Below are 72,089 nucleotides of genomic sequence, written 5' to 3' on the forward strand. Positions count from 1 at the left end.
AGTGTCTCATTTCGGGCTCTCTGCCAGTTCCCTTATTGCTGCAAAAACATGCTAAATACGGAAGACAAGCTCTTAACGCCCTCTCGACTTTATTTTTCTCTGTTTAACTCTTCTAAATACACATTGTAACCTTTAACCTTCAGTACAGGACACATTATACATGAGGATCTGTTTTTCTTAAATGCCATGGCCACGCTCTTTGACGTTTCTTGAAGAAATGCAGTAATTCTTTTAAATGGATGAAAAGTCTTAAGAATCACACACCTACACACAAACCAATGCCAAGTATGGATCAAACATTAGTCTTTCATGAATATTTGTAGAACATTTAAACCATCTTTTCACAGATTACTTGATAGAAATATGAGTTTTCAAGCTACAAGCATGTACACTGGAAACTACAGCACCTGTATTTATTGTTCTATTTCACACCAGAAAAAGACCATTATAACTGATCCAAACCAGCAAGAAGAGTTTGACAGGAATGGATGATCTCTTCATCAAAAAAAACAAAAACCCCCCCCCATTCTATTAAACAAAGGTTGATGTGTCAGTCACTAGGCTGCTATGATGTTACGTTCTGCAGTTACAGTTAGAATAGATGATGCTTTGGTACAAAAAAAACCTGAATTGTCGTCGAAGAATTTAATAGTTCTCGCGACCGTATTAACTAGCTAGACATTTTTGTGAATGCGCTCCACCTTGCAAACTGGCCCAAGCCCCACTGCCAGTATCATGGCCCACAGTTTGAATGATCAACTCAGCAGACGGTGTACATTACAGAACTAACCACATAGCTGTATTAGCGCACGAGTTCCATGATACAGACGAATCAGTATTCGCTTGCTCGTGTTCTTAGTTATGCCCCGTAATACCGAATTAGAGACCCATTCCGCTTGAATGTCATAGTGTCTCGCCCCGGAGCGTCTTCCTTATCTGTAAAAGAATGTGCTCATCAGATGTAGCGAGTCAGCAAATGAAATATGGATGTCTACACGGATAAATGAGAAAGTACATACAGAGCGTTAGATGTGACTGATCGACTCTCCTTTACCTTGTGGTGAAATGCTGATAGTTCCAGTTGTCATATCTTCTACACATTTATAATCGAGACCTGAAATTGAGCAAAGCCTGTCGACACATTGTGAAGATCTAAATTTGTGCTGCATCGATAACTGGCGAGCATTATTTCAGTGCAAGCAATGCTAACACTGATATCCAACCGACATCTTAACCAGCAACCTCCTTCCCAGACCCATGTTGGTCCTGCCGACTCCACCCTCACCTGTGCCCACCATACTGCACCATCCTCACTCACACTAAACAGAGTTTCAATTCTCTTCTTACTTACCTCCATGTTCAGCTGCTTTTGCACCTCAGAACATGTCCTGCAAATTCGACTTAGTTGGGTGTAGTTTTTTTTCTTTTTTTCCAAAAGTTCAACAAAACCAGCACACGCACACAAACCCACGCAAATGCAAGGAATATCTTGAACAAACATTCCAGAGTAAAGCGATAAATATTCCAACATTTTTAAGTATTTCTACACCTGAATACTCATCCTCTTCTCCTCCGAGGCTGTTCTGTCGTTCTCCCTATTCAGTCTGTCCTCGGGCCCAGATAAAGAGGCGTGTGCTCCTTAACGCATATCACCAGACACACCTGTTGTTCACTGCTCTCCCGATCAACACAAGAATTAGAATGGCCTGCAATAAGGACCATTTCAGAAAGTAATTGTTAGTGGGACACGCATAAAATAAGTCTTGGTACTTGATTACCCGTTTAAGGCGGTAACATGATATCCCGTTACACCCTTGTCAGATGTGCTGTCTTCAATCAATTCCTCGCAGGTGATTGTACGTTGCCGTGCAGGTATCCATCAATACGTCTGACAATCTCTGCGGTTGTCGTCTTAGGCCAGCTCAGTGTAGAGCCGATGCCGTCGTGCGCCTCTCCCAATGGTCAATTTCTGGATGTTATACCCTACTTGTTTGTTCGAACCATGTCCTTTAGACAATACTTACGCTTTGCCTTGCGGCGGCACAGCCCGAGGATCACCTGCTTATTGGCCTCCGAGACCATCTTTGCGGTGATTTGATGGACGTCTCCTGTGCGGGCGTGCGCCGGGGTGAGCCGGTGTTGAGCATCACAGGGATGCAGTTCGGGAATTGCTGTCTCGGTGGTGGACTTGAGCATCCGAACTCGCAGTGCTTGTGGCCAGGGCAATGTGCGTCGACGAGGATCATCACTGAGTAGCCACGCCATGGGCTGCCATCCCCCATCACGCCGACGATATCACGGGAGCAGCAAAAACATTGCTGCGGACGTGTTAGCTCGTCAGCTTAACTGTACCACCATTTGTGTCTATTTAATGCTAATTATACTGTGGGTCATTTTACAATATCATAGGTCAATACCCTCTGCAGCGCGCAATACAGATCATTTTGCTCAGATTGTTAGTCACGATGACTGATTGACTCGTGGTACTCAATAGCCCGACGTCAGGTATCTTCATGTCGACTATGATTTTTCGAGTACTCCCTCTCTGTCTGACTTCACCTGGGATCTTAGCAGCTGATATCCAGCTGCTCCCACGTGGTACTTCATCACAATCTGATCAAGTACTGGATCTAGCGTCACTGATGCCATGTTACCTCAGGACTCGATCATATCTGATGTCATTTTATGCTAGTTTCTGGTTCTGTTCAGACTGCATGGCAACACCAGCGTCCTGTTTTGGCGGCCTTTATGTTTTGAATGATATGTGGTTCCAGAATTCAGTATACAGCATGTGCTCAGCAATTTCTTCGCCTGATCGTTGTCCATATACTGTATCAGTGACATGTGAGCCGTTATGTTTTTATATTGTCACGTCCCCTGTCACAAGTCGTGCTGGGGCATTGTCATATCCTCATTATTGTCCCTTGTTTGTCGAGTCATAAAAATGCCAGGAGCGCTTCCACGTGAACCATGTCCATTTAGCGTCCGCAAAACCCACACACCACAATACACCGTCTACACGTACAGATTTCGAAGCTGGTCCCTCCTTCTTCCCCCCTCATTTTTTCCCCCCTTTTCCTCCGGCTTTTCCATTTCAGACATTAGCCCAATCTAGTAAGCCTATACGAACATTGGATGATTATTTTCCAGTCTGTGATTTGCTCTTTCCTCTGACCCGTTATCACTCCTCATCCCAATATCTGACATTTTCCTACTCAGCATATAATATTGTTACATACCGCTTGCCGCGCTTGCACTCTACCCTGTGGCCGCATGTCACCTTCGTATGACCGCTGTGCTCGAGGAATTTTACTTTCCGTTATGTACTTTTCAGTGGCAATGTCGCGGTCTAGTTAGCTAGTGATCGTTATCAGCTTCTACTGGAATATGAATTATCTAGCACCATGATTTTTTAATAATCGACTGAACTAGCCCAAACATAAACCAGCAATTAGTAGCGTTTAGTGTTTTGAAGTGTAACAATTCTCTATCTCGGACGAAACCATGTTTTAATATTATGTCTGCCTGTATATTTGATGTATGTTCAGTTCTGACTGATGACATAAATTTACATGCAAGTCACGATTTAACGGCATTCACGCATGTTGAAGCACAACTATGAGTTTTTGCGACCAATCGAAAACGTTGGGGTGTGACAATTGGAGTGAGGCCCCCACAGTAACGAAACTTTATGTTGATCAAGAATACTGATCTTGTCTATGAATTACTGTTAGAAATGGAAAGTAAAGCATGTAAGAGAAGAAGACCACGCATCCGCCCAAGCGGCTGGTTTTACCTCCCATTTCGTGGGTCTTGTGCAACTCCTACGAATCTTTCCTCGTGGCCTCCAAAGTCACCAACAGTGCCACCTAGAGAGACATCACATGTCTACCTCATAAGCCTACGCTCAAGTTACTCCTTTCTAGTACCATATTATCCACTTACTAATCGTAGTCGAGTTACGTCTGTGCCAGTTAGTTTAGCTGTCGACCATGTACCGCCACCACTGTGTGTTCTGTGGACTATAGTATTCCGAACGCCTGGACCAGTTTGGGGCACGTCTGAGGTATCTGCATTTACAGCCAATCATATGTCTATCTGAGGATACTAACCGTCACTAGCTGTTTCGCAGATCTTTAAGGCCATCGAATCTCCAACATAAACATGTATGGCATGAGATGCGATTAAGTGTTCCATGGGACTTGTGGGGCAGTCAAAAAGTGAAGGAGGAGGGTGAAACAGTGCCTGTCCCCCCGACGGGGAAGTATCACGCCCTTGTGTTCTCCTGTGTGTACTGTATACACCCAGAGAACACACGTCTATAATTAGTCACCATTAAACATCCATCTCAATCGCTTATTGTGTCTGGTGGCCCCTCCGCGCTTTCCTTTTTTTTGTTGCAGTCCGTTTAAGATTGTTTTCTTAAAGATCCTGGTGATGGGCGGGTATTTGCTTTCATTGGATCGAGAGGATATACCCACGGGGATTTTTACACGCTCTGTGTTGATCCAGCGACAGGTAGCCTGCGACTAGCTAGTAGCTCGTACACGCATCTGGACCCGTAGAAGAAACTCTGGCGCCTTTGCACAAATGCCTCACATGGTCATGATCGACGATGAACGAAGACTGTATACATAGATTTTTGTTACATTCCCCCGTGTTGATTCTTTCGATCGCAGGCACATTGCACAGGCGATTAAATTTTTTGTGTAGTGGTCAAGACAGACATGTATGTGTCCTTCACCTGATACGTTTGTGCAAATCTGTGTCCTTCACTCTAATTTTTGTTCAGCCCCCGCACTCCTAGTGTCTTTATTCGATCTGTGTTCCATCGTCTACCCGCTTCACTCATTCCAGCGGGCCATTTCCTGGGATCTATTTTCATTCTCTCGATCCACATATCACGTGACGTATCTACATATGGCGCCCGCCCTTTCGATGTGCTACAGCCGTCCTCGTTTGCGTGTTGGAACTCGACTGTTACGTTTATACCGTTTGAGCCCCTGCTTGTCGTTTGCACATCCGACATTTTCCTCACCGGGAGATTTTTCCCGTCCTCCCATCACCATAAGTGCCTAGTTTCGGTTTCCATGTTGCACTTATTCTGTTTTTGAACACAATCGTGCATTTCTTATATGCCTTGTTGCACGCCTCAGATCGCTTTGCTCACCTGCACCTATTTTGCAGCCCATCCCCCCCCTACTTTTAACCTGTTTTGTCCTTTTTTCCCCCGCCCTTTTCCCCCCCCCGGTGTGTTTGAGCCAATGGCGGAGGCGAGTACTGACGTCATACAGCGGTACGGGGACAAACAGAAAGTCCAGAACAAAAAAGTAAATTTGCTTTAGACTTGTTATCGTTTACTTTGATCATTAAAAATGATTGGTGGAGGGGAGGAAATTACATCGTAGTTCCATTCCACTCTTTTTTTTTATAACCTAACCTACTCATGACCTTGTATCAGGTTTTTAGAATATTTAATCTGACCATTACTTTGGGTATTGTGTACCTTATCTGTCCCACCCAGATATATGTATCTACAGACTTTACAGGGATGGCATTATTTATAACAGGTTATAACAAGACCGTTAATTTTAATAATCTTTGCAAAGCTCAAGGGACCGAAATGTCAGTCGATCTGTCAATTTGGTGAAGACTGAAATATCTCAACAACTTCCGAATGTACTGCTGTGGTTGCCAGAGGATAAATCCTAATGTCTTTTGGTGATTGCCTGACTATTCATCTATCGCCACCGTAAGGTTGACATATGTAGTTTTGAGTGAAATGTCTCAAAAACTATAGACATTTGAAAAAGACATTCCTGTCCCCCTCAGGATGAACTGTAAAAATTGTGCTGATCCCTTAGTTTTTCTCTAGCGCCACACAATACTTTGGTTTGGGACCAAACACATCCATAGAAATGGTTTATCTCCCAAATATCCAGAGTTTGGTGCCAGACAGGAGAATTATCACAATCCTTAGTAAGTTAAGGTCCTGTCACATATATCCGTATGACAGAAACGTATGCCGGCGCATACGAAATATCGGCAATAGGTTGATATAAATTAAGGGTAAGTTGTGATCGTTTGAAGGACGCAGACGCTACGCCGAACACGGAAAAAACTGGTTTAATGTTAATTTAAGTAACTTTTTAAACTTCTGTGAGCTGAGAAAATTATTTAAGGTTATTTGAATAGAAAATGATATAGTAACAGGGTTGAAATTAGAGTAACAGGGTTGCGTAAAGTAACAGGGTTGAATGGCTACATTACTTTTGGTTGTAGATCATGACATAAATGTGACAAATAAATACTCAGGACCACAGAAATGTTGTTTGATAATATTTTATATATATATTTTCCAATGAGGGATTAACAGGAAGAGTATCAATGATACATAAAAAACATGTCAACACAACAACAAACTGGATATAATCAAATATACACTGGACAAATATAAAACATGGAGGTCACTGAGGTAGTCAAACAACTCCACAGTGGAAAGGCCCCAGGGGTTGATGAGATGCGTCCAGAATGCTGAAGGCTTTGGGTGTGGAGGGGCTGTCTTGGTGGACACGCCTCGTCAACATTGCGTGGAAGTCTGGGACAGTGCCTTCAAGAGTTAGAAGATTGGAAATATATTACAAATAAAAGAGAGGACTTACCTTTGGTCTACCCATGGTAGTAGCACATGACTTGCTGATGTCATTTCCTCTGTGTCATGTGACTAACCGTTTTTTCACTTCCTCTGCCAAGTTAAAAGGTTTCGTTAAAAAGGTTTCGTTAACAGGGTTGCGCGCATGTTGTGGGACACACTTTCAGTGTAAAATTACTGTTATTTAAAATATGTTTATGATTTAACAAATTGATTTTACCATTACAAGAGACATATATCAATTGAATAATACCAAAAAAGTAAATAAAAACCCTATTTTCAATGTTACATTTGACATGCAATTCGTCACCTAGAAGTTGGGACAAAGAAAAATGCTAATTTAGGGGTGTTTGAGAGGTATTTGATATTTTAAACAATATTTTGAAACAACTTTTTCTGCAACTTCAGAATCAACAGTGCGTGCGCCTGTCGCTTAAAGTGAACGGAGACAAAACTGTGGCGTTAACCAATCAGATTTCGAGTTGGGGACACCGGGGCCAGCTAGCAGGCGTACGATAACGTCAGCACGTCCACGTCTTTTGATTGGATACGCACTATTGAGAGGCAGAGCTATGCAGAGCTAGCAAATTGAACTTGAACGAGCTAATTTAGATTTCTACAAGCTGTTTGTTTTCAACCCACAATGGCTGAAGGAGGACAAGAGATCGATTTGGTCGCAGATATAATTACAACGGCATTTTCAAGACAAACTTTTCAAGAAAAGCTAGACATTGTGAGAAGAGAACAGCCAACCCTGATGCTAGCGAGACTATCACAGGGTTTGTCCGCCACTTTCAGATCACGAACCACGAGCGGTACTCCCGGCTCACTGCACATTGTACTGCTGGGAATGCCTGCTATTTACAACTGATCAATTTGGTGTTTGGAGCCACACTGGGTTTGGAAACTTGAGTTGTCTAACCAAGGCAGCAACGAGACACCAAAGCACAGCTGGGCACTTACAAGCAACGGTGCTTTTGAAAACCTTTGGGACATCTACAGCTCAACGAACAAGTGAGCAGGGAAACGGAGCTCCACATCGAAAATGTGAACAAAAATAGGGAAATGCGCATTTATTGATTATAAATGCTTCGGAAATATTAATATAACTCTGTTGTACTTGACTATGTTAATAAGGTGATGCAACGCCCGGTTATACTGCATTTCTGTCTAAATGTCTAAATAGTTTCTAGAGCCATGGCGTCATAATGATGGTATTAATGAGGTGGAATAATTCAGGTAGGACTGTGTAGGACATCACTGAAGGCCTAGGTGGGAAATGCACGGCCCGCCACTGACAACCACACAGTGCCGCTTGCAGCTATGTCTTGTCAAATTATATTTTGAGGGGTTGGCTACTTATTTACAGTATGACCATTTCCTCAGTTAACATTACACCACTGAAAAGAAGTCCTTATGGTTTCTCTGGAAACTATGTTTTTGCCTTATTCATTCTTTGTCTTTGTTCGAGAGCAGGTCATACCTAAAAAGGGAATTTATTTCCATAAGGTTTTATGAAAAAGGTTGTTCAATGAATAAGAAATAGAGCAGTGGCAGTGGGTAAGCCTCAGTGACAACAGAAGAATGTGTGGGAAAATATCTCTCAAGTAAAATGTTCATATTTTAACAATTCAGCTCAGCTAACCTTGTTCAGGTTTCTTCTACTTAAGTTTATCCGATTCAGCTGAAAGGCTCAGAAGTGCACTCCACACTAAAACTGTATAAAATCAGTTTCTTTGGCAATAATGAAAATGCTTTCATTAACCATCTGCACAGGGATACTTGTGATGAGGATAAAAAAGATGCAAATCACACTGAAGAAAACTGCTAAAGTTATTGTTGTGAGGGTGTTTGCCTTAAAGGATTGTGCCCAGACTTGCTGACAGTCCTCTCTCGCCAAATAAGGATTTGTCACTGCTTGTTCTTTCTCACCAGACAACTACTGTAGGTGCACAACATCCCCCCTAACACTCCCACCATCCTCTCTGTAGTGTAAACACAACCAGAGCTGAGTTTCCATCTCAGCTCAGCAAGTTGCAATGTCAAAACACATTCGGGTCATCAGGATGTAACGCAGCAACAACGCTGTTTAAACCCCCCCCCCCCCCAGCTGGACGGGAGTCAAATGTTTCAGAACATGTATTCTGGGAAAACAGAAGATGGTATTTTAATGGAATTAATAAAATTGCATGAATCTTTTGGCAAGCTTATGCTCCCATAATAATATTAAATCCTTGCAGTAAGAAATATACTTCATTAATGCCGTAGATAATGAGGTTGGCAGGATTTTGTTTGATTAACTTTTTCAGCCTCAAATATAGTTTTACCCTGAAGTGTTTTCGGTATGCATCATGTCATGAGGCTCTGGTGTTTTAGACACACTGCCATCAATTTTACATGTGAATCTACGAGCACCTAATGACCGCTGTTGCTTTGTTTTGCAATTATTTCTCACTCCCACCTCTGCTTACAAGATATTGTCTTATAAAGCAGAAATTACACGTTAACAGACATTAACAGCTATATGACTTTCATATGATTATCTGGCTGGCTTTAGGCTGTTTATGTTTCGTTCTTTTATTGGAATGATGTCAGTATTTCAGGAGCTGATGGAGCTTCATTCTACATGAACTGTAAGTCACTGTGTGGAGACACAACAGCGCCATGTGCTGGACACTGAGGTGAATCACAACTGACTGTGACACATAAAAAGTTTGGTGTAATTGTAAAAAGTGTGAACATGCAAAAAGTATCATAGTTGAGGGTGACTCAGAGAAGAAAAGAGGGGAAGGACGTGTGTGTCTACATTTCCATCTACATGCACTCACTCAAAAACATTTGCTTTCCTGTGCATACTGGCAGGATTCATTTGCCTGGATGTTGACATGCGCATGTACATTTTGTAAATATTTTGTGCATGTGTTCTCATTTTCCAGGCTCTCTGCCAGTTCCCTTATTGCTGGCCAAAACATTGCTAAATAAGGAAGACAAGCTCTTAATCGCCCTCTCCTACTTTATTTTCTCTGTTTTACCTCTTCTAAATACACATTGTAACCTCTTAACCTTCAGTACAGGACACATATACACTGAGATCTGTTTTTCTTCAAATGCATGGCCACGCTCTTTGACGTTTCTTTGAAGAAATGCAGTCCTTTTAAATGGATTGAAAAGTATTAAGATCACACACATACACACAAAACCACATGACAAGTATGGATCAAACATTTAGTCTTTCATGGAATATCTTTGTAGAACATTTAAACCATCTTTTCACAGATTCTTGATATGAAATATGAAGTTTTCAAGCTAAAAGCATTACACTGGAAACTACAGGCACCTTGTATTTTATTTGTTCTATTTTCACACCAGAGACCATTATAACTGTATCCAAACAGCAGAAGAGTTTTACATGATGGGATGATCTTCTTCATCAACATTCATGATTAAACACAGGTTGATGTGCTCAGTCACACTGAGCTGCTATGATGTTATCGTTCTGCAGTTACAGTAGAATAGAGATGCTTTGGTACAAAAAAAACTGAATTGTGTCTGACAGAATTTAAATTCTGGACCATAATGCTAACATTTTTGTTAGTATTCAACTGGAATTCATGAGCTCATATGGACAGTTTGAAGACAATCATCAGACGGGACATAAAATATAAAACATAGCTTTAACCCGAGGTTCATTATCACAAATAGATCCTGGATGTTATGTTATGGTGAAAGAGACAGTTTGAATTCATATTCTGCCCCGAGAGTTTTTACCTAAAAAAGCTACAAACAGCAACTGAAATATGGATGTCTACACGGATAAAGAAAATGTACATACATGAGTTAAAAGTGATCCTTTCCTTGTGTGCAAATGCTGATAGTTCCAGTTTGTCATATTTTCTACACATTTATAAATCAACCTGAACTTGATCGCCTGGCAACATTGTGAAATCAATTTGTGCTCATCATAACGGCGACATTTATTTAGTAAGCAATGTAACTGATATCCAGACAATTTAAATCAAACTTTCCAGACATGTTGGTCCTGGCTAATACTGTGCCCCATACTGACCATATACTACATAAAGAGTTCAATTCTCTTCCTTAATACAATCAATGGTTCATGTTTTCACCCAGAACATTTCCTGCAAATTCGACAGTTGGTGTGATTTTCCAAAAGTTCAACAAAACACAGCAACGCAAAACACAAGCAAATGCAAGAATCATCTTGAAAACATCAGAGAAGAGATAAAATTCCAACCTTTTTACATTCATTTCACACCTGAACTACGATACCGAGGCTGTTTGTCGTTCTCCCTTTTCAGTCTGTCCTCGCGGGGCCATATAAAGAGTTTGGTCTTAAAGCACTCCAGACAACCTGTTGCTGCTCCCGCTCAAACAATGAAATAATGGCTGCTAATAAGTACCTTTCAGAAAGTCATTGTAGTGGGACGCAAAAAATAAGTTGGTACTTGATTACCAGTTAAAGGCGGGTAACATGATCTCCGCCCTGCAGATGTGCGTCTTCACAACCTCGCCGTTGATTTGCACTTTGCCGTGCAGGATCCATCACATCGTCTGACACTCTGGGTTGGTTTAGGCTTAGTGAGAGGGCGGTGTGCGGCCTTCCCAGTACTTTTGATATATTGTTTGGAACATGTCCTTACAACTCAGCTTTGCATTCAGCCGGGCACAGATAAGGAATGAGCCTCCCATCTTGCGGTGGAGTGAGTACGTCTCCTCGGGAGGCGGGGTGAGCCGGTGTTTGAGCATCACAGGGATGAGGTTGTGGATTCTCTCGGTGGTGGACTGAGAGCCGAACTCGAACGTGTCTGTGGAGGCAAAGGCTTCGCCGAGGATCATCACTGCGTCCACGTGGGCTTGCATCATTGCCTGGATACAGGGAGAGAAAAACACACTGCGACTTTAGTCTCAGCTAATGACCACCGTGCACAGTAAAATGGGTCATTTTTACAAAAAGGAATATTTGCCGCAGAAACACATTTTCTCAGATTGTTAGATCACGAGATATTTACCTTGGACTCATACCCGGTCAGGAACTTCATCTCGATAGATTTCTTCAGAACTCCCTCTCTGTTGCCCTCAGCAGCTGAACGGATTACCTACAATCACAAACAGGTCATGAATGTTACCACCATCACTTCAATGTCTTTGGTTCTGTTCAGACTGCAGGCAAAAGCGTCTGTTTTGGGCCATTTTCATATGTGGTCCAAAATCAGACACAGGTCAGATTTCTTCCTATTTTGTCATATCTGAATTCATGCGCCTTTATGTCACTCAACGTTTGTCACAAGTCTGTGCTGGCGGGAGTCACTCGGTGAATACAAAAATGCATAGTTTCAGTGAATCCATTTACGTCACAACCCCACCACACACACCTCCGTACAGAAGAAGCGGCCATTGCTCCACAAAAAGCCACAATTAGAAATGTGTTTCTCTTTCTCCTCGTTATCATCTGCTCACAAACTGACACCAACTAATAAATGTAACCGTGGGCGCTGACTTTTGTGGCCTCCATGTTTACTTTCGTACAACAGTGTGCTGCGTGTAATGTCTTTGTTATTGTTCTTTTGTGCAAGCGGGTCAGTTCCAGGATCGTAATCAGTTCATACTGGAATATGATTATTAGCAACATTGAATTTTTTTAAAATGTGAACAGCCAAACATAAACAGAATTAGAGCGTTTAGGTCTGAAGTGTTAACATCTCCATCTCTGAGACATGTTTTAATATCTCATGTCTGCCTGTATATTTGAGTATTTTCAGTTCTGACTTGACATAAATTTAATGCAAGTAAGATTTTAATGATTCACCGCAAGTTGAAGCACAAATATGAGTTTTCTGCGACAAATGAAAACAGTAGGGGTGTGACAAGTGGGTGAGGTACAGTAACTAAAGCTTTATGTTGATCAAGAATATGATCTTGTCTATGAATTACTGTTAGAAATGAAAGTAAAGAGAAGTAAGAATGAAGAATGAAGCTGGCTGGTTTTACCTCCACGTAGGCGTCTGTGAAACTCCTATCGAATCCTCTCGTGGCTCCAAAGTCCAACAGTGCCACCTAGAGAGACAATCACATGATCACTATTAGCATTACGCTCAAATCTTCCTTTCGATTCCATATTATTATTACTAATCGTAGTAGAAGTTAGTCTCGTGCCAGTAGTTTAGCCTGTAGACAGACTCACCCTGTGTGTCTGTGGATCATAGAAGAAGTTGGACCAGTTTGGGTCAGTCTGCATGTATCTGAACTCAAACAGCTCTCTGAGGCACAACTTCAAGATGTTCTCGCAGATCTAAGGCAGAAACAAACATGAGGATGAGAGGAAAGCAGGGACTTGTGGGAGAAAAATGAAAGGAGAGGGGAGAAACAGGTGGGGGAAGAAGTAGTTCCCTTTCCTGCCACCAGAGAAAACGCACATTAGTCAACTAAACATCCATCAATCGCTTTATGTGTCTGGTTTGGCAGCCGTTTACCTCGTTCTTCAGATCCTGCGTGAGGCTGTCAGCCTGGTCGAGAGGAAACCCGGGGACAAGCTCTGTGGTCAGGACATAGCTGCCGCTCAGCTCCTCGATCACCTCTGGTACGTAGAAGAACTCTTGGTCCTTCAAAAGCTCCCTGGGTCAGACGAAGATGAAGAGATACAAAGGCATACATCCCGGTGAAGTCGGCAGGCACTTGAATGTATTAAATTAAGTGGTCAAGACATACAGTATGTGTCTCACCTGAACTTCTTTGCACACTGGGCTTCTCTAATGTAATCGCACTCTAGTGTTAGCTCTCTTCTCATTACGTCTATCAGGTGCTCTGGAAACAGACCTAAAGAGACACACAGGGAAGTTGATGTGCAGTCGTTTGTGTATGACTGAGAAGGTGAGCATGCTTGTGTTTGAATGAATCACTGAGAGTTCACCATCAGGCAGGGCATTGCTTATATTCAACACCGTCATCAAGTTGTTGACGTCGCTGTTGATGCTCTGAGCCACACCGGGGTACTGGGGACAAACAGAAAAAAGAAAAGTGTTACTTTAATTTGATCATAAAATGAGGTGGAGGGGAGAAAACACCATCATTAACTCTTTTTAAAATACTATACTGTATCATGTTTAGAACCAATCTAATTACTTTTTATTTGTATTTATCTTCACAGTATAATGTATCTACAGCCTTTACAGGGATTTATTATTTATAACAGGATTATAACAATACCGTTACTTTTAATAATCCTTTGCAAATCCTCCATAAATTCTGAAATTAAGACATCAATTAGACTCAATCTGTCAAAACTGTAAAAGCATAAAATATCTTGTCAGATGTTTCTCGGTTATAAACACACTTTCAACTCTGATCTGTTAACAAAGTCTGCAAACAGAGCAGGGAGATCAGACTCTCCAGTTACAGTGTTTATCTTAATAACAGAATGTACAGTACACACACACACACACACGCACACACACACCTGTATTTTCATGGCCACCTCCCTGCCGTCCTTCATCTTCGCCAGGTGAACTTGGCCGATAGATGCCGCTGCAAACGGACGCTCCTCAAACGATTCCAGCTTGTCTCGCCAGTTAGCACCCAAGTCACTGTTCAACGCTTTCTACAGACAGACACCAATACATGTTATTCTTGCAGCTTATCATATTCAACTAAATATATTGTCGGTAAAAAAAATCAGTAAAAGTCATTAGTGGAGTTACAGTGGGCTTGATAATAATAATGTAATAGTATCAGAGGTAGAACTAATATTGTTATATTACAGTTATATATATTATTGTTATATTATATTACATTGTTATATGATCAGTCAAAGTGTGCAATAGCCTTTATTAAATTATAATGGCCATTTAAAAAGAAAGAAAAGACCCTTACTGTCATTTGCTTGATTGGCATGAAGTCAGCACTCTGTCTTACACGCTCAAAGATCTTGGCGAGTTGGGGGTTGATGAATGCATCATCTGAAATACAGAAACACACCTGAGTTTGTCTGAAATGTCCAATCCGGAGGCAAAGGCTGTCAAACTGCGGTTGAATACGGCTTTAAAAGAAAATGGTCTTATTTTTACTCCAGGTTTGGTCATTGCTTTTAAATGCCTATAAAACGTGCCATACGTGACATAATGCTCACTCGCACCAAAACTATCTCGATTGATATATAGCACTACAGGAACTGTCCCTAATAAACCAATACATTAACAACACTGACGGCCTGTGCATTCTCCCTCCTAAAACATCACTATTCAACTGAGCTGCGTTAAACCAGACTTGACAGTGTAAGCCGTGGGAAGAAGTGGAATCACTAAGATCCCAGGGTGAATTACTATCAATAGGACAAAAATACTGCTTCTCAACTACAACGACTACTTTGGCTGACATTGCTGATGATATGAGGAACCAGTCATTTAATAACAAAATAGTTTCAGACCCCTCAAGGTTGATGTTAGTTTTGATTGGTGCTAAAGGGTACAATGGTTGGACGCACAATCATCCGGACACAACTGCATGCCCGCCCAGACAGATTAATGTCAGCGGTGAGCAAAGACCTCCAGACTTACTAGTGATCTCTCAGTTCACTGTAATTATATATATATATATATATATATATATATATATATATATATATATATATATATATATATATATATATATATATATATATATATATATATATATATATATATATATATATATATATATATATATATATATATATATATATATATATATATATATATATATATATATATATATATATATATATATGTGTGTGTGTGTGTGTGTGTGTGTGTGTGTGTGTGTGTGTGTGTGTGTGTGTGTGTGTGTTCAGTTACAGAAGACTACTGTGACCTTCTTGTCCATTTAAGATTTAAGAATCAACTTGTCACCACCTTAGAGTCAGAGTAACGCTATGCCAGTTCTGCAAATAACCACACACATGCACACAACAAGGTCACTCCACTGTACTGGAAGCTGTTTAGCAAACACTGAGCAGCAAATGTCCTTTTTCTCTCCTACTACTGTGGCTTATTACATTTAGTACAGTGTCCTGTCTGTGTTTACGCGCACATACTCTGAACTATGAATGCTCAAGGACAAAGGTCACCAGCCAAGATCAGGGGGAAGGAACAACAGTGATAAACAACATTAATGATGTGTTTAGTGCTGTTACCTATTGCGGCTACTAGCTCTGTGCCAGGAGGTTTACTGACACTGGCTGTCCGCTCTTGAACTTTGTCTGGGTTATGTGTGCAAAGTACAAGCCAGTATCAAGTGACATTACAACTTAATCTCAAGCTGTTGCTACCTGTGTGTTTGTGTGCAGCAACAGGCGAATGTCCCAACTCTGGAAGAGCGTATCGAAAACCATCAACAGCTCACCAAAACTCCACAACATGTGTACGAAGTCCATTACACCAGTCGTAAATGACTGCACACTGTAAATGAATGCATGTGCGCGTGTGTTTGTTGTTGCACACCTTGAATGCTGAGCATCTGTCCCAGTTTTAATGCAGCTCCTCTGACTTTACACAAAGTTCTGACGATGCGTTCAGCGTTGGCCTCGGACAGGAAGGGGCTGGAGTCCAGAACGCCTTTCTTATCACCTGGAGAAGCAGCCAAACCGAGAGCATGTTGTTAAACACAAAGTCTTCTTTTACACCAGCATCTCAACACTTAAGTCAAACTTTAGAGCCAATTCAATTACTGTAACTATGTTTGGATTGATCAATATCAATAGTTAAGGGTTCAGGTTTATATACAAAATGTGCATGTCTGTGAGAATATGTGTCAGTAGGTCGTAAAGTAGTGTGTCTGAAGATTAACACGGACGCACACACACACACACGCACGTACACTCAAGTGCCAGATATTTACACCTGTACGCTGTTTCAGTTTAAATCTGTTTTGGGATTAGCAGGCTCACTGTGCAGAGCAGGAATATCGGTTTAGGTGGCAGGTTGGTGTGGGAGGCGGTCTAATTTGTTGGCATACATATCGTGTGTAGCACGCATCAACATGCATGAAGGATGGGTACTGAAAACAAATACTAGCTTTTACAGTGGTGCTATTCAACAGGAATGCAATAAACACAACCTGATATACCTGTCTTTACAGGCACAACACTCACAAGTTGCCTGGAACTACTACTTTATTAGAGCATTTAAATCCTTCATTTGTCTGTCTATGGCCATGTGCACTATTCACTATCCTAGACAGTAATGACCTGCTATCAGACTTGAATATTTCATAATTTCAGCACAAAAATGTAATATCTGAGTCTAAACTAAAGTAACTAAAATACTCAAAAAATAAAGCAAACATAGCTGTTTATATGTACGACGTGGGTGTTTGGTGAACAGGCTAACTGTAAATACTGTGTGAGCAAGTGTATGTGTGTTTCTGTGTCCGTCTGTGTTACCTGCTGTATTGTGTCTGATGCTCTTCTTGGCAACTTCTGCCAGTGCTCCGATCCCCAAACCTACAGCTAGACCTGGTGGAAACACACAGACAGACAGAAGAACGATGCAATGAATGTGGATCGGCCTAAAGTGCAAACAAACAAAATTAAAGTTGTTCATCATCGACACAACCTTACAAGGACATAAAATCATTCGTGTCATGCAATGACTGCGTGTACATGAATACATGAAAACATATGAGGAATGCTATTCCCATCAAAATAGCAAATGCAAGCAAAACAGGAGTCTAATAAAACACGGGCAGATAAACACTTGGTGTGCAATGACAGAACTGTAACAGCTGCACTGCCGAGCCAACAGAGCACATGGAAACGATAGCGCTCATCTACTTATAATAACAATTGTTGGATCATCGGAAAGTTTTCTTGCATCACATCAGCTCCATTTGCAACATCAACAAAGACAAAGAGCCTTTAACGTACATTTGATCTGGGGATTAGGCTCCGTATTTAATTTTAGGATTGACTGGTGCACAGTCTAATCAGTGCTTCAGTCTAATTTAAATCATGAGGGGGGGGGGGGATTTTCATTTGGTGAGCAGTTTTTACTTTAATGGAAGGTGGACAAACACTTGTACCATGTAGTATTACAATACTGTAAAACACTCACAGGAGTAAGACAAAAAAAATAAAGAGGAGTTTGTCTGCTCACCCCAAAAGCAAGCGTGTCATGGACTGTTTGTGAGCGAGTTCCTCTAAGCCTGGTCTCTACCTCACATAACACATTACATAATCCGTTAGTCAGCAGTCTTTGAAGCGACAAATCTGAGCTGGACAAATCAGGACACAGCCTGCTTCAGTGCCTTGTATACAAGTTGGCTGAGCGCTTCACGTCTATTGTTGGAGACAGGTCGGACCACAGGGAATGAGGATGTGAATCACATTTTTCTAAAAAGAAATGTGTTGAGCTTTTTGTGTTACCTCGTGAAACCTGATATCAAGCATTAACTCTTTGTGCGTATGTTTACAGACTGACTGCTGTACACTACTTACAAGCTTTAAAAGATGATTCCCTTAATTTGATATTCAGAACCAGAACAATTTAAATATATAGTCCAGTTTCCTCACAAACCTTAGCAAAACCTTCCAAAGTAGTGACATGCAGTGCAAGACGTCCTAACAAGGTAGCTATAATCTCTGTTGCCAGGAAGAACGGCAACTGATTTATGATTCTATAAATCCCTTTGCTGCTCGTTCTCTCCCTTAAACTGCCTAAAATGTATTTATCCATTTATTATCTCCACTCACGTCTGCGACTAAAACACGACCAGGTGAAACAAATATAATCACTTTGTCAACAAGTTGCAAGAGAGTGAAGGACAGACAGAGGCCACATTCCTACCCCTCCCCCTCCCCTTGCTTCCTCCGACACCTTCTAAATGTTACCACTGTCAACATGCTGAATCAACTCGGCTCTGCCTTTTGCGTCTCATTGTAACCCGTGTAAGTCCCATTTGCTTGGTATGAGCTGCGACTATATCCTGCTGTGTGTTATTTGTGTTGGCAGTCCTGTCCGACTCATCTGTGACTCTGTCCCATGTTCACTTTTGTTTACCCTCACTTTGTGCTTTTAGCTTTCCAACTTCATGCCACCTGTAAACGTATCCAAAATGAAATGAAGCTACAAACTGCTGATTCACAAGCACTAATCTGCCGTGTGAAACTGGCTAGTTGCAAGACTTTTTATGCGCTTGTGTGAATGTGTGTTTTAGCCTTTGAATTGAAGCTTATCTCTGAAATAACATCCCGTCTAGATATGACTTTGAGACTAGGAGACCCAAATCTCTGTACCTGCCTTTATGTGTGGAAATGTCAATATCACATTCAATAAGTAGTGGTTGCCAGATAAATAAGAGCAAAAATTATCACAACTTACATGCCATGCACAGTAAGTACAACCTTTCATCTTTTACCGGCACAGTTTTAAAAAAGAATTCCATTTGGAATTCTGTTTTATACCATTTCAATCGTCTGTAACTTTTAGATATACTTTCATATCCTACTGGCAGTCATTTTTGTGTTTAAATATGTCACAGCTAATAGGCTTACACAGGCAACATGGTCAAACAGAAGATTAACTAACACACAACAATCTGCAGTGCAAAGTCACACAGATGTTATTACAACTGCTGCTGTACTCTCTCAGTGTGTAGCTAATCATCAAGTGTTTTTATCCTAACTACATACGCTTAATGTTTTTTTTTGGTTAAGAGCAAGTCCAGGGTCTGACACCTGACAAAAACTCATGTTAGTTACATTCCTGTATGTTCTGTTTTTCCTTTCAACTCTGTGTAGTTTTGTGTTTGTTGGCATTTAAATATGTCTGTACAAGCTATTCTACACATTCAGTGGTGTTGTTGTGACGTTAGACTGTGAGAAAGACGTGTGCTGGCACAACAACACTGAACCCAGTGACCCCAGCATAGTGAGAGAGTGGTAGACAGATTACAAGGTTAAGTTTCCAGAACTTCACCAACAATTTCATGTCACATTACAACCACTAACTAACATAGGCTATTTTTTTTTTTACTTTGTGACTGTACAGCTAACCAACCAGAGAGATATACTACATCTATATACCACAATAATTATTTAACTGACTTTTTCTGAGAAACTGGACAGATTTAAATCTATGTATTCACAGAAAAAGACCTAAAGTTGTAATTGCAGACTTACATGCAGACAGTCAGATAAACATCAAATGAATAGCCAACATTTAAAGTAACACAGAGTTGTTATTGTTGTATTACTGTACTTCCAAAGTTGGCCAGTCTGCTGAGTCGAGTCACTGGAACTTTCCTCTCTCTGGCTCCCTCACTCAGCTGAAGAAGACAGACCAGTAAAGACACCTTTCTATTAAAATGTCAAAGTGTGTATGGAAAGGTACATGTTTACATCAATGTCTGTGTTTAAGAATAGGAAACGGAGGAACAAGCATTACCATCTGTTTGTGTGATTTGATCTCAACCTTCTTGCCCTGTCTTGCTTTTTCGATGTCTTCGGCCGTCAGCCCTCCAACGGTGGACGGGTCCTGATGGTAGCTCCTGAGCTGATGCTGACGGTATAGTTGTCCCCACAAATGCCTGTTTAGACTGTGGCTGTAAAAATGTCTGCCACACCCAAAGAAAAGTGATTACCTTCATCCTACAAACAGCAGCAAAAACATGTATACCGTAGATTGCAATAAAAGTAGAAGATTATTTATACCTGGCATCTTGGTGGTAAGATCTGGCGTGTCCACTAAACTGTTTGCTGGGATCTTTGTATCCCTCAAACAACGACTGTTTGCCACTGACATGGCTCGCTCCTGCTGCTGCGCTCTCATCACTACTTCCTTTGTGATCCACTGTAAAGTCCACACCTTCCTCCCTGAATTCTGAAGCTGCGAAAGCACTGTCATCCTGAGGAAAGTCAAATTCTGACTCTGATGAAGACGTCTGCTGCTGGCCAGTCAGTTCCTGGACAGAAACAGGCATGAAGACTCTTACAAAATGACAATTAAGCCATAGTATTCTCTTAAAAGTGAAATACAGCGGCACATTTACACAGCAGTGTTTACACATAAACCTACACACACCTGCATTTTCATCATAGCAGCAGAGAGGCCTTGCTCAGCAGCTGATTGGACACTTTGGACTGCAGCACCAACTCCGGGGACCCCTGGAGTACAATTAACAAAAATATATTATTATTAGCTTTATTAGCTCTTCAGTACACGACAAACTAATCATACAGCAAAAGTATCAGTGTTACTGCTCAAGATAAGTGCCTGGTTATAGAAAGGAAATTCAGAGCTAAATGTCATGTGAGGTTGTGTTACCATTTCTCTAAACGTTACTCTGGCTTACTAGCTGTGTTACCATTCCCTTTTACAGCTTGAAAAAAAGTGTATAATGTGACATTTAATTGTATAGCCTTTAATTTTTTATAAAATGATTCGCTTTTATGTTTGGTAGAAACTAATTCCTGAATTATCAAGTCTTTAAGCTTGCTAGCATTTTTGCTAACATCACCTTACAATGAATGCTAGCCACAAGTTTAAAGTGCATTGTATTGTTACCACTCATTTTTAAATACTAATAGTTTAATGTAACCAACCTTTTTTAATTAAAGCTATTTATTTGTATACACAGGCTACAATGTAGGAAAAATATACGATATTATCTATTCTTTCCGCTTGTTAGCACTCTTGTTAGCACTCTTGTTAGCATTACTTTTCAATGTGTAAAGATAATGAGAAGCTAGTAATCATCTGAGATGATGCAGACGTTAGTTAAGGTTTTAATGCAGCACACTAGGATTGCTATGTAAAGAGTGGCTCCAAGACAAATGCTGAAACTTTTTCTTTGGTAATGTATCAGAGTTAAATTTAGGAAATAAGCTGTTATGTTGAACTTACCAGTTCCATTGCGCAGGGTGCTGCTCTGAGTCTCTACAACAGCCTGGCTCAACTTAGCTAAGCCTCGCATCACTAATATCATATCGCCTGCCATGATGGACTAGAAACAGAGAGAAGGACAGACAAATAAGAAACAAATATCAACGTTAGTTATCTTATCTCTTTGCAAACATAGTAGGCCTGGTAGCATGAAGAGGTACATACTGTTCACCGACAATAAAATACAAAAATGAGGTCAGATAAATAAATGTTTAACAAGAGCTTGTCAGAAAAGATTAAAGGAGCACAGACAGATACAAGAAGGCAAATGAAAAGAGAAATAAACACACGTCAACACACATTCTGCTGCCAAACAGAGACATGCACTTACAACAACCCACAGCTGTCACATCTTGACGTGACATTGAAACTTTGTCTAAAAATACTCATGACCTCCAATCCCTGTGTGAGCACCACGCACACACACAAAAGAAAGGTAAGGGGTGTGTTGTGCAGATATGTGCGAGTTGTCCAGGACTGGATGTGTAAATGTCACTGGAAATTAGGAGGGAGGAGTTTGTGAGTTGGCTGTTGCCTGTTCCAGCTATTTCTGTGCATGAGTGAATGTGGGTGCACATGTCTGATTCAAGTACAAGGTTTGCCGTTACATTTTCCCACATTTTTTCTCTGCAACTGATATGACTGCGATTGTTTTCTATTAAAAAGGCCTATCTCAAAATACTCCACCATTTCTTTCCAAGAATCAATCTGGTGTAACTAACTGTAATGTGATAATGCTTGTGAACATATCTCAAGGTCCATTATGGACACAATCAATTCATGTCTACAACTCTTATCTGAACTCTCTCTATTCCAGAGTGTTTTTGTGAGGGTGTCTTAGATGTGCTTTTTTGTGGGTGTGACGGCATGCTTCAACAGCTCCAGCTCAGCTGGGATTCAGGCCAATGGAAAAAGCCGTTGCTGAAGCAGTATGCGAGTGTGTGCATGCTGCTACACTCATACACACACACTGCTCAGTAGTAAGTGGGTCATCCGTCCTGCTTTAGGTGTGATACAGAGAACCAACAACCTAAATTAAATTAACATGACAAGCACTGATTTGTATCTTATTTTAGTTATTTTCTAATTTATGTCCAAGTGTTTTGTTATTATCATTAATTTTCCCTTGGACAATAATTATCAGAAACACATCTCTTTCTCTGTGGTGACTTTAACATTCATGTTGACAACCCCGAGAAGGCAGCACTACACATAACACATAACACATAACACATAGCGGTGTTATATTCTGGATAACTCCGTCTGACTCAGCACGTGACGGAGCCAACACACAATAAGGGGCACACTCTGGACCACCTCCAAGGGTCTCATCATTGAAGGCTACATTCTCAGGCCTCCTCTGTTCTACATCAACATGCTCTCACCAGAGCTGACAACTAAATATCTTACCATCATTATATACAGATTTATATAACAATATCATTGGTTGACTATGTTCCCATACAAGTACTGAGTGAGAGCATCGAACAAATTATTAGTTGGATGTGCCTAATTCTTCTCCAGTTAAACAAAGAAAAAACAGAAGTGATCATCTATGGACCCAAAGAAGAACGATTAAAAGTCAGTCAAGCACACAGTGCATAGACTGCAGTTCTGCTGCAGGTATCTGCAGGTATCAAATATCAAAATGTAACATTGATCAAAGTACTAAGCGGAGTCAACTCTGCATTGCCGATAGATCCTGCATGATTTTCTAGTATGCTGGGAATTTAGGTAAGAAGTTTGTACTGAGGCAAAGAAACCTACCAACACAAAGCTGCACACTGAGCTGCAGTTGCAAATGTTCATGGAAAAGATGTAATCCTGTGCTGCAGGCATGGCTTACAACAACATACTTAAAATGTAAAATGTGCATTTCTGCAGGATTCAGAGCTGTGAACACTGTTGAACATATTCAATTTGCAAAATCTCATACTACTGGGAAGAAGTTCCTGTTTATTGCTGAATGTAATCGATTGAGCAACTTCCCATTTGTCAATGTGGGTGTGTTGCCTAAGTAAATGTTTACAAACTTCGTTCTTCCTCTGAGTCAGTGCATTGTGTCACGGTCAACTATCAGAAACAGAGGACAGGACACTTGTGACAAGGAGATGAGAAGAGAACTAAAAGGCCAATGTTGATGCCAAGTGGGCGAGAGGTCGCTACAGGGTATTTGTGAAAACCCAGAGTGTGATTACCAGGGCTGATACACACACACCTAAGCCTCAGTTGTTGTCTGGGCTCTACTGCTGTCCCTACACAAGCCGTTGACTCACTGCTATGAAAATAGCCAGGCAACGTGGCCTGAGTGTGTGTCTATATCTGAATGCTGAAAGCCTCTAGTCACTGCCCTTCACTACTGATCCTCTGCCAAAAATAGGAATATTTTCCCCATTACTGTGCTCTGGAGAACCACCACCACAAGAGAGACGTGAAGAAAGCCATGTTTCCTGCAAGACTACATTACAAAGGAGAGTCCGTGTTGTATTTGAATAAATCACCCAATTAAAAACAGTTCTTGTGATAAAAACCTGTACTAAAACCCAGACGAGTACTGAAACATGTAAGGGAAGGATGCAGGATACGTCGGTAGCATTCAGTGAATAAGTAAACTATTATTGTTATAGTTTAGTTTTTTTATGATAATTGAATTATGTCTGATAACATGAAGCTTTATAACTGCGATTCTTCAGTGACTATTAATAAACACGGAAAGTTTAATATTGTCAAAGGCAGATAGATTAATTTATGTGAATTATTTTTGCAAGATTCATTTCAATAGTTATCATATCGGTATTGGCCACAACAGAGTGGCAGTTATCAGGTAATTGCCAGATCAATACTGGATTTTTGAGACCAATATCAAAAAAGAGTAAAAAAAGAATCCAATGACAATCACATAATATAAACAAACAAACCACCCAAGGTGTATACTCAGCCTGACATTTTACAGATAACAAATAAACTTGCTGTTTAAAGGACTAACTATGTAAAGGAAATCACCTCAAACATATTGTGTATATGTGTATATACAACTCAGGCTAGATTTAGATGTCATATTACATCCCTCAATGTTCAAGTAATTCCTTCAGATACTCCATACGTGCATGCTGTGAAAATGAACACATGCATATGATTAATTACTCTATGTAAGAGATAGTTAGAATACATTTTAAATATTGTTTTTGTGAATGTGTCAGAGTTAGCCAAAAGCCTTCACTCCCTGTCAGTGGTCCCTGAGCAGATTGTCACTCTAAATGTTTGAGGAGATATACAGTACACACAACACACTATGTAAAGGTTAAGCACACATTGTATTAGTACTAGAAACTATTAACAGTTTTAAAGTGAAGATTAATTTAAATTTTATCAAAAATATTAAGATGAATTAAAATGCATGCTAGAAGGTAGTAGCATATGGAGTTACTTTACAAATGGTGTCAACAAGTTAGCAACTCAGCATATATTCCAGACGTAAACTTCAGTAATTAATACACCTTCAGTGCAGTTAGGTACTACAGTTTCACAATATGAAAGCCATGTTACATAAGTCCTTCAAACTAAGCAAGGGGTTTTGAAAATCAATGATTATAAACTTCCCCGTGGGCGTGGAGCCGCGAGACAGCAATAACAAACGAGTGCCACGCTGTGAACTGCCAATTATTTAAGATAGCATTACACCTGCTTAAAACAAATACAAATATTAACAAAAAGGGAGGAGTTTTAATAAATACTTTATTGTTACTTGAATAAATCACCGCTACATTGGTCGGTACAGTTTAGAGCGCCGTGAAGGGCAGACAAGTCAGCACGCTGCAGAGGATTTGTGGAACCAGGTGGAGGTCAAAGTTACGGGATTATAACAAAACATATTACTTTAATGAGCATGTTGAATAGCTAATGCATGATAATTCGTGTTAGCATGTTTGATACTCACCAGTAGCTGTCGTCTCCGCTTGTTCTCTGTCAGATAAACGCCAGTCAAACTAATTTATCTTTATCTAGTATAAATGCATATAACAGCACGTTCACGTGGGGCTTTCCTTTGCACAAGGTTGTTGTTGTTAGAGTTGCAGGTTGTGAGTCGGTCGCACTCCTCCCCCTGCTGCTGTCTCCGTAATCCTCTCTCTCTCTCTCTCTCTCTCTCTCTCTCTCTCTCTCTCTCTCTCTCTCTCTCTCTCTCTCTCTCTCTCTCTCTCTCTCTCTCTCTCTCTCTCTCCTCTCTCTCTCCTCTCTCTCTCTCTCTCTCTCTCTCTCTCTCCCACGAGGTCAAACCCTATTTACCAACTTCACAGAGTAGCCAGAGCCATGTATTGACGCAATCCACTCATAGAGCACACATAAACGTAAAGTATTACGTGCATTTTAGTTATTGTGCTTTTTAGTTTTTTTTAAATGTGCATGCTTTATTCCCTTTAATTTCTAATCTGACCTCATTTTACAGTATGCAGATATTCACCAAACTGCTTTATTTATGCCCGACTTTTGGTCTTTATCCTCCCTCCTGCTCATGCTCTGCTCCTATTGGTCCTTGCCGTCTGTTGACAGGAGGTGAGGTCTGAACCGCGGCTTCTCATTGGTTCATCACGAATGAATAACAAAGCAGGTTTGTGTTGCATTTCAAAGCCTGAAAACCAGTTTGACAAGGGACACAATAACTGACACACTAACACACGGGCCAACTATAAAAGTAATATACCTCGGCTCTGCTTTGAAATTGGCCTTTGCTGCCATCTGCTGTTAATAATACAATAAACAATGTAATGATTTGGCAAAGCAATAACTGTAATAAAATGTACAATTGAATAGCACAACTGGAAGTGGCTTTAAAGAGATTGGATAGGTGCTAAAAACGCTATGAGAAGAAAAAAAAGATTTTTGAACATTAAAGCATGTAAACATGTTATAGTAGAAAAACCCAAAATACATATATGAACCTGAAAATTAGCATTAAATGTCCCCTTTAAAAGTTTCTTTTAAAATCCTGTCATAATGCAAATTTGAATCCTGATTTTGAGTTTTTGAGATGATTCTCTCTCTGCAGTGTCATTAAAGTGACAGCAGAGTGCGCCACAGATCCACACAGCACATGGTATACTGCATTATGTAAAGGAGGTTATAGTTTCCCAGATTAAATGACCTCACTAGTCCTTTTAAGTGAATACATCTCCTGTCAAACTGTCTAGGGGAAATATAACGCTTAATGATACTAAAACTATTGTCATGTGGGGATATACCAAATCTATTGTTTGTGGGATATTTTAAATATAGCATGTATAAAAAACGATCGCTTAGACAACAAAAAAAGTGCACAAAAGAAAAAGTAGGAAAAAATTGAAACATCTCTTGAAATGTGTACAGTAGAAGCTGCATGTTCAAAAAGACCATAAAGAGTCCACCTTCCCCGCCACCCTCCATGGAAAAAAAGGAAATCTCTGCTGTGTGTCCGCCTTTCTCTCCGCTTCTGAATTGTGTCCTTCTCTTTCCCCACCAGCTCCGGATGCTGCTGCTGTTGTGGACAGGTGTGATTTGAATGGCAAATGACCCCCATGCAAACATAGCAATTAATGTGGCCAAGAAGCGCTGGTCGCTGTGGGCTTTCTCAGGTCAGGACTAGAGGTTATGTCCTTGCAGATAAAATACTCAGAGCCGTGTTGCTCGAAACCATTTTCCTACAAGTTTTAGTACCAATTGCTCAAATTCTTAACTGATAATTTGATATTTTCACAGATAGATGCTCAGACCTCTATGATAAGATCCCAGAAATCCACAGAAGTCACACATGTAAGCAGGATATTTTTGTTTACCAAATACACACTTTCTTTAAAAGGAACAATACAAATAAATACACAAGCCGGCAAAAACCAGAACAATATAATATCCGCTAACAAACAACCGCACATGGCGGAGCAGAAGCAATAGCTAAGATGGTTGGTCCGAAAGGAATATTTGATCATTTTGGGAAAGCTGGTGACATGCTCATATCTGTCCTTTCAAAATAAAGCTACAGCTAGCAGCTGCTTAGCTTAGCATAAAGACTAAAAAAAGTGGGAAACAGTTAACCTCAGTCCAAAGGTATAAAATCTGCCTTCAGGCCACCCTAAAGCTCACTAATTATCACGTTATATATTTAAAGTTTGATCAAGAAAATCTTTATGCTAAGCTAAGCTAACCAGCTGCTGTAGAAAGCTTCATTTTTAGCGTACAGGCATGAGAGCGGTATTAATCTTCTCATCTAACTCTTGGCAAAAAAATAAATAAGCGTACATATTTCCCAAAATGTCAAACTATCCCTTTAAGAAGGCACTGCATGGAGTTTTAATCAGTCTCTTTCTGCGTCTACTGTCACTGCAAACATAAAGTGAAAACAACGACATTTTAAATATATGGTAGAGTGCAACCTTCATACTATTTAGTTTTTATTGTTCATCAAGAACCTGTTACATTATGAGACATATTTTATGTCTTATCTGGCCAGCCAAGTCAATGTTTGCATTTCCCATTAAAATAAATGGGTATCATTATCTGAACATCATCAATCTTTTCTAAAGCCATATCCAATGTTTTGAATAATGTCCACAGCGACCTGCCCCATAGTTTGACTTTCACTCGTACTGTAACACATGCTTGAAGACAAAACAACATAACAGCCCACATTTCAAAATATCACAGTATCCCATTAACAAAAAAAAACTTCAAACATAATATAATGTTATAAATAAAAACAGAATGAAATACAAATTAAGCCCGAAGAGGATAATAAACATGCACTTAAGACTACGCACAGAAACTGACAGTTAAGACTAGGAGAAAAGTCATAACATTTCAAATAAGAACATATTTTCAGTTGTCTGACTTGGCTTTGTAATGTCAAGGCACTGTATAGCTTAAATACGTTTGCTCATGGCTGTAAGTGTTCCACAGGTTTGAGTACACTAAAACAATGTTACAAAAACTACATCAAACATAATAAATCTTTTTGTACATAGTGAACAATCCCAACAAAAAGTGTAACGAGGGTGAGAAGTGTTTGGCCAGAGAAGTACTATGGACGCCATGTTGGCTGCAAAGATGTTACATAAGAAACAATGCCCTCCATAACATACTGAAACTGCTGTGAGATGTATAATTTAGTGCCAGTTATTGCCAGATTGTTGTGGAGCTAACATGGCTGCCACTGAAAAACCTCACTGACCAACGTATGGTATGTAAATTCTAAGTGTGGCTGGTTAAACACAGCTAAATGACTAGTTATCCAATGTAAAACTAAACACTCAACTGTACAATCTCTAACAGTGGAAATGTAATCAAGTGCAGATTGTTTTTTAAAAGTTGTGGTCAAACAGACAAAAAATCCAATAAAATTAAGTTTAAAATACTAAAAAATACTAAGTCCGACTGAATGCAGATACATCTGTTACGCTGGAATCTGATAAAAATTAGTATAACTGTTTAAAAGTCATGATTTCTGGGGTGTACCCAAACCAAGACATTTAATGTCAGATATGGGAGTTTTTAACTTGCATTTTTAAAGCCACTACATGTACAATTTGTATGTGATTGCAGCATCTTTCAAATTAGGATAGCATAATGTAGAAAAATGAGACAATAACATAAATGCTACCACTTGGGAGCGCCAAAGTCAGAGATGTTAAAACTCCATACATAGTGGCTTTAAATGATAATTCTGGTGATATTTTGTTCTTTATTTAATTTTTATTATCAACAAATCCCACAAAAAGACCAAAACCAACAATGAATTGATCCTACAACTATTGTCTGTGTATCCAAATACTGATAAAAGCTTATTCCTCTGTCCCATAGTGCTCCATCTTTGTCCAAAAACACACATTAGAAACACCCATCAGTGGGCCGCTGTTGCACTGGGTGCACTTTATTACAAGGATCATGGGCACTGTTGGTTTAGCTGCCACCAGCAGCTCTTTAGCTCACTCTGTCAGTCGAGCAACAAAACTTGGCATGGAGGTCAAGTGTTTGTGAGCGTGTGCGTGTGTGTGTGTGTGTGTGTGTGTGTGTGTGTGTGTGTGTGTGAATGGATGAATGTGTCGCAAACGTGGTTGCAGCTACTAATTCAATCTTGTTTCAGTTAATCACAAACATTCACTAGAACACTATTACTCCTGTTTGAGTAACGTTTGCTAAAAACTACAGTGCCCAGCTGTTCTAAAATAATCATCTTGTGTTTTTCTTTTAATAAACAATATAGTCGTGATCCATTTTACATATTATATTAAAACAAATACTTAAGTCTTAAGTTAGTTTGAAGGACAAACTTACACATGATTGTTTTTGGTCTTTTATGTTTGTTTGTTTGTTTGTTTACAATAACAAAAATATAAAATATCACCAGCCTTAACCTTCAATTTGGATTAGGAAATCTACATATTTTTGGTTTTAAAGAGAATTTAGTTTAAAGGTTGTCTTGGAAGTATAATGTATGTTTCACAGCAGACATTTCTACGTCGTAGCAAAAAACAAACTGGTTTAATGTTTAAAGGTAAAATGTTTGTTGTTAAAAGAGCGTATTACGGCCTGCACTTGAGGGTATAAGGATCAAATCAGAAGAAATCAACTGGATATGAATAGAAAAGTTGCATCCATGAATGGATTTGGCCACACATTGTTTTGGGATGATGAGGTTTCCGACATAAGGACGAATGTCTGTGATGGAATCCTTGAGGAAGTCCGAAGTGTTCCCGAGAGAAAGGAAGAATGAATGGAAGTGGTTGCTGTGTCCAAATGTTCACTTGGATTTTCTTTCTTTTTTTAAACCCTCAGACTTCAGTCTCAGAGTTCCACATGGATGCAATGATGTTCACCAAACTATCAAGTCCAGAAAGGTATCCATCCTCTCTGTTGCCCTCGACCCATGATGCTCGGTGGGTTAGTTCGTCCCCCTCAGGAAGAGCCGTGGTTTTCCCAAAGTCGATCATCCAGACTTTGGCCCGCCCCTTACTGTCGTGAACAAATAACAACGAGCTGCCAATCACCTGCAGAGACACAGCAAGACAATGGGATGAATGAGAAAACAGGAAATAATCACTAAAACGGTTTCCTTTCTTTATTTTGACTCAACTTTGTGTGATCTCACTTCCTGTTTTGTTACACCAACTTCTTACATTTATGGTATGTTTGTTTGTTTGTGTGTGTGAGTGTGAAACTGAATGTGTGCATGTGTGGCCAGGGCTGTTGCTGCTGTCCAATTTCCATGACGACACCGGTTATGTTTGCTTGATTGAGTTAATGTCACTAAATTACACATCATTACAAAATCAATAAATTACAATTGGAATGCACAGTGACACAAAATACATGTTAACCAGCACTGGAACTGTTTCACCAATCTAAAGGATGCATTGGCCGTAATGCAAAAACATGTAAACCCTATCAGGTCCAACATACACTTAAGAACTTTTCTAAAAGATTGCGTAAATCCTTATTATTATTTATTATTATTGGTCATTTAAGCAACTCGGGGTTAGGTGCCTTGCTCACAACCGTCCGTGTTCTACTTGGAAGCCTAACCACTAGACCACCACTTTAAACACTGGTTTACATTCGGCAGTAATTGACACTGAAACATTTTGACTTTACACGTCACGTCATTATGATACATAAAAAAGTGTCTTAGCATTTTATCTCCCACACAACAAAGCTGAAAATAATACATTTATAAATTACAATTTTAAGTAAGTTATGAATGTCTTGGAGTCGTCTTGTCTTTACCTCGTGGGTTTTGAAGAATGGGGAGATCTCCAGAGTGTCTCTGATTTCCTCCAGCCTGCTTATATAACCAGTCTGGGGAAAAAAACAAAAACACAAGCTTTGTTCACTCAGGTCACTTCTGGTGTCTGTATCCATGTAAGGAGGGATGCTGATCAAGTCATGGAGCCATATGATCCGCTCTCAGCCCAGTCTGGAGCTTTTTCCAATTACAGTGAAACATTATAATGCCTGTCTTTATGTATAAAAACAAAAAAACAATAAACACACTCACAAGCATAGTGTGTGTGTGTGTGTGTGTGCGTGCGCGTGTGTGTGTGTGTGTTTGTGTAAAAATGACAAACACACTCACCAATACGTTCTTATTTCCTTTGATAAAGTCATGGAAGGCTGCAGTAACTTGGTCTCTCGTCTTTGTCTTCTTAAAATCTCTGTTCACTGTCCCGTCCTCCTTCTAAAGAGGAGAGGAGAGGAGAGGAGAGGAGAGGAGAGGAGAGGAGAGGAGAGGAGAGGAGAGGAGAGGAGAGGAGAGGAACACCATGAGAACTTCATGTTAGTGGTCAACATCAGGTTTATTTGTACTGGTAGTAAAATACAAAATATAAAGATTCTATTTAATATTTCTGCTCTCTGTCCTCATGAACTACAACTTCCAGGCTTCTTGTAGAAATAAGAGGGACATGAGTGTAACAGAGGATGTAAAGGGAGGAAGGAGAAGGAGCAGAGGAGAGGAACAAACAATGAGGGGAGGAAAGGAAATATATTTTTAGAGATTTATCCGAGAATTAAAGCAGGGAAGGTCTTTGACACTGTTTTACTGACCAGGGCCATAAACAGAAACACTTTGTTTAATCTCATCAATTTAACATCCTTGTAGTCATTTCACAAAGGTTGATATGGCAACTAACAATTAGCAATTGTTGTTCATTCATTTATCAATTGTTTAAAAATAACAAATTGTTTAAAAATGACTTTAGCAATTACAGTAATTAATAATCTAAATATGTGGACGTTAACTTTCTGCTGATTGGCTGATTTTGAAATAGTTTCAGCCTTTGCAGCTGTTTATTATAGGCCTGAGGACATAATTTGACATGCATTTTCAGAATGTTTGGCAAAACATCAGTGTCAAATCAATGCACAGTTTTGTCTCTTGGGTCCTGCTTACAAAGAATTTCCCTTTGAGAAGTTGTGAAGTAAAAGTATAGACTCACACAATGAAAATAATCAAGAAAACTAGCATTGCAAAGCATATTACATTTACTCTCCACCGCTGGTAATAGCAAAGTGCAAGTACTAGTACTATCAGTACTGGAGTTATAGTATTAATACCAGTAGTGCACGTATACTAGTAACAATATTACAGCAGATTAGCATCCGTTTATTTTGATCTATTTATCCTTTATTGAAGCAGAAAGGTCCAAATATCTCTCCTGCCAGGGAGTCCTGATCAAGATGGGCAGCAAAATGAAAAGTTTCAAGTACAAACAGGGACAGATAACAGCACGAAAAACACAACAAACACAAAACATAGAGAAGTCACAAAAATATGACACTTGTTAAACACAACAACATCGCTCTGTGAACTGATTTCAAAGTCAATGTCAAGAGAGGGTAAAGATTAAGTCTGTTGTTATTCCATGCTCGCGGGGCGCGAGCATGGAATAACAACAGAATGGAAAAGGCAGATTTAGCCAGCTCTGTTCGGGTGATTGGGACCATGAGGATCATTTTCTCTGATGATCTTGTGGCAGCGAACCGGTTGGTTCAGAGTAGAATAAATGAGTGTTTTCTTATTCTGCTGGCTGCCAGGCAACAAGATACTATTTGGAGACAAAACTATTTTTCCCTTTATGGTTCATGTCCGAGTACAGCTAGGACTCTCTCTCTCTCTCTCTCTCTCTCTCTCTCTCTCTCTCTCTCTCTCTCTCTCTCTCTCTCTCTCTCTCTCTCTTTCTCTCACTCTCCCTCTCTGTCTCCCCCTCTCTCTGTCTGTCTGTCTCTCTCTCTTTTACACATACACACACACTCATACCTAATTACCACACTATTTTCCCATACATAAGAGCTTATACAATTTATACACACAGAAGCACATTTACAAAATATAAGTTGAACTGCACACACACACTTTATATTTCTTTACACACACACACACACCCACACATTTTTGTTTCTGGGGATAACCCTCAGTGTCATGGCAACAGACCACCAGGAGGGCCGTGAATGTCCTTATATAGCCACAACCCTCAAATAAAGACAGCAGAGACAGAGAGATGTGTGTGTGTGTGTGTGTGTGTTTGTGTGTGTTTGTGTGCAATGTCAGTGCCAGATGCCAAGGCATATAGAGCTGCCACGGACAGGCCTCATGTGCGACAAAGGATCTCATGCACAAATATATACTTCAGAGGAAGTTTCTGTTCAAAACAGGAAGTGAGATCATGCCCCTTGAAGGACACTCACAGCCCCCGACACACACACAAACAGAATATTAGAAGAAAGGAGGGAAGGAAGCCCCAACACACAAACACACACACACAAACACACACACACGCACACACACACCTTTCTCTTTGTGAGTCTTACCTTGACTCCCTCTATCCTAAATCCCAGGGTGGCTGTTGAGCTAATGGTCTCTCTCCACTGCATGTATCTGGGTTTAGTCACCACTTTCTGGAGGTTCTCCTCCGGCGTAGGCGCCTCGGGCTCAACCTCGACCATTTTCTGATACATGTCGGGTCTCGGGGAGGGTTTCTTACGAGCCTTGGTCAGCTCTTCCTCGAGGTAGGTCCTGAAGCGTGAGGAGACATTGAAAGTACAATATTATCATTATCAATAGAAATGATGACAAATAATATGAAAATAAGACCAAAGTTTAAAATAAACATGTAATTGTCTATCTCCTTGTAGGTTAAAGAAACACATAAATGTTTGTAGTTTGTTGTGAAAGTGACATTAGAGATTGATGTCATGTGTCTTCTGACCTCACTCCCATCTTGCAGTCCATCACGCAAGGGAAGTCAAACTCAGCCAGCAGGTCCTCCATCTGATTGTATTTCTGACCGTCTTTCTCTACATCTCCGTGGTAACCGGGGACGTATGGGCACAGCACGTCCTTCATCAGGAGGGACAAACAGCGCTGCTCACATTCACAGTGTTTCTAAAGGATATCAACAACACATTATTATCATTAATGACCCGTGGCTACACTTATTCAGTATTAACAATATGTGGCACCTCTCTAAACCAGATTGTATCACAGCAACTTCCTTCGTATGACAAGGAAGGTCTTACTTTTAATATACGTCCGTTGGCTCCCGCCTTGAAGCTCCCTGTAAAAAGACAAACTTTTACTGAGAAGCAGCTGCAGAAAGTGTTCAGATACATATTCAAAGGAAGCTTCATCTGATGTTTCCCAATCCCGTTCCCATTCCCACACACCCATGCCTCAAAGGACTAGCACCAACAAAGACAGACTCACATCTTCTTTAAAAAAACCCAAAACTGCACAACAACTTTGGCTCTGAGCCTGAGGATCTGTGTGTCCACATACCTGCATGCCCAGCCAGTTGTATCCAGGGATATTTCTTCTTGAAGGACATGACAAATGGTGACCAGTGGACCATGTTCTTAATCTTCTTCCAAGACTTGTGCTACAAACACACACAACAAACAGTAAGTGATTATCCTTCACCAACTATGTGGTTTTGGACCATGAAATTAACAACCGTACGCTCCACAAGAACTCAGTGTTACGGTAATGCTGTCTGCCTGACTTGTTTCAGTTAAGATATTGATGATCATTGGCCTATGGTTCACCATCCTTAAACATGTTTAAACCACCTTTTAAATGGTTATGCAAACAATTCAAACCCTTGTGACACGACATGATGATGATGGTATGAGGCAGAGTTTAGCAACTCCATGTAAACTTTCAAAAAAATTTACTTGGGCGAGTTTACTAAATGCTTAATCCCTCAGATGGCAGAAGTACCAGTAGTTTAAATCCTTTTTTGTTTCATTTAATGGCCATGAGCAAAAGCAAAACAAGTCTTTAAAACTTATGCACACACACACACACACACACACACACACACACACACACACACACACACACACACACACACACACACACACAAGTTAGGGCATCCCTGACCTGGGGGGGGGGGCTGTCTCCAGTCTCTCTCTGCCTGGTTCTCCCACACTGTTTTTTTTTGTCTTTAACTGTTTTAGAACAATTTAACTAAACCCTGAAGGATTCAGCTGGGGTTTCCCCTGGTAACGCACGCACACACACACACACACACACACACACACACACACACACACACACACACACACACACACACACACACACACACACACACACACACACACACACACACACACACACACACACACACACTGTTTCTCCAAGGGCTCTCCCTGTCCCTGGCAAGAACATTGAACTGCGGGACTTCTGCGCGCGCATTCAAACACACACACACACACACACACACACACACACACACACACACACTGACAAACTAAGACATTACAACACACAGAGACACACAGCAAGTTGTTTTCATCTCGGTGACGAGTGTTTTATGTCTAGGTCTCCAGCTCTACAGTCCGGTACTCTGTCGTTGTGATGGAAAGACTTGCCTTCTACAGATATATTAATATTTGACAGACTCTCTACAAGTACTGTCTGTTCCCTGTTATGTTTACTGTATAAGTACATGACAAGTAAAAAAAGAAAGAAAGTCTAAGTGTGAAATATTGAGATGAGCCAAAAGTTACTTCTTTTTATTCTCCTAAAGTATCCTGTTAGGAACTACAGTAAATCAAATGCCTATTGAGTAGAATATTCAAACAAGACGTTTTTTTATGCCTGCAGCATTACATCAGATGGAAAACACTCCAGATGTCTTGTTCTGTGGGTTTAAACAATGCTTGGCTGTGCAACATTGTGACAGAGCTATAAGTGGATGCAGCGGCATTGAAAAATGAGAAAACTCCAAATTGTTCAGTTTTCCCTTAACAAAAGTACAAATCCTTCATACCGCTTTTAGAATTGATTTTACATAAAACACTGACACTTGAATCCAATATACATTATTATAGATGTCAAATCCAGCATCTATAATTTTTGTTGAAATTCCCGATCCTATACTTGTGCAAAATATCTGTACCTCACACACAGCAGATATCCATCTGAGACACCAGGAGAAATAATATTATGTCTACAAATAACTAGAGAAGAGAAGAAGAGAGATGAGAGGAGAAGAAAGAGGATGGATAAAATAAGAGAGAAGAGGACCATAGAAGGAGATATATAACCCATGTCACATTATCTGGATAGCATGACTATCTATGGTTAGATGCACGCAAACGCACACACACACACACACACACACCGTCGGACACACACTTTCTCATCCCTCTCTTTCTGTCTGAGGGAGTGACGAGTCACCTGATGGGGTTTTCTCTGCATCACTGAAGGAGAGAGAAAAAAAAAACTTGCCCCCGACAAAAAGCAAAACACACACACACACACACACACACATGTAGAGATCACATGGTGGAAACTAACTGCAGGCTAGGTCAGCTGAAATGGGTCTCACAGAGAGCTTGACCCTGGGATATCATCAGGGTTGTTTTCATGTGCCTTTCAAAGGTGCAACAATGGAAAGTCTTTGTAGCAAGTCTGCTAAACGGATTTCTTGATCACAAGTCCTTTTGAAATAATTCTGTAATTTGCTATGCTTCAGCAGAATGCTGTATTTACAATGTCAGGAAAAGAATTGGAAAGATTCAATATTGTTTCAAGTAAGATGACGATGTCCTGGAGGCAAACATTGGTAACATCCAGCAGAAGCTATAGTGGGAAACTCCATGTGTTAATATGTGCGTATGACTAAAAATGTATGCATGTCAGTTTTTACCCTGAATAAATAAATGTTGAAATGCCCTATGATCCACTGTCAGTAGATCCATATCAGCAGACAGATTTCAATTACAGTTTCTGGCTTATAGTTATAAAGAAAAATACAATACTTATTAAGCTTTTTAGACTATCAGAAAGGCACCAATAAGTCAAACTGAATGGTACTCCCCTTCTCATTTTTTCCATCATCTTTAGCCAGTTAGCAAGAGCACAAGAGTATCAGGCTACAGCTTGGTAAGTAGCCAGGGTCTGCACTTTCTCTGTCAACTCCAATTGTCATCCATCTCCCATGTTGTTACAGCTGGTGTGTGTGTGTGTGTGTGTGTGTGTGTGTGTGTGTGTGTGTGTGTGTGTGTGTGCGTGTGTGTGTGTGTGTGAGAGAAAGAGAGCTTTGGAGGGCAAGAGAGGAGAGAGAGAAAAGAGAAAGTCTGGAGTATCTCAAGTGTGAGTAATAACAGACGTTGTCACAGTGTGTAGATCTAGTCGCTCGAGACATTAAAATTCAATCAGGAGGAGAGGAGAGAAAACGTTTGGTTTGTGTGTAATAAAAACAAAAACTATTAACAAGATTATTATTGCTCAATAAAATCTAAGTCTAAAAGTAGTGAATAATAATAAGCTTTATGTGTATAGCACCTTTCATACAAGAATTGCAGCCCAAAGTGCTTCACAGCAAAAACATAACAATTAGTAGAAGATTAGACAGAATAAGAGCATTTACAGTACAATAATCACAGTGTTGATGTAAATGAGTGTGAAGTACCATTATAAAATAGTATGAAATAGAAGAATTAAAATAATATAAAATAGCATTGGAAATCATGCCTAGTTTCTGTATCTGTGCCGTACTCAACGACCCTCCGGGAAACCACATTCATCACACCATTCTTGTAAACTGTTCACCTGTTTTAAACTATCAGAGCCATATTTTGAAAGCATGAGATCAACAATGGGCCCCTGTGACCCTTCAACTGGTTTACTCCCTTTGCTACCCATTCTATGTAGTCTTCGTACTTTTTAACCTCTTTAGTGACCGTTTAACGTTTAAAACACAGACGTCTCTGCGAGTCCAGATTCTTTTGGCAAAATCTAGGTTCAAAGCTCGTTTCATAAACAAATCCCAGTTTGTTAAGTTTCATGAAATCTATCGGTTAAAGCCTGTTTTTATCCAATAATATTCTTTAATCTTTCCATTAAACAATCCGTAAACAAGGGATACATCCAGGGATAAAGAGCATTCTGTGACAGTAATTGCAAACCTGACAGTACCTGAAAGTGGCTGGTGCGGAGGATGATGGTAATGATAAAGATGGCTCCGACTGACACAACAACACTCCACACTGAATAGAGCCATGCAGGCCACATCGTGGCCAAACAGACTTTTTGTCAGACAAACTGACGTGACTGGTAATCTTTCCAGCTCTGCTGCAACGCACCTGAACTCTCTGCCTTTAAAAACTTGCAGGCTCCTCTCATGTGTGTGTGTGTGCGTGTGCGTGTGCGTGTGCGTGTGTGTGTGCGTGTGTGTGTGTGCATGGGCGTGCAGGGATAAACAATTGTGCATCATTTGATTGGCAAAACAGAGGACAAACATAATCTGGACATGCAAATCTCCACACAGGTCACAGCATTTGAAAGACATAGACAGAGTGTGTGTGAGTGGGTGTGTAGGTGTGAATGCAGACTAAGTATAGCGTGTGTGTGTGTGTGTGTGTGTGTGTGTGTGTGTGTGTGTGTGTGTGTGTGTGTGTGTGTGTGTGTGTGTGTGCGTGCGTGCCCAGGGGAAACCCCAGCTGAATCCTTCAGGGTTTAGTTAAATTGTTCTAAAACAGTTAAAGACAAAAAAAAACAGTGTGGGAGAACCAGGCAGAGAGACTGGAGACAGCCCCCCCCCCAGGTCAGGGATGCCCTAACTTGTGTGTGTGTGTGTGTGTGTGTGTGTGTGTGTGTGTGTGTGTGTGTGTGTGTGCATAAGTTTTAAAGACTTGTTTTGCTTTTGCTCATGGCTATTAAGTGTGTGTGAGAAACAGAAAGATTGTGACAGAAACAAGACAAAAGGAAACATCCTAAACAGCAGCTCCCACACGCTCTATGGTGAGCTGATGTAGCTCCTACGATGCACCGTCAGCCTGTAACATCTGAGATTTTATATATATATATATATATATATATATATATATATAAAAGTGAAAACTCAGACATAAAAAATATTTGGATTCTGAGTTTGTGAAACAATAATTTCACACCTGGCAGATGACTATCGCCTTTTGTGAGCCTGTGAAGATAAAATTTGCATGAATGTGTCTAAACGTGTGACATGTAGATAACAAATGCTAATGGTGAGTTTTTAAATGTGTTAGCAAAAGATGATTTATGTAGAAAACAAATGAAGAACTTGTAAGTTATTTTTTTGAACACTATAATTTCATTATTCTCTTTATTTCAGCAATAATGTTAGGATACATAAGGACGATTTAAGGAAAAACAAGATTTCTTTTAATACCAGGGAACCATGTGTAAAAAATCAACATCCAGAATTTTGAGCCTGGCTTTACAGCTGAAACCAGTCAATGAGTGTTTTTCCATATCAGTGTGTGCATTATTTTACGTTGTGCTGGCTGTCAATCATCGGACACGGGACGAAACAGGGACGTTTGCTTCTTTGGAAGGTGGTTCATTTTTACTTCTTTTGTTATAATGGTGTTTAAAATAGGAACATTTACTGTTTTCTTCAACGAGAAAAGTGGGACATGAGCCCAAAACTGGAATACAATGAAAAACTTCACTCTCTCTCTCTCTCTGCCTAAAACTTCCCTCAAAGTCAACCTGTGTGTGTGTGTCTCTCTCTCTCTCGCTCTCTCTCTCTCTCTCTCTCTTTTTCTGGCTCATTGCTCTCCCGCGGTCTCTGTGGGTCTCCTATCTCTATCCCCAGACCAGCTGGAGGATAAGAGGAGAGCAGGAAAAACAGTAAAGTTTCCATTGAGAGAGAGGGAGAGAGAGAGAGAGAGAGAGAGAGAGAGAGAGAGAGAGAGAGAGAGAGAGAGAGAGAGAGAGAGAGAGAGAGACACAGAGAGAGAGAGAGAGAGAGAGAGAGAGAGAGAGCAAGAGAGAGAGAGAGAGAGACACACACACAGAGAGAGAGAGAGAGAGAGAGAGAGAGAGAGAGAGAGAGAGAGAGAGAGAGAGAGAGAGAGACAGAGAGAGGAAATGTAAGAGAAGGAACTTCTTGCAGACAGGAAATGGGGGGGGGGTTGCCGCTTGCCTCAGCGACAGTATTTTCCACATCCGCCGCTGACTACAAACAAAAGAAAGAAGAAAAAAAATGCCTTGCCCTCTGTAAACAACACACAGAGCACGGATCAAAAAAGAAGCACTGACGCAAAGAGTTTCTTTTGCATCTGGATATCTTATAGATATGTGCATCACAGTTTTCAACATCTGCAGATATGTTTCTACGTAACATACATTTGCAAAACTCAAATTATTTATGAAATTGTGCAAGTATCACATTTAGTATTGAGAAGGGCATTGCCTCATGCATGGATGTAAGGTCATTATTTTTCACCAAGACAACTAGGGTTACATAGGGCAACCACATATCGCTCATTTGCATGCAGGGAGGAATGAAAAGAGGCGTGGTGGTGATTGGCAAAGGGTAACTATGGGTTCCAAATGTGTAATGTGAAGAAGCAGGGGAAACACTGATACATGGTGATGTTTTCAACGGAGAAGCACTGAGGAAACAACAAGCTTGATATTGCTCACCACAAGGTCCCCTTGCAGATACAAATATTACAACTGTCTGAGTCTGCAAAGTTTAGACTGAGAGCTACACGCACACACATTACACACGCAGACAATTAAACAGCTGGCAGTGTAATGCAGGCTGAGCAACATGCATTAGATGCTTGCAGAGTGCATGATAAATCTCTTAGAAACCAAGGCTGGCCAGTGGAAAAAATAGCTTTGCGAAATTGGCGGCTACAAAAAGGGACACCTAAAAGAAAAAAAGGGTTAGATATTTGTGATGTGGATGTTCAGTTATTTTGTAACTAAATACTGTTGTCTGATAAGAAAGACATGTTTCCATATTGAGGTCACTATGGAACATTAAAGAGCACATCTGACTTTAGATCTAGCCGCAACCCTGAAACCCTTGAAACTAAATGAAACATATTTGTTTTTGGGGCGTTGCTTCTCTTGCTCACTAACAAGCAGAATAACCTTAGAATGCATGGTCATGTTAAAATGCAACTATTGAATCTGATGAGTAAAATAAAACAAAAAGTCTAGAAAAGTTATGTTAAAATAGCCGTTACATTTAGAAATGCAATCCGTGGATCTCCAGTTTACGAGTCGTTCTATAAATCCCTTTTTCTGCACAAACACTTGCATTCATGTATCCAGTAGGGTTTCCCCAGCGACAGCTCTGAAACCATGTGAAACCACACTTCTGCACTGGATCCCACTAAGACTACTCTTCACCCAAAAAATGTCAGCTTCTGTAACTGACCGAGGTGGTGGGGGAGGGGGGGAGGGGAGGGGGGGGTGCTTGAACACGCACATGCACGCACTCTTACCAGCAACCTCACACAATAACACCAAATGAAGAACTGACCAGTGATTCCCCTCTCACAGTAAGCCAAGTCACACACACACACACACACACACACACACACACACACACACGCAAACAAGAGTTGAACACACATAAACGTACAGACTCTGTCTCTCTCTCTCACACACACACACACACACACACACACACACACACACACGCAAACAAGAGTTGAACACACATAAACGTACAGACTCTGTCTCTCTCTCACACACACACACACACACACACACACACACACACACACACAGCTGTGAGAGGGAAACTCGGTTTGACGTCACTGGGTCGCTAAGCAACCGGCCGCCGTGGTAGTGAAGATTTTCCACTGCAGTGCAAACACAGAGTGTGTGTGTGTGTGTGTATGTGTGTGTGTGTGTGTGTGTGTGTGTGTGTGTGTGTGTGCGTGTGCGTGCGTGCGTGCGTGCGTGCGTGCGTGCGTGTGTGTGTGTGTGTGTGTGTTGATATTTTTTGTGCCGACCCACTTGAGTTACAGTTCAGTTTTAGTCCCGTCCACTACAAAAACATTTTTCTTTTTGCTGTTGGAGATGAGCTCATATTCACGGTCGGATGAACAAGTGCAGGTGAAGATTTAATGTCTGGGTCAGTGCATGCATGTGACCGCATTTCAAATGTTGATAAAAAAAAGGGATGTGAGTCAGTGTGACATTGGTTGTAGTTACAGTATGGTAGTTAGAGGAAAAACTGTGTGTGTGCAGTATTGTGTTGTTGTGCAGAGTGCAACTATGTGCTGTACTCAGAGGGTGTGTTGGTGTTATCATATTTGAGTGTGTGTTTCTCAGTATGGGTGCAGTCTGCATTCCAAAAGACATCTGTTTATATAATGGATTATTTTTTTCAAGAACCAACAGGTGTATCAAAATTGTTTAAAGTGCAGACAGCATGATTAACACCACACCTTCTGCATCATGCTCTCATAGTGAAGCCTTCATGAGCTCTGCCCTACTTCCGTTCTACTGTAGCTTCTGCTCCACTAGCTTTAGTTTCTTTCATCAATCTTTCTGAAAAGGTGAAACATGATGCTGGGGTTTTCTGTACATAGTACAAGTTTAGGCGCAGCTCCCACTTGGTTTTGACAGCAAGTTAATATTTTTAAAAAACTAATCGGAGCTGTAGGTGTAAGGCTGCAAATAACAATTAGTTTGGTGATCTTTGAGACTCTAAAATGTCAAAAGAAAAATTGGAAAAACAGCCAATAACACAGCAAAAGGTGATATTTTGTGTAGGTGCAATAGTCCATCCACAAATAAATTCATTTTATTGTGATATAAAATAGAGATTAGCAGTAAATATTTAATACTTGAGAGGCAGGAACCTGCAAATGTTTGGCCTGTTTTAGCTTCATGACGAAGTTAAATGATTAGTCCATTGCCAAAGTTAGTTGCAGGTTAATCTGTAGATACTAATCGATTCACTGAATACATTTTAAACTAATGAAATTAGGTGATTCAAGTAAGATCTTAAGATGGATAGCTGATGTCTTGTGTGGTTGTTTGTGTTTGTTTTTCTCTTTTGTGTTAGCTCGTGTCGTATTGTGTTGTTTAATGGCATTTTTTGTAATGTCTGCAAGGCTGTATACAAGTGTATGGTTGTATTTGTAAATGTGTATGTATGGGTATACACGTATGGATGCATGTGTATATATACGGTTTTTTTTCAATTATAAATGTAAATTATGTTTCTATTCAGTTGTTAACTGTGAGCATGAATGCTTATAAAGTCAAACTCTTAAGTCAGACCATCTGGTTGATGCAGATTCCTCAGTTTTAATATAATACATACAGTCTATGGTTTTAACGCTATTCAGCTAGCTGTTTTGATGACGTGGTGATTTTGTCAAAACACTCTTTACTGTCTTAGATCTTGAGATTGAGTGTTTTGCATTTTCCATGAATCTCTATGAGGTTCATCTGGAGCTGTTTAGTTTGAAACTACTGATGGGAGTGGAGCTTATGCTTAAAAGTGAAATTAGACATTAGACAGAAAAGTAAACAACTGGGTGTCACTTTCGCAAAGATGTAAGTCTGCTGCGAGCAGATTCTTCTCTTTTCATTCCCCAGAACTCAACAGAAATGTTGTAGAAGGAAGAAAAAACACAGATGCCAATCTAGTGCAGGTGCCTTGAACTAGGAAAACACTGGCAGTGTATGTGTGCCTTTTAACCTTGGAGAGAAGCCCAGCAGTCAAAAGATCAGCCAAACAGTGTCTATATATGGCTCTGTTCAGATTCCAGCCTTTATCCGTTTAAGCGTGTACACTCTTCAAAAATGAGTTGATATAATCCAAAAGCTGATGACCATAGCAACGCAGATGTGTTTATTATACAAAAAAAATGAAAGTGTCATGCCTACTTGGGTTGATAACACAAAAGAGCATGAATTAATTAAAACTACTGTCGAGGGGATAAAAAGGGATAAACAGAGCTCTTTAAAAACAATGTAAGTCTATAACTGTGTATTCTGCAGACTTATTATTAATTATTCTTATAATCACAAAGCATGCATCTATCTTTCTCTGCAACCTTGGTGTGTATATAATATTACCAGAGCTACACTTATAAGTCTGTGTATTTCCCAGAGTATGGATGATGTCTTTAAAGTGTTCAATGCGATAAGAAGAAGAAGTATGTTTCCCTTCATGTCAACACAACCTGGCTAATATGCAGTAAATATTGTACAACTTTTTCTCTCATGCTCTCTTTCTTTTGTCTCTCTTGTTCTGCCACTCTCAAGCTCACTCTTTTTCTTCCTCTCTTCGTATCACTCCTCTTCTCTCTGTCCCTCACGTCTTTCCTACACACCTCCCACACAAGCAAGCATGCTTTATGTGTTTCTGCATGTTTGCCTCTTGCATACATTCACCAGGTTTCCTTAGAACTACGTTTCAGGAGCTGTGAAATGCTAACATAACAGAACATAACAATATAATAACCTGCATGTTTGACATCTTTATGCTACGATTGGGGAAATCCAGACTTTTACTAGCAGTTATAAACCTCCTTCAGTCAGCTGCAACCTCCAGCAGGAGCTTCCTTCTGTTTCTTTGCCTGGATTAAGCAAAAGACAATGACCGGAAATATGCAAAGAGCAATACAAACACTATTCAAATCTATCAGCCAAATTCATTTAAACAAATAGTTTGGAATCCATGTCACCTGGGAGTCTCATAAATCACAACAATATATATATATATATTTAATGTGTTGCTGCTTCCTCTCATAATGAAAGCAAACATGGAACATTTGTTTTAATAATTAGCAGGACCAGATTTTCAAAATATGTATGGAAATATGTAGCGGTAATGATTGCAGAGTGATGAGTAGTTAAATGTTTGCATGGTCAGTCTTGTATACTTATGAGCGACACCTCTTAGTTATAAAGCTCACACATGATTCAAGATAGTTCCGTACGAGCACATCGCTCCTTAAACAAACCCTTTGCAGTGTTTAGGTTTTTAAAAAGGGACACTTTTGGGACACGTTGTTATACAATCTTTCTTTAAATCGTGTTTCAAAGCAGAAGTGAAATATGGCCCCGTGAATTCATCCTGGCTACATATAAAAACACATCCACTCACCCACCTACACACACACATACCCAAACAGGCCTCAGCCTCTTCTTTGAACGCCGTCCAAATGCAGGCAAAGCCTTAGTGTGTGTGACTGGCAAATTCTCTTGCTTTCCCTTTTTCTATCAGCCGTGCTTTCCCTCACGCACACCCTCACATTACCCACACACTAACTAACACCCCTGCACACAGACACACACAGACACACACACACACACACAGGTCGGGGCACAGAGCTAGCTTTGTTACTGTGAATGTCAACCATTACTCAGGCAGAGAGCTCTGGAAAACTTAACACAGGAGCACCCAGCAACATGCGCGGGCACATTCAAACACACAGCACACACATGCACTGACATACACATGTTTTGAGACATAATCGTTAACAGAGACCCACGTCGAGATAAACTCTTTCCAAGATCTGTCAAGATACTTAGGTTTTGATTTTGGAGACATGACCTTTGTCAAAGTCTTCATATTTAAAATGATCAAAAATATCAAGGTTCCTACCAAACCTTTATCGCAAACGTGAATACTTCTATGACATGTAAAATGGGTTCCTGCATGTATTTCAATACAGCTGAACTTGCTGTCAAAATTAAAATAAACAATGTAGCATCTGAAAACTATGATCTAATGCAGTGTTACTCATTGCGCGGCTCGCCAAGCTTTAATTGGTGGCTCACGTGGCAGTGGGCTAAACAAAGGGGTGATAGATATGATTATGCAGTCAATACAGATATTTCATAAAAACACTAAAAACAAGCAGGGCTATTACATATAACCCATTAAAACACAGTGTCTGCTCTATTAGCCTACAAATAATACAAATAATTGATAGAAGATGCAAATATAGACTAGAAACAAGATATTTAAACTTGCTCGACACTGACTCACTGCGGAGTTGCCAGTTTTGGCGGTCTATCAGCACTACAATGGTGAATGTGCTCTTAGATACGTGGTGGTCTAGTATAGAAATAAATAAACTTAAGCTCATTAAATATGTTATCATAAGCATGCTTATGAATATGGACATTTGTTAAAAAATAATTTATATCGCTAAATTTTAACATTTAAATGGGAGGACACTACGACCAACCTGGCACTTCATACCTGCGTTAGCTTGGCTCCGGTGGACTCGTTTCACCATTACATGCTAGTTAACGCGTGTTTCTATAGACGTACAATGGATCGATTTCTTATTTTAAAAAGTTACACACCAGGTGGACAGAAACAAAGCGTGACAAACGAGGAAAATTAAGATTTGTCTTTGGAGCATCAAACCACCGCCAATCGAGAGGAAGATGCTGGAGATGTGGTTTGTGGACAGACAACAGCTGCTCCCGTTAAAAAAGAAAGGTACGAGCCGTACAAGACGAGCAAAGGAAAATTCAAGAAAAGTGGACAGAGGAATTTCTTTTGTCCTCCACGAGTCGAACCCTTCGTGCTTAATGTGCAAACAAACCTGCTCTGGTTTCAAGAGAAGTCATTTGGAGCCGCATTTCTAAACGACACATCCAAAATTCAACGAAACTTACGCACCTGGAAATGAAATTAGTCAATAAGCACCTTTCTTCTGTTTCTGGAAAACAAAGGCTCAAACACAGGACAACTAATACAGCTGAACATCTGAGGCATCTTTTGAGATCGCATGGATTTTGGCTCGGGAAAAAAAACCCTTCTCAGACTCAAATTGTGAAACACTGCTTTTGGCTTCAGCAGAAATATTGTTTGCAGAGTTTGACAACATCATCCTAGTATTAAGGCAATCCTGCTTGTATTGGTTAGCTGCATTGCATATTGTATGTTCTGGGTGTGGCTTTTCATACTTTGCGGTAACAGTGGCTCTCCTATTGACTTTGTCCTATCAATGTGGCCCTTACTTAAAAAATAGTGAAGACCACTGATCTAATGCAATACATTGATGAACCATGCTAACGGCTCTGCGAGCCTGTACTTAGGCATAGTGGTGCTTTGAGCTAAATGTTAACACCAACATGCTAACATGTTCGCATTGAACACGTTTCCCATCTTAGCTAGCATGTTAGTGAACTTCCTTGGCCATATAAATAACATTTTGGAATTCTTGTTTAATTTGGTGTTCCCCTTTGGGTTCAGTTGATGTGATTTACTTAAGTAGTTCCATGTTATACTTTACACTACCATTCAGAAGCAAATATTTTACTTTTTTATTCAACAGCATTTATTTGAAAACTTTAGTCACTAGTTACTTGGCATATTCAGATTAATAATACAAAATAGAATCAACAAGTAAATGTATTATTATAGGTTTAAGAGAAGATCAAACTTAGCTGATCCCCGTGGTAATAATATGCATTATTCTAAAATGGGCCATACTTTTAGTAAAGTAAAGTTTGATGCTAATACTGTTGTGCTTTTATGAGTACAATTTTGCATGTTTGACTTTTACTTGTATTTCTACACTGTGGTATTGTTATTTTTACTTAAAAGGAAGATCTGAGGACTTCCTGTCTGTTGTGGTGCATTCAGGTACCAGAACACAAATAAACTATCCGTACAGACAGTAATGCTCACAAAGTTACTAGATAGAGAAACTACCCCAGCTTTAGGTTGATGTTTCATTTCATTTTAGTTGGTCCTTAATTTATATGTGTAATGGTATGGTTCTGACTTAAGACTTAAGACTTAAGACTTACTCTGATACATGTTAATATGGTACAACACATGACAACACAGCCATTGTGAGAAGCAGTTCCTAGTTTGTGGGTGTGAGGCACACCTATGACTGTTTACTCCATCACACATGTACAAACACACACACACGTTTTTGTCCCATAGGAGGACATTCAATTTATAGGAGGACATTGTTCAGAGACTTACTTTAAACCCAATATGACTAATACTAGTACACACACAGCCCTAACCCTTTCACCTGACCCAGTAGTGCCCCCCCCCCCAAGTTGCCCCCGACGAGCTAAGGAAGAGAGAGTGATAAGGTGTTAGAGATAGGAGCAAGTGGAAGGCGGTGTAGGAGAACAAGAGAGGAATATGGGAGAAAGCCCTACCACCCAGGGGTGTATCCCTCGGATGGCGCATTAGACCAACGAAAAACGTGCATCGCCAGTACTCTCTCTTCTTAATGATACTGGGTATTGCCTTCTCATTGTCTGTCTTACTCATCTTATAAAGTAGTTGGGATGCCGTCGTCTCATCTGACTTACTATCTATCATTAGCTGAAATGGCTGATGCGTAGGAGTTAGGAAGTACCAGCACACACCACACCTTGCTGCAAGACGAAAAAGAGGCCGAACAAACCTAGGAGGAAAGAGAGAGAGAAATCGGCGGAAGGGAAGGCCGTGGAGCCGTAAAAGGGCCGAATTGGAAGCCGATAGAAAGATCGGGCATCGCGCTGGATGCAGCGCCGCGAACAGAGGTAATGCTTGAGGCGAGTAAACGCCCCACGGGGGCACATGAGCTGTCTCGCCCGCGCTGAGATATTCATTGCCTCCGCCCGAGTCCGCACTCCGTTGCCCCGACATAGTACCCACAAAGTTCTCAGGGACGGGAGGGAGCGAATACGGGGACAGGTGGACGCGAACAGCAGACGCAAAAGACGTATAGAGAGTTAAAGGCAGTAGAGAAAGGAGAGGATAAAAGCCGAGAAGCGGACGGGGGCGTAGCAGAGGAAGAAAAAGTAGACACAGCAGCCGGGGCAACTCATATCGTGTAGATGACTTCTCGAGGCCAGCTATTTTCACCACCTCACACGCCTCTCCGTTTCCTGCCTGCTCGGACTATGGGTGGGGCCAGCGACTCTGAATAGATTAAAGAGATAGGTAATGGAGACAAAGAGCAAGATAGCGACTGAGATACAGGCGAGAACTCGAAGACAACATCGAAGGGCAAGACGAGCGAGACTAGGTGAGCGGGGCAGTCGGGGAAATAGACAACGCAGGCAGGAGGTAAACATAGGGAGAACATACGGGGAACGGAGAAGAGAGTGAGCAATGTTGAATAAGGCCGGAGATGGATTGCGCGCAGTAGGACGGGCAGAGGCTAGGCGAGGGCTGCAGGGGAGAGATGAACGTTGGAGAGAACCAAGGCAAGTAGAGGCACTGAATGGAAGGAACGCAGGCCATACTACAGGATGGCAAAAGTAAAATCCACGCAAAGAGAAACGAGCCAGGGACATACGGGCGAGGCGAGAAACATGCAGCCGCCAGGAAGGAACAGCCAGGAGCCGAGAGGAGGCGGTCGGTAAGGACGAAAGCGAGAGAGAGGGAAGTAGAGAGAACCAACGAAGGTGAAACGCGAAACGAGCGAACCAGAAAGCACGGTGAAGCGCAGTGGACCTGAACCAGAAACAATTCAGGAGGATGAGACAACATCAGAGCGACAACACAAGACACTAGAACAGCACACCATAACCAACCGGGGGGGCGACAGACCAGGAAGAGCGCGAGAGGGAAGAAGACCGAGAGCAGAAAGAGAGAGAAGAAGGAGGACTCACACAATTATGGCGTTGCAGACCGACGCGCAGCAGCGACGGGCACAGTACATCCCCGCCAACCAGCCGATAGGGCACGTCAGAGAGCACACGTGCCGCGCACGAGAGCGGTTACGGCGCGGAACAGCGGTGGGACTCGGCACGGCTGCGAGCTCTGCACGCTGAGCGAAGCCCCGGTTGAAGAGCACAATGAGAACGAGCGGGGAGAGGACAACGCGAAGAGAAGAGATAGCGAGACTATATGGTGGAGAGCGAAAGAGCACGCCGCAGGCAGTTGCAGCGCCCGACCCGCCTAAGATCCGTCTGACTTGACGCCGGGTGCGTCTCGCGCCTCCCCCGCCCCCTTGGCGACCGATCGTTATTCCCGAACGTGTCATCGGACACACTCTTACCGCGCTCCTCGACCACACGGCGAAGAGCCCTGGGCCGTGGGCAGAGCAGCCGACCGTGCCAGCCTGGACGTGCCGCAGACGCGCGCGGGCCGCTCATGGGGCGAGAGGCAGCGCATCCGCGGGGAGCTCGGCCACTGGGCGGAGCGTCGGCGGTGCGCGCCCGATCTACTGCCCCTACAGAGGCGAAGAGAACGCCATGGCAGTTCAGTGACGGCGGATCAGAGCGCACCCAGGGGACCGGGACGAGCCACACATAGGACTGAACGCGAGACATGGGTCCATCCAGAGGCTTCCATGGGGGGAGGCAGACGCCAGATCCAAAGACCAGCCGTGGAGAGGGGGAGAGAGGAGGATGAGATAGATACAGAGAGGACAGAGAAGACTGAGATGGGAGAAGAGAGAGAGAGAGAGAGAGAGAGAGAGAGAGAGAGAGAGAGCGCGCTGGTGTTTGACATTACAAAAACAAACAGATGCGAATTGTGAGAGAAATATTTGTTCAGTGTCTTGGTATTTGTTCGACACTCGTTAAGATAGAGCGAACGAGAGAACCGGAGCCTTACAAGGAAATGCTCAATCCAGTCAAGCAGCTTGATGATCTACTAGTTGTCAGGTAACATACAATTTGATGTGTGGGTTGTATTAGTATTAGGTTTTTAAAAGCAATTACATGTCTTCAAGCTGGGTGTGTACATTTGTGTGTATCTATACAGGCAACAGTGCAATAACATATTTTCAGAATTTTAAAAAGTGTTCAGATAATAGAACATTTGCTTTGTCCATAAGATTATACTCAATGCCACTAAGTTTTCAGTTTTGATGTTTATTAGTAGTAATATGTCAGAAAAATGAGCGATGAGTTTGTCTTCCTCTGCTGAGCATATATGGTGGTTTGCATTATGAAAACTGGTTATGTGGTGCGTGTTTCAGTGTATATGTATTGCTTCTGCATGTTGTGGTTTATATGGAATAGATATTACTTGCGCAGAGTAAAAAGAAAATTGTATTTATTTCTTTATTAATAGTAAAATAAAACATATCTTTTTAGGAGACTCAAGTGAACTGGCTAATGGGCAGTGAGGTTGTAAAAGCATTCATGTAAAAGCACTTTGATGCTGTCAGCTGACTTCTAATTGTGCGTGTGGAATGTTTTGCTTGTGTGTTTACTTCCATAACAAAGTTTGTAAAGTCGCAGCATATCAAAAGCTTTAGGGATGAGAAAATATGAATAAAAACATTCACACTGTAGAGCAATGTTATCTTTTTAATCTTAACCACAATCTCTAAGATCTCGTATCGTAAAGCTCCGACTGATAATGAATTACTATTTATATTCCAAGCACAAAATACTTAACACAATCTCTGAAAGAGTTCTACATGTAGACATATTGAACTTACCATTAAATAACTCCCTTTTTGGCTACGATCCAAATTACAAAAATAGTGCAAATTACAAATACAGTGCAGCTTTAAGCCACTATATTTAAGCATAGTTTCATAGGATAGTTTCTTAAACCAGGGTAAAGGGTTAAATGCTTGATTGCTGTTCTCTGGTCGGGGTGGAAGAATGACTGAGCAATATCTGATTATCAGGGACCAGAGTTGGCAGGACTATAGATGGTCCAGTGGGCAATGTTTTGCTGTCCAGATGGCTGTGTCAGGGTAATTCTCCTCAGAAGGGCTGGCCACTAATCCTCCAGAGAATCTGCACTGGCTTGATCTCATGCCTGCATGGGAAGCCACACAACTAGCCTACTGTAGCTCCCTGGCTGTAGGACGCTGTGTTTCTGATAGCCAAGCCTGTTTAGCTTATCGACACTAGCACAATCTGTTTACAGCAAGAACACGAGGCGTTCGGCATAAGACAAAAGAGACAACTGTTGTGTGCGCTGAGAGGATTCTGTAGGGCAAAACAGGAGGATAGGAGGCGTAGAGACATACTATAGCAGAGAAGAGAGACATCTTAGATCAGGTCAGGCTGATTAGGTGAACAGTCAAGACCAATTCTCAATGTAGGAACTATTTCTGCAATATGGGACCTTTGACAATCAGGTACAACTTTCTGATTTTATTGGCTTTTAAAAAAAATGTCATTAGATATTTAAAACAGCATGCACAAGTAGCTCTGTAGTAGCCTTATATTTCTGTCAGTAGTGTCTTCAGTGTGACCTTAACAGCGTTATCAATGTTATATCTTGTAAATGGATAGTAAAATAGTGCAATAAAACTGATAAAACCATCATGGTGCACTCGCTGACTCATAGAAGACATCTTTAGTTAAGTTTATGTGGTTGTGTGAAGTCACACAAACACTAAAAGTTCAAAAGAATGACCTACTTATATATTATTATTATTATTATTAATGAATGGATATTACCATGTAGACACCCTGTGTTGATCTTATTTTGATCCAAACTCGTACTGATAAAAGGTCAAGCTGTTCTTCGTGAGTCCTCCTCAGCAGCTTGCTCTTCATTTTAAGGACAGGTGAGGCCAAATGGTTGAAGATTTCAGGGACAGAATCTGGAGGAGACCTTAATTCACTCAGTCCTGTATTATTTGTGTGATTAAATGTTCCAGTGTGGGCTTCTTTCCATTCACTCTCCTAAAATATGAATATTACGTTAAACAAAATTAGACTGACACTTGTCGAGGGTGGACAGGAATCAGCTGCGTCACTTTTTTCCTCATGTAACTGTAAACAAACAGCCAGTAAAATCTATTTTATTTATATAATGTTATTGCGTGAAACTATATTATAATTCCTCATTACTCAGCGTTGGTTCTCAACTAAATTTGAGGTTTGCAAGTGTAGCAGACGCAGCTCATAAAATAAGCATGTTGATGTGCCACGGGTTCAAAGAAATATCTGATTTTCTGTTCTCCTTCTCTCCATTCCTCTGTGTTTGTGTGTGCACGCTCTACTGGCCTGCTGTGCTTCTCTACTGGATCCTTATAATGGTGAGTCCACTGAAACATGCCTTATGTGTGCATAATGTGATTATTTCTGCTTACAAAATTTTCTTTTCTCTTGACAGTTTTTGTCACAAAATAATTGTAATTATTTAGTAATATTAGTATTTTACTCACTAAATGTTCTTTTGTAGTTGTTTGTATTATTCTATACATTGAGGTTGTTTTTATGTGGTTGTTTACTCCTCCTCTTTTGTAGATGTCAAATCTCCACGCTACCTTACGCTATAAGCTTATTACTTGAGCTTTACTAATCTGGGTGTGGGTGTTGGTATACACAGTATGTTAGAGATGTGTATGTGTGTGTGTGTGTGTGTGTGTGTGTGTGTGCAAAGGAGTACCTTATGTTATGTAATGACCAGGGTGCCCTTTCTGTGTGAGTAAGAACGAGTTGAGAAGAGAAAGATCAACTGAGTGTGGAAGAAGTAAACAAATAGTCAATCAAGATTTTAAGTGTTAGTTTAACACATAGATGTTAAACAAATGAATATGAAAATATGTTTTGCAAAGTCAAAGCAGACAAAATAAACAAACAAGAAAACAAAACAAACAAAGAGATGAGCTTCATCAACTTCTATCAATAATTAAAAATGTAAGTAAAAAAAATATTAAAAAGTAGCCTTAGGAGTAGTAGCCTTTTTTCAAAAAGGAAATACTGTAGGTCTTGAACAGGAGGCCAACGACACCTAAAACAAATGCTCTTCGGGTAACCAAATTCCTATTCCAATTCTGGATTAAAATATATGAGAAAAACAACAAAACCAGTGAACGTCACCATATTGCAGTGCTGATATTCGTCCTCTAGAGAGAGCTATCTCGTCACGCAAGCACTGTCACATCTGCAAAAAACGTCCGTCCAACTCGAATGGGTAGCGCGGGCGGCCAATCACATCTCAGGATCTAATACAGTGACTCCGCTGAGCCAATGAGAGCCGGCTAAAAGATGTTTTTCACTGTAAGGGGCGGGTCTTGGGGATGATGGGCACGTCTGCTTTGAGCCCTGGCCAGATTTTCGGTGTGGACTGTAGTGGAGATTTTTGGAGGCTGAGATAGTGGGACGTACGTTATTTTTTGGAGGAGAACAGAGTGAGAGGCCACGTTTGGAAAAGTTCTCCACACGCATCGTTGAAAATTACAACAGGTAACGTTTAATTTCACCACCTTTTAAATGTGACACGTGATGTATCCAATAGCGACTGCGGCTGCTTCAATGATTTTCGGGTATTTAATGTCGATTTTGTTGCAGTAAAAATGTGTAGGTGCTCAACCTGCACTTACAAACACAGTAACAAGAAGCATTTCTCGGAAATGGTCACACAAACCGCACGCTTCCCACTCAAATCCGTTATCTGGAGTCATACCTTCGATATAATGCTCTTCATGGCGCCTATCTCTTTCCACGTTATCCCTGTTATCATCCCCTAAACTACTTTCATGTCCCGCTGTATCTCGCTCGGATGGTTTTTGTGTGGTTAGCATCAAAGGATGCGTGGAAACACTTAGCGTAGGTAAAACCTGCGTAAATGACACGCTTAAAAGGCATTTTCTAAATGAATAGACCTCGTTACGTTGCTTGTGGTGGTTGTATTTCCTGGTGTAGGTGAAGCCCACCGCTATTTTACGTTAACGGCAAATTAACGTTGGCGGTAATCATGCTAACGTTTAAAGACTATTCAAACATCCGTCCCGTCCGTTTTTGTGGGACGATTCGTGTAGCTGTTTCCTACCTTTGGGTTATCAAGTAGTGGTTACATGGTTGTTGGAAGACACCAAGCTGTTGAGAACAATTTATTTTTAAGCCGTTGTATCTGTTGTTGTTGTTGTTGTTGTGTTTCAACCAACTGTAAAGTTAGTAACACGGAACACGTTGTGTTACTGTTTTCAAAACGTTCATTTGGTTTCATTCTAGAAAGTGGTTCACAAACATGTCTGGGAAATGAAGTCCAGTGTGGCTACTGAATTTTAAAAGATGGGTTTTTTTATTCCAGGTGGGACTGTGGCAACCGAGATGTTCAGAACATCACATTACGCGTTAACAGCATGTGTGTAATAGTATTAGCAATTAGTCATGTACTTTATTGATCATTTAAAGGTGGAGGGCATGACATCCCATACCAACTTGTCAGAGAAAACGGAGGTAGTAAAGTTGCTTTTAGTTTAACCAACATCCAGAGAAGATAGTATTTAGTTTATAAAGATATGAAACCGAAAGGGGAAGAATGCTTTGTAATTGTAATCTGCTAATGTTGGACCTCAAATTCAAGATCAATCGAACTGTTGTTTAAACTCTAATTTGAAGAATGGTGGTTTAAACCATACCGTGCATGGTACATTTCTGCTTTACATTATTGATTTTAAACCTTCTAAAGTTGAGATTTTGTATCAATTTTGATGGCTCTGCCCTTGACCGCACCACAGTTTCTGTTTTCAGTTACTTTCTCATCATACCCATACTACTTTTTGAACTGTATGTACACACAGAACATAACATGTGTGTGTATTTCCCAGGCAGAGCCCTTTGAAGTCATACTTTGTTTGACAGATGTTGCGGGTTCAAATAGTTCACAGGCAAATACGCGGGTAGGCCGACAAACCGACAGAAACACTGGACTGAGCTGAGATTGTGCTGACGTGTAAAAAGTCAGTGGCGTTTGGCAAACACATCTGTTACATCAACATAATTCAATTTAGGTGAATAATCAATGTCTGTATGGTGCCACAGTCTGATTTAATGCAGCTTGGTACGCTTCAAGATATTTGTCTCTAATTTATTATCAATAACTATCTGATACGTGCCATTTGTAGTTCAGAGTTCGGGTGTGCTGCAGCATTACCATGACTGAGAACAACACAGACAGACTAATATTACGGCTATGCTTATAACAATCACCCTTAAGTCCGCCTCTAACTACAGTATGTGTCTTTATATATATGTGTGTGTGTCTCTGTGTGTGTGTGAGACCAACTACTCATCACTTAAATCAGCACAACTCAGCTCTGGTGCCAACCGCCTTCTTGTCTCTTCTCCTCTGGGGGAAAGGAAAGCAGGTTAGATAGAAATGGAGGACATCAGGGCAGGGACAATGTCATGGACAGTAATGGTGCATGTGGGACTCAGAATCAGATATTCCTACTTTATTGTATGCCATTGTAGTAATTGCATTGGATACTTTCTATAAATAATGAGCAATCATCAAGTCACATTTCTCCTCAAATGACTTTCAAAATACACGAGGATGCCAGGTGAGGACTGTAGACCCGGTTGGACTTTGCATAACCATTATACTAATGTGATGGGCATAAACTAGCTGGTGATTTTCCATACACATGATCTTTTGTTTTCCATGCTAACCCATCTCTATGTATCTATAATCTTTCTGCTTGAAACCGGTACCACCTAAACCTCTCTAAAAGCAGAGTGGAAGCCCTGTGGAATTGAACAAGTTACATAACAGAGTCATCATCCACACAGCCAGCTAAAGTACGTTATTGAAAGAATGAGTCTAACCACCCAATCATTTTAATGAAGACTGACTTTAAAAGAAAAAACATTGTTACTTTTATTGTGGATAATTTATTTAGACAAAGACTGTCAAAGATTTATATCCATATATTAGGTTTTTTGACATTACAAATGTGATCCCACTGATACATTTTTCAATCCAACAACACAAACAAAGCACCCAAAAAATAGCCAGAGTGTAAATTAAAACAGCAGTTGAAAATCGTATGCTTTAAGTATTATTTTCTGCAGCACTATTGTGTGATAATGTATTGCATTACTGGTGTTCAGGTTATTTAGCACGGCTTCACATGTAGGTGCACATACAGTTAAGTGCAAGAAAACCCACCTCAATTAAAGCTTTAATTATATACATTCACAAAGAGTAAAGAACATTGTGTAAGCAGGAAGGACTATTGGTTTGGTAAGATATAAGGGATATCTAGCAATAAGCACTCTGGTGTGTTTTTCCTGTCAAGCCCCCTCCCTCTGCGTGTACAGTTTATCTACAGTATAATCATCAGTACCATCAAGTTCATTCTCAGACTCTCAGGATGCGAAGAACAGTGGCGGCTCTGTCAAACCCACTAATGAGAAGCCCTAATTGGTTGTTCTGGTGAGAGTATCCGCTCATTAAAGGTAGCATCTATCTCTGGGTTAGCCAGAATGAGTGCATGATTAGTTTTTTTCCTCTCAGTATGGGCATTGTCAGGCAAACAACATGCTTCCCAGTCATTTTTGGATTTGTGTATTTTATGAAAATATGGCTTTGAGTGCATTTTCAGTGGTTTGGTGCTTTCCAATGTCACAACACTTGGGTGTCAGAGATCTAGAACTTGATATTAGAAGTCTTAGAAAATCTTGGAAACAAACAATGGGGCAGTCATACCGGGTGATACTTTTAAGTGTCCTGATAATTAAAAATAGTCTTCTGTAGGTGTCTTGCTTGCACTGTGATTAAAACAAAAATAATGAATACAATGCTGTCATTGCCACAATAGGGAAATGAAATGGAATCATGCTTCTTTTATTGACATCTTTCATATTTTATGCTCATGCAGTACTCTATTTGTACTTTGCCCTCTCTCACCTTGTGATGGGCAGAAGGGCAAGTGGGAGAGACACATGGAGACGAAAATAGGAAACAAGAGAAGGAGTGACAAAAGCAGAAAGGAGTGAATACAGATACAAGTAGAGAGGAAGTGAGTAAGAGTCGGACACGAGGAGAAAGAGAGACTGAGTGAGAGCGACAGAGGGAGTGAGAGATATTGCTTAACCATTCGGAAAGGCTATGGGAACATCCCTGAGTGTGTGTGACCCTGTCTGTTCAACAGGAGCAAAACACGTCACATCAACTCAGGCACACACAGATAGCCCTACTTTCCCACATTGAATGACGAGTACTGACTGTGTTTTTAGAAAAGAAGCATACACGGAGAAAACTAAGTTCTCCCTACAACTTTCCAAAATGTCTCTTTCCGAAAACGATTTCCAGTTGTGTGGATTAGCACATCTTATCTCCACCTTCTAGTCTATCAAGGTGCTTTTAATACTGTAATTCAAAGCATTCATCTCCTCCACGATTGTAGTGACATTGGGTCAGTCGCAACAATTACTAAAGGTGGACATATTTTACAGTGTAGCAGTCAGCCGTGACCGGCGGGTATTAGCCTCTAGCTTTCAGAGCCGCTCGGCCAGCGGGCACCACAGGACTCGTATTCATGCAGAGAAGATCAGAGAGGTGCGGATGAATGGAAACTGTAATGCAATGTTCAGCTTATTACCGCTACAGAGACAGTGAGGGAAGGAGGGCGGGTGAGGTGGGGAGGGTGAAAGGAGGTTGGAGATGAAGAGGACGTGTGTGATGGAGGGGACAAAAAGGGAGAGGGAGGTAGGGTAGCTAAATGGCAAGAAATGTAAATGTGAAGAAGAAAAAAGTTATTGTAGCAGCCTATAAGTTAAGTATCGAGGTTATTCTAATTGCGTTGACGCAACAAGCGGAAGTTAAATCAAATAGAGTTCGTGGAGATTAGGAGAGTGTTAAGAGGGTCTATTAGAGGAGAATAGAAACCCCTTGTGCTGAAGGGTAACATTTTACACCAGAGAGGGATAAAGAGAGGGCAAACTGCCTTCCCCAGCAAGTGACCGGCTCTGAAAGAAGCAATAGAATAAAAAAACAAGAGAGAGAGCGTGGGCCTGGGGCTTTGGCAGGGGGCCAAACGTAGTTAAAAACAGATTAATCAGCAGAGGGTCACATTCTCACACAGAGAGGCTGAACAGAGCATGGCAGGACGAACGAAGCAGAGCCTTCATCTTTTAAAGGCCACATCTTAGGGAGCAACAGGAGGAGATGTTGGCACTGAGGTTTATACCTCAATGTTTTTGTGAAGACCCAATGTACTCACGGGAGGCAGGTAAAGCTTGAACGAGGGTTTATAAATAATAAATAAATTACAGCGTCACAGCAGGTGATTTCCATCAAAATTACATCTCGCCCGGTCCACAACCGACTTGATGTTTTAATATTGTAGGCTATAACACTGTAGCAAATAAATATAACACGGTCAAAAACTTGTTGCGATCCAAACTTGCAGACTTCCAGCATCTTAATAACATACCGTTGTTAAATAACTCTTTGGCCATGCGGACTGAAAGCTGCTTTATGGCACATAATAAAATTGAGTACTTTATAATAGAAAAATAGCAAACAGAAACGTTAGCATAGTCCACCTATATACATATGTACAAAACTATACAAAATTGTGGTATATATTCAACGACTATAATATATCATGCCAACATAAAAAAAGCTTGACTATAAATATGTGCTTTAAGTGGCTCTTAATTATTTGAAAAATATTGATATTCAATACTATTTTTTCGATACCGCAGGGAACAATTGACCCAACTGGCATAAAATTGAGGGAATAGCATTTTCTTATTTTGGAAAATGAGTATTGAACGTTTCAAGTACTCAGAATAGTCTGTAATCTGTATTTTTGACAACAACTCGGTGGCAAGTCCTTGACACAACTTCAGAATATCAAGACGAGATAGTCAGAAAGCTTGTGATCACCAACAGCATATGCTATGGGATAATGAACCAACCGTAATAAATGAATAAAAATAATATACCCTATCAAACTATTTTAAAAGCCAACTCCAAGGGCTTTAACTAGCAATTATTTTCATTATCCATCAATCATTTTGTCTATAAATTGACAGAAAATTGTGTCCATTAGAAGTTCATTTGATTGATAACTGATTTAACTAATCATTAATTTACTTTACACATTAATCATGTGTTCACCATTCATTGGGGCTGTCACAAAAGTCAGGGAAGGGCTTGAAAAGAGAAGAAGTGGGGAGCACAGAGGAGGTGGGATACCAGGGCAGAGCGATAAAGAGGAAGGGATGAGGGGAGGAAACGGAAGTGAGAGGAGAGGAGTGTCTGGGCCAGAAGAGGGTTGACAGGGAGTGCAGAGCAGCTAACTTGTTCTCCTTAGAAGCCTTTGAGAAGCTCTGAAGTAACTTCTCGTAAAGGGTGTAAAGAACCCAGTGAACTGTCTGTTTGTCTGTGATGGGGCGGGCAGAAAGCAGGGTCAATAGACAGTGTTTTCCACAGCTCACAACTATGAGAATACCTATCAAGTTACAGAAGTTAGCTAGGAGAGGGGGTGGGACATGTGTGGGAAAATCAACAAAGTGTAAATGTTTCTTCTTCACAAAGGGTCAGAGAGAGATCCAAAAACATGACTCCACGGATGTTTTGCACTTCCTGTTTTATGTTAACAGGTTGCAAATGAGACAAACACAGATACTCAGACGTATGTATGGCAACATTTTTGAATTGAAGATAAAGATGGCGTGAAACAGGAGAAGGGTTTAAAGTCGCCCCTTTGCCAAACTTCCTGTTTCCTGGTTAGGGGTCAGAGGTCGCCGGTCTGGGATTAACTGATACTAGGAGCTTAAATAATCTGTCTGGCCATGTCATTGATTTATTGAGATGAGCCGGTCGCTGCAACATATTTCACATAATGACGTGTGTGTTCGGACTTTAAGGGCGTCCTGTCCTCACAGTAATTGAGAAAACAGGATGAAGTTCTAAAAATAACATCACAAGGGGAATATCTAATTTTAGGGTTACGGTTAGAAAATTAATGTCAGGCAGCTGTTTGCCAAAGTGCTCAAATTCTCACTATTGCATCATTGCAGAACAAGTTTTCCTTATATTTACTCTTACTTATATTAGGCTAGATAACTGTTAAGGATAGTATCCAGAAACCATGTTTCTACAGATTTGAAATTTAACTCTGTCGGTGCCGTAGGATGCTATTTCCTGGCTTAATGTGTATCAATTTGCATCACCAGTCATCTGTGATAATGAGCCTCGAAGCCCATGAAGTCATTTGTTTTGCCAAGGCACCTGTTGTTGCCACCCTCTATGGGATGTGGGTTGTCATAGTAACACCACAATCAGTGCTGCGCCTCTGAAGAGACCACGAGCCGCACGCTTTAACCACGAGTTCACTCCTTTCTTTTTCGTTCTTTCTCTCCATGCTAATGCCTGCTTTCTTCCTCTCTTCTTTCCCCTCTCTTTCTCTCTCTCTCTCTCTCTCTCTCTCTCTCTCTCTCTCTCTCTCTCTCTCTCTCTCTCTCTCTCTCTCTCTCTCTCAAACACAGCAAACTGTATTTCCTCTCATATGCACTCGTGTGACCCACCCATACTTTCACTCCTTTTCACACAGACAGGGCACTTGCGCCTGACTGCTTTAATCGCTGAATAGGGTGTTTAGCAGCTAACAATAGTAGTTATGGGCTAACCTATTATTCTCACACTCACGCACACACAGGAAGAGAGAGAGATATACTTGAAACAACAGAAGATTGTTTGTAAAATATATTTTAGATTTCATTTAATGTTAGTAGTTGCTACTACACCATCCAACTTCCCACTGATGCATTTTATATTTCTTTCTAGTAATGAAAAAAGAAATTGATGGAATATTGTCTCTACTTGCAGTAATAGCATTAGCAAAATGACCAAAATGCATGTAATAGCAAGGCATAGCGTTATCATTAAAGGACATGCTAACACAGTTAAATGACGCAAAACCAGTTTTGAAAAGTAATGAATGTCAGTTATTGTAGCATGAAAAGCTGAATAGAGCATCCTGGAGTTGTTGGAGTATAGTTTTGAAACTGAAAATAGCAGTTATGATCCGACAGTAATAATACGGTAACAAGCGTAATGACATAGTATTGGTCATTTAAACATACCTCATGAGCTGACCATTCATTTACAATAAGCTGAATAGACAATAGGGAGTGACGGTGTATGTGTACATGAAGTGTTGATATCAGGTGTAGCTGGGAGAGAGAGAGACGGAGAGGAAGATGAAGGGATGAATTGATACACAGGCAAGCAGGCAGACAGACACACACACAACACACAGGGATTATCCTTTGTGTAATCCTCGGTTTGAGGGTCAGAGTGCAGTGTAGGGACAGACAGGCATGTTCAAAAGTTTCACACCAGCATTGTGTGTGTGAATGTGCGCATTACAATCCCATAGCCGGTGTGTTTATCATTGATTCTGCGAGTATGTGTTTACATGTGGTTTACAATCTATTTATGCGTGTTTGGTATCTGTGTGTGTGTGTGCGTGTGTGTGTGTGTGTGTGTGATTGCGTGACAGATGGACAGATCGTACAAGAGAACAGCACAGATTAGGATTCTGCACTCTGCGTGTGGTTATTTCAAAACCAAACTGGGGCTCAGTTAACCATCAGCTGTTGGACTGTGGTGGAATACTTTTAAAGGCTGTTAGCTTGTTGCGTCAATGTTCTGCATTTGGGATGTGCCAGTGCGATCTGCTGGATTGGATTTGTTAATTCATTAGTTTCAGCTGAATGATGGCTAATATATTACCAATACTTAGTATATTGGAAGCCATTACACCCCAGTGTACACCAGCCGTCAGAAACAACCTTTGTAGCTCAATTTAAAAACATTTAATTGTTTAACAAACAGCATTTGATCAAAAAGCAATTAACATAAATGTTGTTTTGCATCTATTTCAGAAAGGTTTTACAGGTACACTAGACCAGTGGTTCCCAAATGGTGTGCCGTGAGACAAATCCCGGTGTGCCGTGGGATTTTGAAACAATTAGGCCTATTGCATTTAACTGTGCACAAAGTTATGAATTATTTTTTATTTACTTCAGTGTTTCCTCTAGGTTTACTGCTCTGCGGGGTGCTGCCTGGGCTGGATGAGGTCCGTGCGTGGCGCAAATTTTTAAAGTTCTCTCCTAACCTTCCTCCGCTCTGTCTCTGACTGTGTGTGTGTGTGCCTGTGTCTGTGTGTGTCTGTGTGTGTTTGTGTGGGTGTGGGTGTGGGTTCGGAAGCGAAGCAGAGGAGAGAATGTAAATACGAAAAGCAAGTGAAACGTGCACATAAATGAGATAAATAACATAAGCGTTTAGTTTATTTAATAAAAGAGCACCTGTTCAATGTGAAAAGTGAGTTGTGAATATATATAAAAGAAAACGTCTTGAATTTCAGGGGGGGGGGGGGGGGGGGAAGCAGCCCAGGGAAGCACTGTACTGTACTTTGTCCTACACACTTATTTCACAATATAGAAACAATAGGGCACATCAAAGGCTCTCTGCTAGTGTGAAGGAGAATAGCTATCTTACAGATTGATAACAGTGATACTATGTGCAGTGGAGAGTGGGGGGGTTTGCAGATCTAGTAGAGCAGGCGCCTGCTACCAGTTTGCCCCTGTTTGTGTTTTTTTGGGTTCAGACAGTAGGCAGTATTGTGTGGGTGTGTGTGTGACATTATAGAAACTATAGCTACACATGTATACGTGTACACACACACATCCCTTTAAAATATTTGTAATGTTACGGTATAAAAACACCTGTTACTGTAGGCTAGTAGCCCGTTCCAGACGTCTAAATCTGGACGAATGAATCTGATCATTTGGACAAACAACCAAACCAATCAGAGCCCTTATCGTGGGGATGGAGGTTGGAAATTAAATCTGTCCAGAATCTGAACGAGTCGGAGGCTTTTGCTGTTCTCTGCCCTTTGGCTTTGTGAATAGTTTAACAATTGCCCCCTCTGGTAATTGATAATTGTTGTCTCAGAACTTGACAGTGAACATATGTGAAATAGCTCCACAGAACATGGAGCAAGTTAACTGCTGCTACTATTAATGGTATAGAGCGGGTGGATGGAAGCCAAGCACCCTTTTCTTGTGGGTGTGGTGCATCAGCGAGGATGAGAGGAGAGAGGGGGAAGAAGCTGCTGCAGGTCCAGCATGTAATATCTGATGTGGTTTGAAATGGGTTTAGGCACGGTAATAATCTCTATTGTCACTTCCGCGCTCGTCCACTAATCTGTATTTTTGCTGTAGTAATCTCTTGTCTCCATGAGGATTTATTGTTGTAGGCCATGAATGCCGTTGCCATAGAAACCAGTTCCTCCCCTCTCTGCCCCGTTCTGCCCCTTATAGTGGGGTGGGCGGGTATTTCTATCTAAAAAAAATATTTTTTTATTGGATTTAGAGTTGTTATCTGCTTTATGCGATAGTAAAATAACATAAATGTAAAAATCAAGCTTTTTGACTTTGTGTCTGTACCTCCCATAAAGTTTTATCTCTTGGACACAGGCCAGGCCAGGAAGTTGTTGTTGCTATAACGACAACCCCTAAAAGCCAGAGAGACAGCAATAAAGTTGTCATTAGGAGAGCTTCAGTGTTTGTATTTGTGCAATATGGGGATTGTGACAGTGTGAGAACCAGGGCTCCAACTTAATTTTGTTCACCACCGTCCCGAAATATAATCAAAACCGCCCCAAAGCAAATGCCAGCTGTCAATTATAAAATGACTTTTCCTGCACATTGTTATTTCCTAAATTAAAAGTTGTGCGTGTCATAAATAAAAAACATGGAAATAATTCAATTATAAATTAGCTCACATATTATAAATAATTCTAATTAATAATTAATAAAAATTGTTACGTTGTTGTTAAACTTTGTGTTACCTTTTTTCTTTGCATTTGTAAACACTGTGGGTATGCGCGTGTGTGAAAGCACAAGAGACAGACAGACAGACAGACAGACAGACAGACAGGACAGACAGAGTTTGTCCCCGTCGGTTAGGCCGCTGGTGACATCAGCGTAAAATCCCACCAGCGCTTCAGGACGCCATTATAACTGCCTGGCAGCCGCAGTTCATCTTCTCGCTATGTGTGCGTGTATTTTTTTACCTTCACTGATTATTTTTTCCCCCTGGGATGACCTTAGGTTCAAGCCCTTGTGAGGGATAAAAACAGTCTAAATTTGGAAATGAGGACATGGTCTCATATGGGGAATCTGTAAAAGTACATAAACGTCAGCACTCTAACCACAAGGATTTCTTACCAAAAAAGAAAAATCTTATGTACGGAGCATCTTCTGAGAGGTCCTTGTATAGTTGATTTATTTATTTAATAACGTTTTCTTTCCTTTCGAAAAATGCTAAATATTGCAGGCCAGTGAGGTAATGACTCAGTGTTGTGGATATTCTCTTAGGGATTGTGGAAAGGCTTTGCTAGTATCCATTAGTAATCTGGCACAGTAGGTGTGGTCTCTCTCTCAGTCCTTTCTTCTTCATCCATCCATCTTTCACCTCTCGCCATCTCTCTTCCTCCAGCACTCCTTTGCCTCCGCTCTGCTCCTCTGTTTCACACACTCCCCCCCCACCCTCTCCTTTTCTGCCCTTGTTTCTCTGAACGATCGTCCTGAGGGAAGCAGAGCTCCGAGGGAGAGACGAGAGAGAGAGGAGGATGGAAGAGAGAAAATGGCAATGACGGTTTGTAGGGCAGGCATTTGCTAAGAGGTGGGGAGTGAAGGAAAGGTGATTATATGCAAAAAGAGAAAGAAAAGGAGTAAAAGAAAGTGAAAACAAAGAGAAGGGGAACAGGAGGTGAGAAGAGAAGAGACAAAAGGAGTTTACAGGAAGAAAAAAAAGAGCAACAGAAGCAACGATAGGTAAGGACATTAGTTTTGTGTCCATCAGTTCATTCAACCATTCATTTGAAAAATAGAAACTAACACAACAGGTGTTGGAGGTTGTAATGTCTTGTGCAGTAAAGCCTGAAGGAGCCAGTCATTGCTATAAGTACATTTTTCATCTTTGCTGTGGCAGTCATGTGCAACAGCTGTCCATCGAATACTTACAGGAGGTGGAATTTGTGTCAAGAAAACATCATAATCTGACCGAGTCAAGCTAAACATAAGATTAAAGAATACTAACTAAAAGTAAAATACATATTGATAAGCTGCTTTCAAGTAGCCAGCAAACATGTAAGCTTATAGATAATGATGAGGAAATATGTTGAGATATGCTAAGTGAGAGAAACAGATGGAGAGAAAGATCTGAAAAAGCATGTACACAGAAAAACCTTGTCTAATTCAGCTGGCAGGACTAGCTGTGTGTCTGAGGTTGTGTTTAGCATGAATCTGAAGGTTATTATTATTAATTATTTTTACTGGGTTACTTGAACGTTGCTATTTGACTGAAATAGTAGGACATACTTTCTTGATGAAGCAAGAAAACACATCAATAGTTCAACCCCTTTCATACAGGAGATGAGTTTATTACGCAGGTCTTTTGAAAGCATGTTTAACACATTCATAGGAAACTGCTGTCACGTACAAGAATACTGAACTGTGATGACTGCCAGCCCCCCAACACGCACTTACATTAGATGCTATGCAGACGATTTCACTTCCTTAAACCACTCTGTGTGTGCATATATGTATATATCAAAAGAGACTGTAATAATGCCACTGCTATTGTTTATATGGACTGTGGGAAGAAGAGAGACGGAGGAGGGGGTTTAGGGGGAGATGACGCGAGTGGACGATTGGAGGGGGATTGAAAGGGGGCCCGGAAGAAAGGGATTGAGAGAGATGAGTGCAGAGATTTAGTGAAAAAGAGAAAGAGGCACCCCGGGCTGGTGAGTAGAAGATAGAAAGAGACGGAGAGAGAGAAGAGGGTGAGTTAGAAAGTTGTGAGAGAGGTCGAACAAGGCGCCCAGTTGTAGAGAGAGAGGGGCCGGTTTTAAGAAGAGGCCGTGACGAACGTCTCGCAAAAAGCTGCGCTCTGATGCCAACTCAGCACAAACACACACATAGATGCACCGCTAGCAAGTCCATTGAGAAGCACAGTGTCTCGGAGTGGGAACTGCAGTAAGGGGGTATTTTTGAATGACTCTACTTTAGGTTGTTGGAGTGAAGGACCAAATTGGGCATGACCCAAATCCATCGTCTCATACGCAGGGACAAAAATATGCTCAAGTTGATTTATAATGTATTCGGATCCCCTGCGCAGATGGCAGACAGCCTGCACACTTCAAACATTTCAAAATGTCTTGCACATTTAAAACCCTGCGTAACAGTGTCATCAGGACAGCAATGTTTACCTCCCCACCTTATTTTGAGAAAATTCAATACATTACTTGGAGTATACATGTTCCAGTTTGTCTAAATAATCTAATAGTTTGTGCCAATTTATAATTATTGGAGTTGATGTTTTCAATAGTTTTAATAAATTGGTATATTTAAAAAATATAAAAGGAGGGTAGTCTTTTATGCCATATAATTTAATGCATATCATATTTTGCTGAGATATTAATCAAGTTAACTATGTTGGTTTCATCTGCAGAAATTAGGATCGTCAATTAGTAATAATATATATCTAAAAAAAATGTTTTAAAAGGTTAATATAATCAAAATTAATTTGCATAACAAAAAAATCTACAAACCAGTTTAATAGTTTTCCCTTCACATTCACAAAGAATGCACCTGTTGTCTGGGAAACACAGCTACATTTTGTTCAGTGCCAACGTGGTTCAACAGAGTCATTAAGATTTATCCTCTTTGAACCATGAAATGTGTAGATGTTAAGATACTAAAGTCATCAGGATTCATCCTCTGGGAATAATAAATGACTGTAGAAAATCTCATGCTAATCCATCCAATGGCTGTTGAGATATTTCAGTGATAGACTGAATTACCATCTGACCAACAGAAAGGTATTTCCATCCCTACTGCCACACCGGCTGAAGAAAGTGCATTTGTGACCTGATTTTTTAAAAAGATTGACATAAGAATCAAGGGGCTGAGTGCTGTTTGTTGTGTTATGTCACTGGGATTTCCCCACCTTATCTGTACAAGCACACACAATATTATATTGCCCCTCTGACATTGTGCACACACCTACACACACACACACACACACACACACACACACACACACACACACACACACACACACACACCTCTTTCTATCCATCTCCCCTCCTCCCCTCCCTGACTCATTAGCCGATCATGCGTAAGGAGACTTGTTCTATTTTTACCCCCCCCCTCTCCTGACACACCACTGCTGCACTCTCTCTCTCTCTGTGTGTGTGTGTGTCTGTGTGTGTGTGTGTGTGTGTGTGTGTGTGTGTGTGTGTGTGTGTGTGTGTCCTCTCTTATTGAAGGCGGCAGGGCAAATCAAGAGAAAGTGGGAGAACTGGTAAGACGATCAGAAAGTAAAATGCAGACGACGTAATGAAAATTAGAGGGAGAGGGACAGAGAGGCATAGTGTTCGAAAGATTAAGAACAATTGAAAGGACAGCGGATGACAATGGCTTCATAGTGTATGAATCATGCTTAACCCTCAGCCTGAAGCTGCTTGTGTAGAAACTCAAATCAAAAACACACACAAGACCAAAGCAGACTGCGTATGTGTAGGTGGACGCCCCTTAGTGGGTAGGCTTGCAAATTCTGACCTCAATTTCCCCTCAAGACCAATGTCACGGGTCATCTAGTGTTAACAACAAATTAGTGTTGTGCTTAATAACGATGTCTGTCGACTTGAGTGGACAGCGCTGCCAAAGATATTTGGGTTGAAGAGTGTGTGTTGACCACAGCTGCGGGGTGAAACCAATGACTCAGATATTAAGAATTGAGTAATTTCCCCTTCTTTGTGTGCGTGTGTGTGACTTCTTGTAACCAGCTGTTGACCCAGATGAAACTCTCTGTGTGACATAATGACATCCTAAACTCTTGTGTTTTTGTGTTTGAGTATAAAAGAGACTCGGGCGACTCCAATCCAACAGCTAATGTTTCAAGCAGCCATGAGCTCATGTGCAAACATCTGTGTCAGATAACTTCTAAAACGCATATATTTAATATTTGTGTTGTATTACCCACATGACAGGACTAAAGGAACTAATGACTTTATATTTCCAGAGATATTTTCTTCGTCTACCATTCTGTGTTACTCCCATTGTAAAGCATTGATTGCTCTCGGAAAAAAAAAAAACCATGAGATCATGTGGCTCATTTATAAAAGATACTCCAGACTAAAATTGAAGTTGCATGCCATGAAAGATTTATATTTGTGCCACATTCAGTGGGGCAGTCAGATTTTTCTCAAGCTCTCTGTGATATACCAGCAGCCAAAACCGAATGATATCATTAGTCTGGGAACGACATGTCACAGAGAATAATATATATTTAAAATATATATAATTTGTTTTTGGCAAATCCTTGAAATATAACCTAAATAACATATACTGTATGTATTATTAATAATATAAATAATCGTGGAATTATTCTGTCATGTGATCATTTGACTCTGAACTCCTCCATCGCTCTCCTTCCTCGCTCTGCAGGTTGACGTGTCACCATGACAACAGAAACCGGCTCTGAGACAGAGGTGAAGGAGAAAGCCGAGGAGTCAGCTGCTCAGCCCGACCAATCGGAGAAGGCTACGGAAGAAGCCCAGGAAGTAACCAACGCTGAGGGAGAGGAGAAGGAAAAAGAGAAGGAGAAAGAGGGAAAAGGAATAGCTCGATACCTGCCAACATGGCTTAAGAAGCAGAAGTCTCAGAGCCAGGTAAAACCCTTAATATAGACCTCCTGTCTTGTCATGGCTGAAGCAGCAATCTTTTTAATGCACCAATCGTAAATGATATGAATATTTTGGTCAGGTTTTTTATGTCTTTTCTTGTTTTTTCTTCACCCACGAAGACCTCCCCGACCAAGGAGGAGCCACCCACAGAGGAAGCCGTTAGCAAGGTGACACAGGAAGAGGACGGGCCTGCCCCAGAAGTGAACGGCCACGCAGAGGAAGAGGAAGAGAAGGAGGCAGTAAAGTCGGAGGAAGTGCAGGAAAAAGAAGCTGAATCTCATTCCACCGGCAGCGCAGACACTGAGGTATTGGTCATACGTAGTTCTCTCCACACCCAGCACACATCAGTACACATGCTGCGAGATACAGTAGACAGGGGTTTCCCACTACTCTGCACGCAAGTTCACAAATGGTTTTGGTTGAGGCATGATCTCCATTTATTCTCCCTTATTAGTTATTAAAGGAGAGAAAGAGAAAGTGTGCTATAAGTAAATAAATGCATCCACAGCTTGGTGCTAACAATACTCAATGCATAAATAAGAAATCAACCAGCCCTTAAAGCAGTAGTTAAACATTATTGAAATGCACCTTTTATGTGCTTTCTTGCTGTGAGATGTATGAGAAAATTGATTCCACTTTAGTATCTGTCTGCTAGATATTGAGCTACAACCAGCAGCAGGCTAGCTTAGTTTAGCATAAAGACAGAAATGTGGGGGAACAGCTAGCCTGGCTCTGTCCAAATATAATACAATCCACCTTCCAGCCCCTCTAAAGCTCACTTATTTACATGTTATATGTTGTTTGTTTCATAAGTATTAAACATAACATTTGTAGTTTTAAATGAGATTAATGCTGATGTCCCATGTCAATATGAGTGTAATGCCCGGCTGCAAGTTAGTTCTATATCAAAGAGGTGAAAGTAACACTCACAATAAGCTGGTGAAAAGTGTTTTGCCTAAACACATTTTCTCCTTTTGTCAGTCAGCTACATATTGTTGTGGACACACAGACTTCATTAAGTCTTTACATTACCCATTGTTACATCAAACAAGAAACCCAGGAATGAGATGTTAGATAGTCAAATAGCATCACGAGGCTCAGACAGTGTCATGGTACACTAACACATTCACAGCAGTACACGCCGACTGTTTAAAACTGATGCTCAGCCAAATGAAGGAGAGAGACATGCACACAGACACACACACACACACACACACACCCCCACACATATAAACTGTTCCATCCAGTGATCACATTAAGCCACCCAGGCCCACCCAGTGACATCAACATTTGAGATATCAGGCCAAAAGAAACGCCTGCTGTTTCTTAGAGCAAATTCAGACTCGAGGGAGAATTACAAAAGGAGAGTGATAGAGAACAGTCGTCTTTTATGTCATTTCCTTCAGCACGGAGCAAATGATGACTTTTTTAAAGAAGATCGTACGTTTCTTTTCATGACTTCCACAGTGGGGAACCCTGTGTGTTGACATAATTCTTCTCCTTTCTTTTTCTCGCTCTTCGCAATCTCAGCCTGCCAAGGAGGAGAAGGTAGAAGAGAGTACTGAGAAAAGTCCCGAGGAGGCCACGGTGACAGCAGAAGGAGAGGGAGCAGAGGAGCAGAAGGAGCAGGAAGGAGAGGTGGAAGGTGAAGCGGAAGGGAGGCGGAGGAAGGCCAGACCTCTATTTTCCAATCTCCTCTTCGTCTGGTGAGGAAGACCAAGATGAAGCTTGTGGTGTGTCGCGTGACCCTCCTGGACGGGACAGACTTGACCTGCGAGGTGGAGGTAAGACTTCGGTAAAACTCAGAGACAGGCGCAAACACACTGTAGGACAGAAGGTGGGAGGGGAGACGATGGGAGAATATCGGCAGATCGGTAGTTTTTACATGCCTCAAATTGAATCATTGAAAGATTTTGGGTGCAGCTCATTTGAGCATTTTGTTTTTAAATAAGAGTTGGATCCTCATTATAGCCATACTACTGACGCTCCATCTCTTTTCACAAACAAAGCTTCCTTTTGGGTGCTTTTCTCCTTTTCCTCACTCATTTTGTAGGCTGTGGTCGATGACTAGCGGGGCCTGCTGTGGTTGTTTGATAAATTGATGAAGAATGATTGTGATTGGTGGATCACGAGTCGTTCACTAGCAATAAAGTCTTCTTGGAGATTAGTCATGCAAAACAAGAACTGTACAAGTTTTCCTTTTTTGAATCAAGCAGCGAAACTTTTATAGCCTTACTTGACATCGCATGTCCTGCGATGTGACTGTCGCGCATGCTCACATTGAGATGGTGAAAACGATATGTTGTGCAGCCCTA

The 72,089-nt window shown here is 40.8% G+C and overlaps 3 protein-coding genes and 1 long non-coding RNA gene across 5 annotated transcripts in view; 2 read left to right on the forward strand and 2 right to left on the reverse strand.

Moving 5' to 3' along the window:
• Positions 1-9,979: 9,979 nt before the first annotated feature.
• Positions 9,980-25,896, reverse strand: coq8aa (coenzyme Q8A, genome duplicate a). The gene is made up of 17 exons (XM_029462904.1): positions 25,520-25,896; positions 21,544-21,643; positions 20,722-20,804; positions 20,352-20,602; positions 20,086-20,254; positions 19,900-19,966; positions 17,085-17,156; positions 16,144-16,269; positions 14,540-14,625; positions 14,127-14,267; positions 13,581-13,662; positions 13,393-13,486; positions 13,144-13,285; positions 12,855-12,962; positions 12,662-12,727; positions 11,683-11,769; positions 9,980-11,539 (listed from the first exon to the last, which is right to left on the reverse strand). The coding sequence occupies exons 2-17, from the start codon at positions 21,635-21,637 to the stop codon at positions 11,249-11,251; spliced, it is 1,959 nt and encodes a 652-aa protein (XP_029318764.1). The 5' UTR covers positions 21,638-21,643; positions 25,520-25,896; the 3' UTR covers positions 9,980-11,248.
• Positions 25,380-30,498, forward strand: LOC115028951 (uncharacterized). Of its 2 annotated transcripts, none has more exons than XR_003834610.1 (4): positions 25,380-25,418; positions 26,131-26,188; positions 27,077-27,104; positions 30,382-30,498. It is a non-coding gene; the product is annotated as an uncharacterized LOC115028951 (long non-coding RNA). The 2 variants fall into 2 exon arrangements; XR_003834611.1 differs by having other exon boundaries at positions 25,403-25,430.
• On the reverse strand, positions 27,368-35,032 carry itpkb (inositol-trisphosphate 3-kinase B). The gene is made up of 7 exons (XM_029462905.1): positions 34,880-35,032; positions 34,621-34,658; positions 34,311-34,486; positions 33,913-34,117; positions 31,679-31,780; positions 31,330-31,401; positions 27,368-30,593 (listed from the first exon to the last, which is right to left on the reverse strand). The coding sequence occupies exons 1-7, from the start codon at positions 34,950-34,952 to the stop codon at positions 30,378-30,380; spliced, it is 882 nt and encodes a 293-aa protein (XP_029318765.1). The 5' UTR covers positions 34,953-35,032; the 3' UTR covers positions 27,368-30,377.
• A 19,286-nt stretch (positions 35,033-54,318) lies between these two features.
• epb41l2 (erythrocyte membrane protein band 4.1 like 2) overlaps positions 54,319-72,089 on the forward strand; it is a 53,139-nt gene continuing 35,368 nt past the window's right edge. Inside the window, 5 exon segments of the mRNA XM_029425997.1 lie at positions 54,319-54,454; positions 69,536-69,759; positions 69,894-70,079; positions 71,305-71,431; positions 71,434-71,558. Coding sequence (XP_029281857.1) covers positions 69,550-69,759; positions 69,894-70,079; positions 71,305-71,431; positions 71,434-71,558 — 648 coding nt within the window. The 5' untranslated portion in view covers positions 54,319-54,454; positions 69,536-69,549.

This window comes from Cottoperca gobio, chromosome 24 (genome assembly GCF_900634415.1).
Source record: "Cottoperca gobio chromosome 24, fCotGob3.1, whole genome shotgun sequence".
Taxonomy (NCBI): Eukaryota; Metazoa; Chordata; class Actinopteri; order Perciformes; family Bovichtidae; genus Cottoperca; species Cottoperca gobio.

What these genes read in the sequence shown, in the direction of transcription:
- coq8aa (XM_029462904.1), bottom strand. Translation starts at nt 21,637, where the DNA reads ATGGCAGGCGATATGATATTAGTGATGCGAGGCTTAGCTAAGTTGAGC. An exon ending in CATCAGACACAATACAGCAG is followed by an intron (nt 16,270 to 17,084) that starts GTAACACAGACG and finishes CTGCTTCTCCAG; the next exon opens with GTGATAAGAAAGGCGTTCTG. An exon ending in TCACAGACGCCTACGTGGAG is followed by an intron (nt 11,770 to 12,661) that starts GTAAAACCAGCC and finishes TTGTGATTGTAG; the next exon opens with GTAATCCGTTCAGCTGCTGA.
- itpkb (XM_029462905.1), bottom strand. Translation starts at nt 34,952, where the DNA reads ATGGTCCACTGGTCACCATTTGTCATGTCCTTCAAGAAGAAATATCCC. An exon ending in CCAACGGACGTATATTAAAA is followed by an intron (nt 34,487 to 34,620) that starts GTAAGACCTTCC and finishes GATATCCTTTAG; the next exon opens with AAACACTGTGAATGTGAGCA. An exon ending in TTAGGATAGAGGGAGTCAAG is followed by an intron (nt 31,781 to 33,912) that starts GTAAGACTCACA and finishes TCTCCTCTTTAG; the next exon opens with AAGGAGGACGGGACAGTGAA.